This window comes from Rosa rugosa, chromosome 7 (genome assembly GCF_958449725.1).
Source record: "Rosa rugosa chromosome 7, drRosRugo1.1, whole genome shotgun sequence".
Taxonomy (NCBI): Eukaryota; Viridiplantae; Streptophyta; class Magnoliopsida; order Rosales; family Rosaceae; genus Rosa; species Rosa rugosa.
This window is the reverse complement of record NC_084826.1, coordinates 39844714-39916560: the sequence shown is the minus strand read 5'-3', so window position 1 is coordinate 39916560 and position 71847 is coordinate 39844714. Positions and strand designations below refer to the sequence as shown.

The 71847-nt window shown below is 38.3% G+C and overlaps 2 protein-coding genes and 2 long non-coding RNA genes across 7 annotated transcripts; 2 read left to right on the top strand and 2 right to left on the bottom strand.

Moving 5' to 3' along the window:
- Positions 1-31701: 31701 nt before the first annotated feature.
- On the bottom strand, positions 31702-34070 carry LOC133723294 (uncharacterized). Its single transcript, XM_062150108.1, has 5 exons — positions 33617-34070; positions 33215-33341; positions 32595-33131; positions 32037-32397; positions 31702-31716 (listed from the first exon to the last, which is right to left on the bottom strand). Exons 1-5 carry the CDS (start codon positions 34068-34070, stop codon positions 31702-31704), a joined length of 1494 nt encoding a protein of 497 aa, XP_062006092.1.
- Positions 34071-37411: 3341 nt separating this feature from the next.
- On the top strand, positions 37412-59994 carry LOC133720112 (uncharacterized). The gene is made up of 3 exons (XR_009851693.1): positions 37412-37541; positions 59480-59607; positions 59707-59994. It is a non-coding gene; the product is annotated as an uncharacterized LOC133720112 (long non-coding RNA).
- On the top strand, positions 49465-53443 carry LOC133720111 (uncharacterized). Of its 4 annotated transcripts, XR_009851692.1 has the most exons (7): positions 49904-50261; positions 50377-50478; positions 50609-50677; positions 51535-51729; positions 52626-52713; positions 52953-53051; positions 53301-53443. It is a non-coding gene; the product is annotated as an uncharacterized LOC133720111 (long non-coding RNA). The 4 variants fall into 4 exon arrangements; XR_009851691.1 differs by having other exon boundaries at positions 49465-50261; positions 52626-53051; XR_009851690.1 differs by lacking the exon at positions 53301-53443 and having other exon boundaries at positions 49966-50261; positions 52953-53284.
- A 58-nt stretch (positions 59995-60052) lies between the features above and the next one.
- On the bottom strand, positions 60053-62572 carry LOC133720109 (uncharacterized). The gene is made up of 3 exons (XM_062146291.1): positions 62223-62572; positions 61919-61987; positions 60053-60844 (listed from the first exon to the last, which is right to left on the bottom strand). The coding sequence occupies exons 1-3, from the start codon at positions 62448-62450 to the stop codon at positions 60236-60238; spliced, it is 906 nt and encodes a 301-aa protein (XP_062002275.1). The 5' UTR covers positions 62451-62572; the 3' UTR covers positions 60053-60235.
- Positions 62573-71847: the final 9275 nt, after the last annotated feature.

Genomic DNA, 71847 nt, shown 5'->3' with positions numbered 1-71847 from the left:
TCCTCGTAGTAGGGTGGTCAAGAAAAGTTTCTGCGAGGAAAATACTATTTCCTCGCCAAACCCTTTTCGCGATGAAAATATTTTTTTCTCGCCATTATTCTTTAACTACAATTTTTTTCCTCGCGTAAACTCATATTTTTTCCTCACTGAAAAATTTTAAGGACTAGAAAGTAGTCGTTAAATATATTTCTCGATAAAATACATTTCATCGCTAAACTATTATTTCCTCGCTAATGATAAGTAATAGTTTAAAAATTAAAATACATCTTTTGGGACGAAAATAATTTCGTCGTTGTAGATAACTTTGGGTGAGGAAGTTTTTCCTCACTATAAGTTATCTTCAACGAGGAAATTTTATTTTTCTTGTACTATGCATTCTTTTGGCGAGAGCACCATTCCTCCATAAACATACTCAATGACCAGGAACTTCACTTTTGTCACTGTAAGTTCTCTTGTCTATAAAAGAGAAAATTCATTTTTGTTGCAGTTGTTTGGTTTTGGCGAGGAATAATAATGTAGATATATAATAAAGATGAGTAGAGAAAAGAAATATATATATTAAAATTAAAATAATAACTCAAAGTATTCCCTTGCAATAAGAACTAATTCAAAGTACTTAGATCAATACTATATACTAATTCAAAAGAGTATAGGGATCCTCCTGTACTAAATCATTCTGTTATTGGTTAACTCCATTTTTTTTGGCATCCTCCCTGATCACTTTCCCATATCTTGGAATCTCTTTTACTCTTGCACTTGGAACTCAGACGCTAGAAATGGAAGTTCTCTTTTAGAGGTTTTGTAGAGAGCTTTAGCACCTGCAGAGCATGGCAACAGGTGCCCACTTACTGATCAGAACCTGCAATCAAGATGTGAAGATGATGAATTAAATTTCAGCTACAGATACTACTCCGTGTGAACTTTACATATGACCCAAATGCTTGACAGAAACATCACACTCTAAAGTGCTCATAGCAGATTGTTGAAATTTTACTCACTGAAACAAATACAGCTATGAAAGAGACTAAATTGTACAAAGTACAAGAAAGCAGAGAGTAAAGAAGAGCAATAATAAATAAAGACAACGTACCCCAATTAAGCTTAGCAATAGCAAAAGCATACATCATTATTGTCAATCGAGAGGCACAAAAGGTTGCTTTAGTAGATAGGCTGAAGAAAACAACCAGTACCTACCTAACAAAAACAAAAGCAGTAATGCAGAATGCAGCCCTTCTCAATCCTTCTCAAACACATGCTCTGACTGAAGCTAAAGTAAACTACAATCAATTTTGTAACAGAGACATAGAATGTAAGCTAAATAATGAAATAGTAATGCATAATGCAGTCCTTCTCAGATGTTCAATCCAAGAGAGCAGCACCAATGCAGATAACAAATCCGCTATCTGCTTTACATCAAGCAATACATGCATTTATACGTCAAGGACAACAAATTACTATGTATATATATGCATATATACAAATTACTAAGTAATATGTATACAAGGACAATATTGTGCTATTGTAATTTGGTAAGAAGTAAATCTTTGCCGCTGATAAATGCATGAACAATAAAAGGATGCACAGATCAAAAATAGACAAATAGAAGTTAAAGAGCTTAAGAATAAACAATCCCAATATGATATGTAATATGAAAGCATAATCAAAACAAAAAGGAAACGGATTATTTCTCTCTACTCCTATTCCACGAACAACTCATGAATATAATTTTAGAGACTGGGGATTTATGGAATATTACCATACTAACTGCTAATGAAAGTTCAAGTATGGTGCACTTACTAAAACCACATCAGTAGTTTCATAGAATATTACAAGAAACATACAGTGGTGCACAAATACTTCTAAAACGTTATCAGGCAGAGACTGAGAATTACCTTAATCATTAAGGCCACAGCTTAACCAATCACGGCTTGTACGGTGTCTGCAAGGCAACATTATAATCAAAGCAAAGAAACTAAAGCATCTGAAAGTCTACAATTGGTCTCATGTTTTGATTTTCCCCAAAATTGAAGCAAGCGGCAAGAAGATCAATGATGAAAGTCTTTTGGCTTTTCTGTTCTCTGTTCAAATTGTGGTACTGTACAGAGCATGAATAAAAGAAAGAAAGAAAAAGAATTGAACTTTGGTAAGTCAGTCTTGAAACATACATGGCAGCAAAATCATCTTTCAAGTAGCCACGTTAAACTTGGAGGTGGAGGAATGTTCAAGACCTGCAGATAAGGACAAAGAGCTTTAAAACATATATATTTGAACTATGATTGTCAAAATGTGATGCAAGCTTGCTTTAAATACGAGTTAGACAACAAAGACCAAGAAACAACGTCCAGGTGCTTTGAAGAATAATAAGTTTAATTAAGCTTTTATCTTCTCTCTCACTTTGATCATAAGGCGGTGGTTTGATAATGCAGATTGCTCGTGGGAGGAGTAATCTTGCCCCCCAAGTATCTTTGTTGGTTGGTGAAGCATGATCTTCAATTGCAATTTTGGAGATGACGGTGTTGATAGATTTACTTTATCGCCAACTACCATGTCATATATAAAACATGGTGTTTTCATAATTAGCCACAGATTGGCTATTGTAGACCGCAACTATGCTTCATAATTTCTTGACCACGGTGGCGTCCAGTAGCAAGACCGCATCTCTCTTGGCCAAATTCTCTTGGAGGCTTTTCTTTCTTGCAGAGAATAATTGGGTCTTGAATCATCACTCAGCCCTCGCATAGTTTTGTTGAGTCATGAGGCCGCTTTGGATGATCAGAGGTATGAACATGGGCCACGTCTTGCTCCCCATGTATCTGACCAGTATCCACGTAAATGGCTAGATCAGTGGAGAAGTTAAATATTTGTTCAGAGACAATTTTATTGTCATAAGAACATTCCTGTTGATGATCTTCTCCATAAACAGCCTATGTGTAAGGCTGTGATTCACCAGTGAGGCCCTTAGATTGATTGCCACCTATAAGGAATTCAATCTCAGAAACAACCTCTTCGCGCGCAGCTTCTTGACTTCCCAATTTGCCTTGCTGCGAAATGACTTGAGTAGCCAAGCTAGAACCGTCTTTGCGCGAGGTCGCAAACTTCAATGAGGTCTGATTTTGCTGGGTCGCAATGACATTCACAAGCTGCTGGTGGTATTCCTTTGCTTGATGCAAAATGCCCTCCATCTTCTCTAGAGACTCCCGAGGATCTTGGTCAATCCGTTGAGCCAATTCAAGAGTAACATGTTGACTCCGCGAACGAGCTGGTTAACTTCTCCTAGAATCTATCATTGTTAATCTTTATGATGGCCAACTTTTCTTCTATGCTCGCATCTTCTGGGATAGGGAGAGGATGATACTCGTCAGAAGAGGTGCAGTCGCAGGTGGCGCTATTGGCCATCTTGACTGTCTATATGTCTAGAGCAGAGTTCGTAGACACTTTTTCCTCAGAAAGACCACGACAAGCATCACTTTTATGCGGCTTGTAGCTGGAGGTCTTGTGCTTTGGGCAGTTCAGGAAAATCTTCTAGTAAGGATTACCTCCTAACTTCCCTATGGTGGCAAACGCGAAGAAACTCTACTGCAAGTCCCATAGGGCGTGCCAAAATGTTTGGCTCCAAAACCAGTCTGGCTAGCAAACAGTCTCTTTTGATGCTGTGATTGCGCGGGAGTGCCAACACCATGGGGTGTAGTCGTCGGGGCGTCCCTTGACCTGACTTCTTCTCAAATGCTGTGGATGAGGAGAGTACCAACCTTGTCACCAGGTTCTTTTCTCTGCTATTCGGAAAAGGACTTTCGCCTTACGGATAAGGACTTGTGGTGTGATCTCTTGCGTTCACCAAATTGATACTTAACGTTGTGGGTTAAGCAGAGCAATCACTGGAAAGTAGGACAAAGCACGGGTTTTGCTAAAGCGTGACTTTAGCTTCGCTAGTTTCAACTAGATTGAAGGTAGGTTTGCTTCGGAAAAACTTTGATAATCTGAGAGATTAGTTGATTGAGAGGTTGTGTGTTGTTCTTCTGTTTTAGCCTCTATATATAGGCTACTTACTACATATTCACCTTCCTAAGAGGAATGAAATACTATATTTTAGGCCACAGTTATTGGCCTTGAATCAAATCAAAACTCTTATTAGTCTTGATACTATCGTAGGCAATAAGTAATAATTATCTGCCTCTTGAAGTAGCTAGAATATAGGCAACGTTAATTGCCTCTTGGCGAACAACTTCTGAATGCGGACGGTTGGATATGCATGTCTTAATTGCATATATATCTTCGCGAGCAATCTGTAGCTTAGTGACACATTTGTTTGATATACCGTATCCCTTGATTGCAGTATATGTGGGGCCCCTTGATTACTCACTTGCATGCATCACGTCATTATCCTTTCCTTAATTGACCCACCATGCCAAATTAAGCAATTATATACATGATATATTCCTTGTTGATCCACAATCAAAGGTGGTTGATTCCATCCATATGTTGCACGTCCATGCCATACTCCTTAATTGCATGGGAATATATGAATATTCGCATGGCTCACGCCTAGAACCATAAGTGCAGCTTGTATAATCAATATCTTTCCCTCTTCCAGAACCTTGGTAATCAAGCAAACAAGTCACAATTAATTATCAAATATTTGATAATTACTAGTAAATCAAGGATCATCCATATTCGCCTCAAGATTGCTTGATCTCCAAGTAGGCTTTATTTAGCCTCTAAATAATATATTCCGAACTTGTCGAAAATATATAGGTTGAGCCATAGATATTGACCTGGATTCTCCGAGTCACATATGTCGGGAAAAAATGTTAATTTTGGGTTCAAACACATTGAACACACCAAATCCCATCCAAACTCCAACAACCAAATCTCAAAACCATATAAAACACCATCAGCAGATTGCCAGGCAAAACGGTAACCAAAGAAAACATAAAAAAGAAAGAAGAATCAAGAAAGGCAGCAGCGAAATTGCCGACGTGCTTTGTAAGACATACGATACAACACCGATTTCGGAGAACCGAATCGGCGAACTTTCGTTTAAAACACTGATGGGTTAGTGAGATGTGCACTTGTTGTATGAAGAACCTGAAATTTGAAATTGGGAGAGAGGTAGGAATAGGTAAGCTGGGATCTATAGATGAGGAAGAGTTGTGTGATAGGATAAAGGAAGAAAATTGAAGGGAAAAACAGACCTGCCACCGCCAGGGCAGAGAGATCGACCACGAAAACGTACTGGTCGGGAAGGGTGGAAAACTACGAAAGGTTCAGGTGAAGAGGAAGAGAGAAGCGAGAGCCTCTCTCTCCTAAGCGAGTCATTTTTAAAGTTTGAATCCTTTTGGGCCATGTAACATGCTGGGCACATAATATGTTAATGCATTATTACTTTTTTTTTTTTGGTCTGAAATGCATTATTACTTACTTTTTAATAATACACACATACCTTTGTCAATAAGGTTAGGGGAGTGAAATTTGCACTCCCCAATTTACATTCTGCACTCCCTCTTTGTTTTTTAATATTTTTCTCATCTTTGTGGCATGTGATTTCCCAATATTACCCTTTGAAGTTGATCACTATATTTGCAGAATCTACCCTTGAGATGATTATCTTGATTCTTCCTACTCTGATGTCGATATCAGATGACCACAAGCTGCATCTCATCCTCTCAAACCCGTTACTCCTTTCTATCTCTCTCAGTTCCCTCTCCTCTCCCCTTACTCCTCTCTATCTTCTCAAGGAAAGTTATGGCAAAACATATAAGAAAATTTCATAAAAGAATTTGATTGTTGAACTGAGGCCTGAGCTATGAATACCAATCATCACCAACTTATTCTCCAAAATCATATCAATCAATCAAAAAAAATACCCAGATTCACTGCACAATGAAGAACGATTTGAGATACCCAAAATCAAGCTTAGATTGTATGTGTGTTGGAGACATGAAGCTTCAAAAAAAAAATTTTGTTTTCTGCATTTTGTTCATTATCTGTAAGTTTCAATCAGTCAAACCAAAGAAAAAGCAAATCCAATTAGTTGAGAGGCAAATCGAAAATTCGAGACCAAGGGAGTCAGGGATAGAGGGATTGTAAAACCATAGTTACATGCTCACAACATATGCATAACAATCATAATAGGTTTAAGGCTTACCTTCAGCAATAACAGTCATGGATTCCATCTTATGCAACTGCTTAACTCGATCACTGAATATAGTCTTCTGTTACTTACCAACTTGCTTCTCAATGGACAGAACAATATGCAATAGTCGTGGTAGTAATCAGGGACCAATTCATCTGTATATATATATGAGACTTAAACCTCAAGAAGCTTCCCATTAAAGCATTCCTTGTCGGTTTAGGTTTCACTCTTAGATTCCTAATGTATCACAACTTGTAGCCTTTCTTGTCGACTAAGCAATGGATTACTATCCTTAATGAATTGATACACTACTTCATTAAGTCACTAGTATTGATTCACTGTTTGTATCCATGTTAAACTAGGATTGATATTAAGCTAATCATCAATTACTTTATGATGATATGTGTTATGTCCATATTTGATCTTACAATCTCCCCCTTGGACTCACACATATCATGCTCGATGATTTGCACCAGAGAACATCAAAACCTACTTAACTTACTGAAGTGCGCGCCAGATAACAAACTCAAATCGAAAATCCATTCCAACATGGTCAGATCACAGTTACTTATGTAGAGCAAGAAACAGTATACATTTTAACAAAAATGCAGAGTTTCAAAACCACTAACACAAGCTTCTGCAATCTACATATGTTCAACCAGAAGTGATACAATATATGTTAATGTGTATCAACAAGTAAACATATATTAGGTCCTACTTTATGTTTCTAAAACCAGAAACTCAAGCAAATTCACTGAACACTGATGGCTTAAAAAATATTGCTTGAACCTTAACATCATGCTTCACATGATTTAAGTCATCTGATAGCAAGTATGATATTCAAAACAAGATGATAATTTCCAAAATAAAACAATAAAGCTGCAGCAAAATCATAACTGGAAATACCTCAAAAGTTTATTGATAATAATAAAATCTGTCATTACAAACAAGTTGTGATAAATAAAGTCAAAAGACCACAACTAAAAAATACAAGAACTCAAAAACCTTAGAAATTTAAATTGCTCCAACTGGATTAACTCTCTACTGAACCTAAGCATCTAGATTTGCTAAAACTCCAATGCTGGCTGTATGTTTCTGGAATGCTGCTACTGACAAGGCCTTGGTGAAGGGGTCTGCTAGCTGTGAATTCGTGTCAATGCTCAAAACAGCTATCTCACCATGCTTAACCCTTTCTCTAACACTGTAATACTTTAAATCAATATGCTTAGAATTATTTGATCTTTTACTGTTCTTGCTAAAGAAAACTGCAGCTTCATTATCGCAATAAATCACAAGTGTGTCTGCCACAATGTGACTTAACACTTTGGTCTGCATCAAGAAATTCCTGATCCAAAGTCCTTCACACACAGTTTCATATACTGCAATAAATTCAGCTTGCATGGTGGAGGTTGAAACTAGAGTTTGCTTCATGGTTTTCCAAGCAACTGCACCTCCTGCTAGCATGTACACGTATCCACAAGTTGACTTCTTGGAGTCTGGATAATTCCCTGCGAAATCAGAATCTGAAAATCCAACGAGGTTCAGATCCTCCACTTGCCTATAAACTAGCATGTGACTTTTAGTTTTCTGCAGGTATCTCAACACTTTCTTCCCAGCTACCCAATGTTCATGGCTTGGATTAGACTGAAATCTTGATAAAATCCCTACTGCAAAAGACAAGTCTGGCCTAGTGCAGACTTGTGCATACATGAGACTTCCTACAAGTCTAGCATAAGGCTTTGACTCCATATTTTCTTTCACAACATCACTTTTGGAACTTTGCTTCTTGGTTAGTTTATCTCCATTGGACATGGGGACTTCTCCAGTTGCACACTTCTCCATACCAAATCTCTTCAAAACTTTAGTAATATAATTCTGTTGAGACAAACCAAGTAGTCTCTGTGCTCTATCTCTTTTAATCTCAATGCCTAGTACATAGGATGCTTCTCCTAAGTCTTTCATGTCAAAATTCTTTGACAGAAAGCTCTTGGTGTCTTTAAGCAGTTTAATGTTACTGCTAGCCAAAAGTATATCATCAACATAAAGTACTAGGAAAATAAAATTGTTCCCAACTGTCTTCAAGTAAACACACTCATCAACAAGATTCTCTGTAAATCCAAAAGTAGAAATCACAGAATCAAATTTCTTGTACCACTGTCTAGAAGCTTGTTTAAGGCCATAAATTGATTTTCTTAACCTGCATACTAAGTTTTCACTTCCAGCTTGCACAAAACCTTCTGGCTGCTTCATATAAATCACTTCATCTAGTTCACCATTCAAAAAGGCTGTCTTAACATCCATTTGGTGTAGCTCCATATCAAAGTGAGCAACTAAAGCCATGATTATTCTAAATGAGTCTTTTGTAGAAACTGGAGAAAAAGTCTCAGTAAAGTCAATGCCCTCCTTCTGTGTAAAACCCTTGGCAACTAATCTTGCTTTATGTCTCTCTATATTGCCATTTGCATCTCTTTTGGTTTTGAAAACCCATTTACAACCTATAGGTTTCTGATTTGGGTCAGGTTCAACTAATTCCCAAACTGCATTTTGACTCATGGAATTAATTTCTGCTTCCATTGCTAGCTGCCATTGATGAGATTCACTACTTTCAATGGCCTGGTTAAATGTAGTTGGATCATTGTCCTCTGCACAATCTATTTCAATTTCTGCTTCTTGCAGATAAACAATGTAGTCACTATCTTCCCCCCCATAAGTTGGTTTTCTTGCTCGCTGTGATCTTCTAGGCTGAGGGTTGTCAGTTACGTGGTCAGTTACCTGACCAGTGACAGTTACTTGGTCAGTTACATGGTCAGTGACATGATCAGTGACAGGTACTTGACCAGTTACTTGGTCAGTGACATGACTAGTTACAGGTACTCGACCAGTGATTTGGTCAGATACTTGACCAGTTACATGGTCAGTGACTTGTCCAGTGACAGTTACTCGGTCAGTGACATGGTCAGTTGCTTGACTAGTTATAGGTACGTGATCAGTTACTTGGTCAGTTACTCGACCAGTGACTTGATCAGTTACTTCTTGTTCTAAAGGCAATGCTACGCTTATATTCTCATCCGACACAATTTCCTCAAAATCTGAGGATAAATCCTCAAGGTTTGTATTGTGAACTTTTTCACTTAGAAACTTTACTTGATGTGTTTCAAAAATTCTAGGTGAATGATAAGTAGAATATAATTTATAGCCTTTAGATTTATCTGGATAACCTATAAAATAGCAACTAACTGTCTTAGGATCAAGTTTATTCAAGCTTGGATTATAAATCCTAGCTTCTGCATGACATCCCCAAACATGGCAGTGATGAAGACTAGGTTTTCTGCCACACCAAAGCTCAAAAGCAGTATTTTCTATGGCTTTGCTAGGTGTTCTGTTGCAAATATAATTTGCAGTTTTTAAAGCCTCACCCCACAGAAATTTAGGCAAACCTGTTGTACACATCATGCATCTAACCATGTTCAAAAGAGTCCTATTCTTTCTCTCTGCAACACCATTCTGTTGTGGGTTATAGGGTGTTGTATATTGAGCTTTAATTCCATTGTCTTGTAAAAACAAGGCAAATGGACCCTTTTGTTGGCCGGATTCAGTGTACTTGCCATAGAACTCACCTCCTCTATCTGATCTTACTGTTTTGATTTTCTTTTCTAGTTGATTTTCTACTTCAGACTTAAAGATTTGAAAGGCTTTCAATGCTTGTGCCTTTTCTGAAAGTAGATAAATATAACTGTATCTAGAAAAGTCATCAATGAATGTGATAAAATACACATTTCCACAGATAGTTTGATGCCTAAATGGTCCACATATATCAGTGTGTATGAGTTCTAATAAATTTTGGCTTCTATATGCAGTCTTCTTTCTAGTATTAGTTATTTTTCCCTTAAAGCATTCAACACAGTCTGTTAGATCAGAAAAATCAAGTTCATTTAGGATGTTGTTTTTCACCAAAATTTTCAGTCTCTCTTTTGAAACATGGCCGAGTCTTCTATGCCATAAAAATGCAGACTTTTCATTTAGTTTGGTTCTTTTAACACCTGTTAAAGTGCTAGTACTGTTAGTGTTATTTTCAACAAGTAAAATTTCTTGTTGAGCCATTGAACAATTTAACTGTAAATAATCATTCATAATAACACCAGAACCAATTTGAACAGAATTTTTAGAAATAAGAATTCCATTACTATCCATAACAAGTCTACAACCAGATTTTACTAAAAGAGAAACTGAAACCAAATTCCTTCTCATGGAAGGTACATAAAAAACATTGTCCAGAACTAATAATTTTCCTAATCCTAAATCGAGCTTTAAGGTTCCAATAGCCTTGACTGCTACTCTCATGCCATTTCCTACACACAGGTTCACTTCATCACTTTTTGGGATTCTCCTCCTTATGAATCCCTGCAAAGAATTAGTAATATGAATAGGTGAGCCTGAATCTATCCACCAAGACTGTGGTTCAACATTTATAAGATTAATTTCTAAGGAAAAAACTGTATTAGAAAAAATCTTACCCTTTTTGGCTAACCAGTTCTTATAGCCAGTGCAGTCCTTTTTCATGTGTCCTACTCTTTTGCAAAAGTAGCACTTGAACCTGAATGGCCTGTTTTCCTTGGCCACTACAGCTGTTGAACTCTTAGTTATGGCTTTGGTAGGCTTGAGCTTATTCTGGGGCTTTTTCCTTTTAGGCTTCTCAATGAGGTTAATGGTTGTAGCAGGTTCCTTTTCTTCCTTGATCCTAGATTCCTCATCCACACAGATGGATATAAGTTCATCTAGAGTCCAGTTTCCCTTTTGAGAGTTGTAACTGGTCCTAAGATGACTAAAACTGTTAGGCAAGGAATGTAGTGCATAATGCACTACTTGCTCATCCCTAACCCCCATTAAGAGTTCCCTGAGTCTGCCATTTATATTGATCATCTTCATAATATGTTCTCTAACTCCCCCTGAACCCATGTACTTCAAATCATGAAACTCCTTGGTTAGCCTAGCTGCTTCTGCTTTTTCACTTTCTTTAAACTTAGCACCTATGAGTTCCAGAAAATCTGATGCTAGCTCAGGCTCTTCTATACTTCCCCTGACAGTCTTAGACATAGATGTTCTGATGAGGTTCTTAGCCATTCTATTGGATCTATGCCACTTCTTGTAAAGGTCAGTATCTTTCTTGGTGCTCTTTTCATTTAACTCTTCAGGCTTATCCTCAGTAAAGCAGTAGTCTATGTTCTCATGCATTCCCATATAATTTTCCACAGAGTCTAGCCAAGCTCTATAGTTGGTTCCAGTTAACATCAAGACACTGTTCAAGTTCATGTAAGAGTTACCTAAGGAGCAAAACAAAAATTCGAGTGAGTTCTCAGTTTGTAAAGAAAATATATTTAAGTTTTCTGTGTTTTATTTAGCTTTAAGTAACCAAAACAAGAACATACAGAAAACCTAAACAACCATACTTGCATTCATGTCAGTCCATAACAAAAACAATATTAAGCATCACTTTTGAGCAGAAACTTAATATCCTGGAGTTCTTTATCAATATGCCATGTTCAATGAAAACAAGTTATCCAAAGAAATTTATCCACATCTTTAGACAGAAGAAAAATTTCTAAGTATCCGAATTTATTTTCATCAAGCATGCATACTGCTGTTTTGTATTCTAAAACCACACTTGACCACTTCTTTGGAAGATAAAATTGAAGCGTAGTTTTAAAACACAAAACACAATTTCAGTTTTGTTACTCGATCAGGTACAGTTACTTGGTCAGTTGCTTGGTCAGTTACTTGACCAGTTACACGTACCTGATCAATGTTTTCTGCCAACATCAATGAAGGATGCTTTGTGCATCATAATCACTTATGCCAACAGAAAACCACAAAACATATGAGCTCTTTTACTTTACATTCTATCCAGATTCATCCTTGTAAGAAAATTAAGCTCTTGTATCTGTCAACTTTAACGTGTAAACAAAATCTGGGAGATTTCTGTTCTTCATACAATTTTACACAATCACAGATACAATACCATATCATCAATCAATTCAACATGCATATTCAAGCATAACCAAAATTGATTCGATTCCAAGAAACCACAGAACAATCAAGAAATTGTAAATTTCATCCGGTCACCATCTACTCTAGCCTAACGCACGCCGGGAATGCAACTAGGGTTCTTGGGCACAATCAAAACTTAATTATCATGCTATGAATCGAAAACAATTTTCACAGAAAAACCTGTTTTTGCTTTTTCCCCAATTTGCTGCTAAAAAATCATAGCGGAAGCGTGAATTTTATAATTAACCAAATGCAGCAGTCGACTTAAGTAACTTACCTTGATCAGGTACCTGACCAGTTACTTGGTCAGTTACCTGGTCAGTTACTTACTTGGTCAGGTACCTGATCAGTTACATGACCAGTGACTTGGTCAATAATCTGATCAGTTACTTGACCCGTAAAGCAAAAACCCTTAAAAAAAAAATTTATGTTTGTTTTGCAAAACCCTAAAACGATTTTTCATATTTGTGAGCCTATGCTCTGATACCAATTGTAAAACCATAGTTACATGCTCACAACATATGCATAACAATCATAATAGGTTTAAGGCTTACCTTCAGCAATAACAGTCATGGATTCCATCTTATGCAACTGCTTAACTCGATCACTGAATATAGTCTTCTGTTACTTACCAACTTGCTTCTCAATGGACAGAACAATATGCAATAGTCGTGGTAGTAATCAGGGACCAATTCATCTGTATATATATATGAGACTTAAACCTCAAGAAGCTTCCCATTAAAGCATTCCTTGTCGGTTTAGGTTTCACTCTTAGATTCCTAATGTATCACAACTTGTAGCCTTTCTTGTCGACTAAGCAATGGATTACTATCCTTAATGAATTGATACACTACTTCATTAAGTCACTAGTATTGATTCACTGTTTGTATCCATGTTAAACTAGGATTGATATTAAGCTAATCATCAATTACTTTATGATGATATGTGTTATGTCCATATTTGATCTTACAGGGATTGCCAAATCAAGAGACATAGCGAGATTCAGAGGAAGCCTCGGAGAAGTTGATGATGAGAGAAAACTTTCCTCGATCATAATTCACAAATCGGGTAAAAAAAATCATTCGGTCTTTTTCATACAATAAATTTGAGAACTTTCATATCTTGGTATTCTGAAATTAAAGAAGCTAATGAGCCAACGAGGAGAAACGGTTTTGAGAGGATGAGGGAATAGAAAATATTTTCTGAAAATCGTGCAGAATAACCCACCTTGTTTTCATCCAAACCCAGCTGAATAACCCCACCGGGTTACCCAACTCGTCGTACGGATCCTCCGCCACCTTCCTCAACCACACATAATACGGCGGCTCACCGCCTTTCAAAACCGAATTGGCCCGACCCGAGACATGTACCGGACCCGGGTTCCTCGGCGAGAGATGGGACCTCGACAGCGACCGGGGCAGAACCGGAACTTCCACCAATTGCCCGGTCGGGTGGTGGTCCGAGTCCGAGTCCGGAGAAGGCGGCGGAATCGGAGGATTGGAGTTGGAACGGTGACGTTTCAGATAAAGCTGGAGGACAAGGACATCAGAAAATATTTTCAGATACGCTTTTTTGTTTGGTTGAAGAAGAAGGGTAATATAGGAAACAGATATAAAAGGACATTAGAAAATATTAAAAAATTAAGAAGGGAGTGCAGAATGTAAATTGGGGAGTGCAAATTTCACTCCCCTAAGGTTATCCTTTAATGTCAATTCGATACTCACGCAATGAACTTCAGAAAGTGGGACCGGTGATCTTTCAGATTCAACTTTTATAAGTAACTTTGAAAATTTCAGTCATGTTGATAACATTTTGATCATCCAATATGATGAAATATTTCGAACAAAAATAGAGCATCGGATATAACTGAAATAGTAAACATGGGTAATCAAATGGTCCAATTATTTTTGATTTGATAAAAATTTGCAAAAATCATATATTAGACTTTTTAGAGTGATATGTAAGATGGGTAGTCTTAATTTTTAAACTTTATTTTAAGTGAGGGTGTCTGTCAAAATTTTTAAAGTAAGGTTATTACTTAGTGAAGAAAGCCATGACACACTGTAGTATGATACCCTTTCATTATTTAGAAAAGTTGAGGTGTGTTGATCATAATTTGAGCTGTGTTAATAACACTTTTCTATATAAGAAAACACTTGATTTAGGTCCGAAAACTTGACCTAAATTGGACTCACTTGTAAGATCAAATATGGACATAACACATATCATCATAAAGTAATTGATGATTAGCTTAATATCAATCCTAGTTTAACATGGATACAAACAGTAAATCAATACTAGTAACTTAATGAATAGTGTATCAATTCATTAAGGATAGTAATCCATTGCTTAGTCTACAAGAAAGGCTACAAGTTGTGATACATTAGGAATCTAACAGTGAAACCTAAACCGACAAGGAATGCTTTAATGGGAAGCTTCTTGAGGTTTAAGTCTCATATATATATACAGATGAATTGGTCCCTGATTACTACCACGACTATTGCATAAGTTCTGTCCATTGAGAAGCAAGTTGGTAAGTAACAGAAGACTATATTCAGTGATCGAGTTAAGCAGTTGCATAAGATGGAATCCATGACTGTTATTGCTGAAGGTAAGCCTTAATCCTATTATGATTGTTGTGCATATGTTGTGAGCATGTAACTATGGTTTTACAATTGGTATCAGAGCATAGGCTCACAAATATGAAAAATCGTTTTAGGGTTTTGAAAAACAAACATAAAATTTTTTAAGAGTTTTTTGCTTTACGGGTCAAGTAATTGATCAGGTTACTGACCAAGTCACTGGTCATGTAACTGGTCAGGTATCTGACCAAGTAAGTAACTGACCAGGTAACTGACCAAGTAACTGGTCAGGTACCTGATCAAGGTAAGTTACTTAAGTCGACTGCTGCATCTGGTTAATTATAAAATTCACGCTTCCGCTATGATTTTTTAGCAGCAAATTGGGGAAAAAGCAAAAACAGGTTTTTTCTGTGAAAATTGTTTTCGATTCATAGCATGATAATTAAGTTTTGATTGTGCTCAAGAACCCTAGTTGCATTCCCGGCGTGCGTTAGGCTAGAGTAGATGGTGACCGGATGAAATTTACAATTTCTTGATTATTCTGTGGTTTCTTGGAATCGAATCAATTTTGGTTATGCTTGAATATGCATGTTGAATTGATTGATGATATGGTATTGTATCTGTGATTGTGTAAAATTGTATGAAGAACAGAAATCTCCCAGATTTTGTTTACACGTTAAAGTTGACAGATACAAGAGCTTAATTTTCTTACAAGGATGAATCTGGATAGAATGTAAAGTAAAAGAGCTCATATGTTTTGTGGTTTTCTGTTGGCATAAGTGATTATGATGCACAAAGCATCCTTCATTGATGTTGGTAGAAAACATTGATCAGGTACGTGTAACTGGTCAAGTAACTGACCAAGCAACTGACCAAGTAACTGTACCTGATCGAGTAACAAAACTGAAATTGTGTTTTGTGTTTTAAAACTATGCTTCAGTTTTATCTTCCAAAGAAGTGGTTAAGTATGGTTTTAGAATACAAAACAGCAGTATGCATGCTTGATGAAAATAAATACGGATACTTAGAAATTTTTCTTCTGTCTAAAGATGTGGATAAATTTCTTTGGATAACTTGTTTTCATTGAACATGGCATATTGATAAAGAACTCCAGGATATTAAGTTTCTGCTCAAAAGTGATGCTTAATATTGTTTTTGTTATGGACTGACATGAATGCAAGTATGGTGTTTAGGTTTTCTCTATGTTCTTGTTTTGGTTACTTAAAGCTAAATAAAACACAGAAAACTTAAACATATTTTCTTTACAAACTGAGAACTCACTCAAATTTTTGTTTTGCTCCTTAGGTAACTCTTACATGAACTTGAACAGTGTCTTGATGTTAACTGGAACCAACTATAGAGCTTGGCTAGACTCTGTGGAAAATTATATGGGAATGCATGAGAACATAGACTACTGCTTTACTGAGGATAAGCCTGAAGAGTTAAATGAAAAGAGCACCAAGAAAGATACTGACCTTTACAAGAAGTGGCATAGATCCAATAGAATGGCTAAGAACCTCATCAGAACATCTATGTCTAAGACTGTCAGGGGAAGTATAGAAGAGCCTGAGCTAGCATCAGATTTTCTGGAACTCATAGGTGCTAAGTTTAAAGAAAGTGAAAAAGCAGAAGCAGCTAGGCTAACCAAGGAGTTTCATGATTTGAAGTACATGGGTTCAGGGGGAGTTAGAGAACATATTATGAAGATGATCAATATAAATGGCAGACTCAGGGAACTCTTAATGGGGGTTAGGGATGAGCAAGTAGTGCATTATGCACTACATTCCTTGCCTAACAGTTTTAGTCATCTTAGGACCAGTTACAACTCTCAAAAGGGAAACTGGACTCTAGATGAACTTATATCCATCTGTGTGGATGAGGAATCTAGGATCAAGGAAGAAAAGGAACCTGCTACAACCATTAACCTCATTGAGAAGCCTAAAAGGAAAAAGCCCCAGAATAAGCTCAAGCCTACCAAAGCCATAACTAAGAGTTCAACAGCTGTAGTGGCCAAGGAAAACAGGCCATTCAGGTTCAAGTGCTACTTTTGCAAAAGAGTAGGACACATGAAAAAGGACTGCACTGGCTATAAGAACTGGTTAGCCAAAAAGGGTAAGATTTTTTCTAATACAGTTTTTTCCTTAGAAATTAATCTTATAAATGTTGAACCACAGTCTTGGTGGATAGATTCAGGCTCACCTATTCATATTACTAATTCTTTGCAGGGATTCATAAGGAGGAGAATCCCAAAAAGTGATGAAGTGAACCTGTGTGTAGGAAATGGCATGAGAGTAGCAGTCAAGGCTATTGGAACCTTAAAGCTCGATTTAGGATTAGGAAAATTATTAGTTCTGGACAATGTTTTTTATGTACCTTCCATGAGAAGGAATTTGGTTTCAGTTTCTCTTTTAGTAAAATCTGGTTGTAGACTTGTTATGGATAGTAATGGAATTCTTATTTCTAAAAATTCTGTTCAAATTGGTTCTGGTGTTATTATGAATGATTATTTACAGTTAAATTGTTCAATGGCTCAACAAGAAATTTTACTTGTTGAAAATAACACTAACAGTACTAGCACTTTAACAGGTGTTAAAAGAACCAAACTAAATGAAAAGTCTGCATTTTTATGGCATAGAAGACTCGGCCATGTTTCAAAAGAGAGACTGAAAATTTTGGTGAAAAACAACATCCTAAATGAACTTGATTTTTCTGATCTAACAGACTGTGTTGAATGCTTTAAGGGAAAAATAACTAATACTAGAAAGAAGACTGCATATAGAAGCCAAAATTTATTAGAACTCATACACACTGATATATGTGGACCATTTAGGCATCAAACTATCTGTGGAAATGTGTATTTTATCACATTCATTGATGACTTTTCTAGATACAGTTATATTTATCTACTTTCAGAAAAGGCACAAGCATTGAAAGCCTTTCAAATCTTTAAGTCTGAAGTAGAAAATCAACTAGAAAAGAAAATCAAAACAGTAAGATCAGATAGAGGAGGTGAGTTCTATGGCAAGTACACTGAATCCGGCCAACAAAAGGGTCCATTTGCCTTGTTTTTACAAGACAATGGAATTAAAGCTCAATATACAACACCCTATAACCCACAACAGAATGGTGTTGCAGAGAGAAAGAATAGGACTCTTTTGAACATGGTTAGATGCATGATGTGTACAACAGGTTTGCCTAAATTTCTGTGGGGTGAGGCTTTAAAAACTGCAAATTATATTTGCAACAGAACACCTAGCAAAGCCATAGAAAATACTGCTTTTGAGCTTTGGTGTGGCAGAAAACCTAGTCTTCATCACTGCCATGTTTGGGGATGTCATGCAGAAGCTAGGATTTATAATCCAAGCTTGAATAAACTTGATCCTAAGACAGTTAGTTGCTATTTTATAGGTTATCCAGATAAATCTAAAGGCTATAAATTATATTCTGCTTATCATTCACCTAGAATTTTTGAAACACATCAAGTAAAGTTTCTAAGTGAAAAAGTTCACAATACAAACCTTGAGGATTTATCCTCAGATTTTGAGGAAATTGTGTCGGATGAGAATATAAGCGTAGCATTGCCTTTAGAACAAGAAGTAACTGATCAAGTCACTGGTCGAGTAACTGACCAAGTAACTGATCACGTACCTATAACTAGTCAAGCAACTGACCATGTCACTGGACAAGTCACTGACCATGTAACTGGTCAAGTATCTGACCAAGTCACTGGTCGAGTACCTGTAACTAGTCATGTCACTGACCAAGTAACTGGTCAAGTACCTGTCACTGGTCATGTCACTGACCATGTAACTGACCAAGTAACTGTCACTGGTCAGGTAACTGACCACGTAACTGACAACCCTCAGCCTAGAAGATCACAGCGAGCAAGAAAACCAACTTATGGGGGGGAAGATAGTGACTACATTGTTTATCTGCAAGAAGCAGAAATTGAAATAGATTGTGCAGAGGACAATGATCCAACTACTTTTAACCAGGCTATTGAAAGTAATGAATCTCACCAATGGCAGCTAGCAATGGAAGCAGAAATTGATTCCATGAGCCAAAATGCAGTTTGGGAATTAGTTGAACCTGACCCTAATCAGAAACCTATAGGTTGTAAATGGGTTTTCAAAACCAAAAGAGATGCAAATGGCAATGTAGAGAGACATAAAGCAAGATTAGTTGCCAAGGGTTTTACACAGAAGGAGGGCATTGATTTTACTGAGACTTTTTCTCCAGTTTCTACAAAAGACTCGTTTAGGATAATCATGGCTTTAGTGGCTCACTTTGATATGGAGCTACACCAAATGGATGTTAAGACAGCCTTTTTGAATGGTGAACTAGATGAAGTGATTTATATGAAGCAGCCAGAAGGTTTTGTGCAAACTGGAAGTGAAAACTTAGTATGCAGGTTAAGAAAATCAATTTATGGCCTTAAACAAGCTTCTAGACAGTGGTACAAGAAATTTGATTCTGTGATTTCTACTTTTGGATTTACAGAGAATCTTGTTGATGAGTGTGTTTACTTGAAGACAGTTGGGAACAATTTTATTTTCCTAGTACTTTATGTTGATGATATACTTTTGGCTAGCAGTAACATTAAACTGCTTAAAGACACCAAGAGCTTTCTGTCAAAGAATTTTGACATGAAAGACTTAGGAGAAGCATCCTATGTACTAGGCATTGAGATTAAAAGAGATAGAGCACAGAGACTACTTGGTTTGTCTCAACAGAATTATATTACCAAAGTTTTGAAGAGATTTGGTATGGAGAAGTGTGCAACTGGAGAAGTCCCCATGTCCAAAGGAGATAAACTAACCAAGAAGCAAAGTTCCAAAAGTGATGTTGTGAAAGAAAATATGGAGTCAAAGCCTTATGCTAGACTTGTAGGAAGTCTCATGTATGCACAAGTCTGCACTAGGCCAGACTTGTCTTTTGCAGTAGGGATTTTATCAAGATTTCAGTCTAATCCAAGCCATGAACATTGGGTAGCTGGGAAGAAAGTGTTGAGATACCTGCAGAAAACTAAAAGTCACATGCTAGTTTATAGGCAAGTGGAGGATCTGAACCTCGTTGGATTTTCAGATTCTGATTTCGCAGGGAATTATCCAGACTCCAAGAAGTCAACTTGTGGATACGTGTATATGCTAGCAGGAGGTGCAGTTGCTTGGAAAACCATGAAGCAAACTCTAGTTTCAACCTCCACCATGCAAGCTGAATTTATTGCAGTATATGAAACTGTGTGTGAAGGACTTTGGATCAGGAATTTCTTGATGCAGACCAAAGTGTTAAGTCACATTGTGGCAGACACACTTGTGATTTATTGCGATAATGAAGCTGCAGTTTTCTTCAGTAAGAACAGTAAAAGGTCAAATAATTCTAAACACATTGATTTAAAGTATTACAGTGTTAGAGAAAGGGTTAAGCATGGTGAGATAGCTGTTTTGAGCATTGACACAAATTCGCAGCTAGCAGACCCCTTCACCAAGGCCTTGTCAGTAGCAGCATTCCAGAAACATACAGCCAGCATTGGAGTTTTAGCTAATCTAGATGCTTAGGTTCAGTAGAGAGTTAATCCAGTTGGAGCAATTTAAATTTCTAAGGTTTTTGAGTTCTTGTATTTTTAGTTGTGATCTTTTGACTTTATTTATCACAACTTGTTTGTAATGACAGATTTTATTATTATCAATAAACTTTTGAGGTATTTCCAGTTATGATTTTGCTGCAGCTTTATTGTTTTATTTTGGAAATTATCATCTTGTTTTGAATATCATACTTGCTATCAGATGACTTAAATCATGTGAAGCATGATGTTAAGGTTCAAGCAATATTTTTTAAGCCATCAGTGTTCAGTGAATTTGCTTGAGTTTCTGGTTTTAGAAACATAAAGTAGGACCTAATATATGTTTACTTGTTGATACACATTAACATATATTGTATCACTTCTGGTTGAACATATGTGGACTGCAGAAGCTTGTGTTAGTGGTTTTGAAACTCTGCATTTTTGTTAAAATGTATACTGTTTCTTGCTCTGCATAAGTAACTGTGATCTGACCATGTTGGAATGGATTTTTGATTTGAGTTTGTTATCTGGCGCGCACTTCAGTAAGTTAAGTAGGTTTTGATGTTCTCTGGTGCAAATCATCGAGCATGATATGTGTGAGTCCAAGGGGGAGATTGTAAGATCAAATATGGACATAACACATATCATCATAAAGTAATTGATGATTAGCTTAATATCAATCCTAGTTTAACATGGATACAAACAGTAAATCAATACTAGTAACTTAATGAATAGTGTATCAATTCATTAAGGATAGTAATCCATTGCTTAGTCTACAAGAAAGGCTACAAGTTGTGATACATTAGGAATCTAACAGTGAAACCTAAACCGACAAGGAATGCTTTAATGGGAAGCTTCTTGAGGTTTAAGTCTCATATATATATACAGATGAATTGGTCCCTGATTACTACCACGACTATTGCATAAGTTCTGTCCATTGAGAAGCAAGTTGGTAAGTAACAGAAGACTATATTCAGTGATCGAGTTAAGCAGTTGCATAAGATGGAATCCATGACTGTTATTGCTGAAGGTAAGCCTTAATCCTATTATGATTGTTGTGCATATGTTGTGAGCATGTAACTATGGTTTTACATCACTTACTTTTACTTCCCAGACCAAAGCATACCATTCTACTAGTAGCTTGAATGGTAAACGACAAAAAAAATTTCACTTTTGACTTTCATGTAACAAATTTAGGGGAATTTCAAAATTTCCTTTTTCTTCGATTTAATTTTTGGGAAAACCTCCTTCATAAAAGTTGTAAAGTTCACCTAGCAGAATCCGTAGACACGAAAAACGCAAAAATTAGAATTTGTTTGATTGAGTTATAGCTTGAGAAAGTTAGACTACTATTTGTTGCAAGTTGCTTTTTTGGAAACTTATGGTAAATAGCAAAAAACCCGTACTTCTTCAATACATCTATCTCTGTTGCCAGACCACCCTAGACCGTCACGCTGGTCCTATTATAGAACCTCCTTGTAAGTATATTGGGCTATTACCATTCAATACATGATTTCCCATTGTCAGAAGGAAAACAAAAGATGCAGTGGACTTGGAGAATAATTCTCTTGTATTCCTGATGGTTCAAGGAAACAAAGAGGAAGATCACAGAATCGGATCATGACAAGAAGATCAAGCAGAATCGATTCACTGATCTTGAGTTTAATATGGTATTCATTCCATATCATTTTGCATGATTTTAAATTGATATGCATATCGGTTAGATTGATTCAATAGTCTCATCTGCATTAAAGAGTTTTTCAACATGCATATCAATTTGAGATATTGACTGATCTTGGTTGGGAAAGATTCGATTGCATATTCAAAAACAGTTTTAAACCTTTCCATATTTATCTTAATTGATAATTAAGAAAAGATTTGATTGAGGGGGAGTGTTTCTCCCTTATAAAAGGTTTCGAAACTGAAGTTAGAAAAATGGAGTTTTGATGCATAAAATTGTTCTCGTTTGAACTATCTTTTTGTTCAAATCAGTTTTGGAAAACTCTTACTATTTGTTTCATGTATTCTCTTGCTTAATCGGTCATGCTCATAAATCATTCTCAAGATCAGTGATACGATTAAGTGCAAGCAAGGATTGAAGATAGATTGTCTAGAAAGTTGTGTTGATCTAGTTAGGAGTTAGAACAATTATAAATCAAGTTAGCATTTGTTGCTAAGTGAAAGTGTTTGTTATGAACAACACTACTTGTATATTGTAAACTCCGTTGATTAATATTGGATTGACTTTTTCGTGTTGGCTACGTTAAAAGCCACGCAGTGAAGTTTCCTCAGAGGAGAGGTTTACACTGCGTCAGCAAAAGTTTGTGTTTCATTTTAATTATCTTGAACTATTGTTCCATCTAGTGTTTTCTTCCTCCAATACTTCAACCCTTAGCCTCTATTTGCATCAACTGCAAGAGGAGAAGATCGAACAAGAAATTTCTTTCAAGTCCATTTGGATTTCTTCCTCCTCTAGCCATTTTACGAGGCCCCATCACCTAATTAATTTTGAAGCTCTCATCATCCTTGTTCCAACCGTAAGCCTTGCGTCTCGATTCAACTTGTGGAAGGTGAATTTTGGAACCTTTCAAGGGTTTTCCGGCTAATTACTTACAAATGGACTCCGATGCTGGTATAAAAGTTGTTCCTTGTGTTGAAACAAACATTTTGGGATAAGCTTTGACCCTCGATTTAGGTTTCGGGTAGCGACACTTGATGCCCACGTGCAGTATGCTTGTGGCAGCCGGTGAGGGCTATGTTGCTTCCTTTGCCATATAAATTGGCTCGTTAGAAGGAATTTAATGTTACAAACAGGTTCAATATATCCGATTTTTCAGGATTTGGTTTGTTGACCATTGATCGAATAAACGTAGTTTCAGATAGTTTGATTTTCATTGTCGTCTTTTTTCAATTGGTTATCAAATTGTCGAGTTGTCTTAACCCTTGAGGTTTAGGATTTCAGTTTCGAAAGTGAACCTTGATTTTTGGACTTTTCGACAAATTTTGGTTAGACGATTTCGACAACGAATTTTCTAACTATTTGAATCTAGTTTTATTTCTTGAATTATTTCTCCTCCTTCGATTAGTTGTTTATAATCTTTTCTTTTGTTCAAGAGGACAAGTAGAGCCCTCGATTGAGGATGATTCAACTAGATGACTTACATGGCTATTTTTTTGTGAGTGGACTTTTGTTTTTGTTTTTTTTTTTTTTTGAAATAATGATAATTCCATTGATAATAGTGCATGCCAAGAAGGCCATTACATACCCACCCGTTGACACATAACAATGGCCAGAACAAGGATTCGTGGAGGAGCCACAGTGGTACATAGGATAGACCAACTATATTTGAACTTATCGCTCACTGAAAAGCAAGCCTATAAGCTATGAAAAAACATAGTGAATAGACAAGCCAAACTACACTCGTTAGGTTCTTAATACAAGAAACTTATTGTATTTAGACAAAAAACTAAAAACATAGGTTTGGGCCAAGAGCCTAAACCCTAGCCCAAATTAGAAGCTATTGGACTAGGGTAGAACCCCAGCCTAGAAACTCAAAGCCGACCAAAGCAAAGGTCAACCAAAGGCCCATCAGTCAGGTCCGGTCCAGTCCTCCTACACCCACTTCCCCGTCGTACGTAACAGCCAAGCTGCTCCGTCAGACGCTCCACAACGACCTGCGACCTCCTCAATCAGCACCACCAAGACCTGCGTCGCCACTAGCACTCACCGCCTGCGACCCAAACCGCACGGGACACGCTGCCCCAACCCACGCCACCACGGAGAAGACTAACCTCGATCTAGGCCCTCTCACCGCCATCAAATCAGACTGGTGGCGCCGTCATTAGGATTTGATCACCGGACCTGTTAGCACGACCACCGCCTCTCACCATCCCAGCCAGAACCACTGACAAGCCCCGAGCAAACCCTATCTGACTGAACAAGAGCAATAGCCATCAATACCCATCCAGTAGCAGACCCCATGACTACGGCGAGGCCAGAGTCTAGCCCATGCGTCCGGGCGCCACCGGATGAGGATGATTTCTCAGATCGAAACGCCGGCCTTTAGGTTATAGAATCGAACTTTGTTTAAGATAATTTTGGTTAATTTGGCAACTAGACTTTTGTTCCTTTTGTTGTACTTAACAAAGAGAAACAATTTGTGTTTGATCATTTGGATGAATTATGAACATAATCTTAAATAAAGAAAAACTAAAACTAAAACAAGAAAGAGCAATTAGATTTCATAAGATTTAAAAATAAATTATTGAGATGTGTTGGTTGCATTACGAGTATGAAAATATGTGCAAAATTTGTGTGATGTTGCCTACTCCCAAGATTAGGAGGTCAAGTTTTAGTAAAGGAGAAAAGTAAGAGTATCGTACCCAAGGGATTGAGTAACTCTACCCTAAGCTAGATTACCGCGAAAATAAAGCCTAGAAAACACATGTAAGTCTACATTTTTACAAGTTCACAACCTTAGCCCTTTGAAAGCTAAAGATCATAAGGATGGTAGTAACAATTGTGGTGGTGAGTGGGTTGGTTGATTTTAATTTGGATAAAGAAAATTAAGTTGCATAAAATAAAATAAACAAATAAAAATGTAGAGACTAGATCAATGAGAAGAATAGAGACTTAGGCATCGTACCTAACCTCTTACTCAAGCACAAAATGTAAACGATATTTGATGTAATAACATGCTTTGACAAACTTCCCCTTAGTGCTTTGGTGAAGCTACCAAGAAACCAACTAATCATGTAATTCAACAAACTTTGGTGATCGAAGCTAAGTTAAATTATACAACCTTAGTCCCATTTATATTTCATTAAAACACAAGTGGGCTATGAACCGTAAGCTTAACACCCCCTTAGAGTAATTAAACTCACGACACATGCATTAAGTTTAGAGTAAGAAATTCAAGCAACTTAACAATTCCTGTAAGAATCATTAAGCCACCACCTAAAGGCTACACATGCTCACGGATTCAAGAAGTGGTCAAGTTCAAGTAATTTCCGATTCATTAGTTTCCTAAATATGCTTTCTAGGAGACGAAGCTAGCAAACACATTTAGTAAGCATTAAAGTTTAGAAGCCCATAGATTCAAAACATGCATAAACAACAAACACATGGAAATTTACATTATTTGCACATAAGTCTAGCCCTACCCTCAAATCCAACTACTCACAACACAAATTATTACAAATACAAGCCATGAACATCAAATTAAAGAGAGAAGGAAAGAAAAAGGAAAGAACTACTCAACCTCTCACCTAGCTCCCCCCCCAAAGATGTCAAATGATGAGAGAATTGCTTCAAGGTATGGGATTTTCGGTTTTTTACAACCCAAAACACCATACACATCCACAAAACTCAAGAACAAAGAAGAATAAAGGCTTGGATGTGTGAAAGCAAGTCTTGTGATTGATTTAGAGTGTGTAGTAACTTTGGTTTTGGTGAAACCCAAGTGCCTACACACCTATTTCTCACACAAACTTAAAGAAGTATTTACAAGCTATGAAAAACTAACCTAAAACTAGAGAAAAGGGAGATTTTGATGCTCCAAAATGAGAGAGCCAAGGGGGTGCACCGTTTTGGGGAGAGAGAATGGGCTATTTAAAGGCCAAGGCAATTCAAATCAAAGGTGGAGATAAAAAGAAATGAATGGCTAGATGTGATTGACAAATGTGTGATCACAAAATGTGGATCTAGTCTTTAACTTCACATAGAAATGACCTAGAAAGCCCATAGATATTTTGGTGGAGGAGAAAAAGTAAGTGTAGAAGGGTCATTGTGTAAGGGAACAAGGTAATCAATGGGAGACAAAGGTGTAAGGTGTAAGAATGAGACTACTTGTCATCTTTTAAATTTTGAATTTCAAAATAACCTAGACCTAAAGTCTTCCCACCTAAAGTCTCTAACCCTAGTCAGCTCTTCCTTGTCCTCCACACCTATTCTTTGCCGGCCAACTTGGCTCGAAATGTCCGGAATCCGGCGTTGACCTCCGTTGACTTATTTTTCGTCCGTTTGAGCACTTTGTTCTCCTTTCTTCCTTCACTTATATCTCCACCAAGACTTCCGAATTTGCCTTTGACTTCTTCATACCAAATGTTATTCCATGAGTGTAGATAATCCTGGTAAAATTTCAGAGCTTATTTCATCGTAGTTTGGCCAGAACTGCTGCCGGAATCGGTACAGGTCTGGTTTTACAGGTTTCGTCTTTTAGTCAGAAACTTGGGCCAATCTTTTGAAGGCCTTCCACTTCGAACTAGCTCTTGCACTCTTCATAAGAAATGATCATTAGGATGTCTATAATAGATATAGCATGTTTCAACTCATTTAGAGTTCATTTGATCAGTCTTCCGCTCCTCCTTCCTTGCCTAGCTCGGTTTCTCCTAGCCGGAGTAGGAAAATGTGCTAAAGTTGAGTTTTTAGTGCATTTCCATGCTTCTCCATTGTTTCCTAGCATGATAAGGAAAACATAATAAATAGATATCAATAAACACAAAGGTTATGTAAGACCTCGGAAATTTGTTATTAATTCCTAAATGTTTCCTGGGATTAATAAGGTGTTCGTTTGTACGATTTCGTGGTTCGAGGGTGGAGTGGAATTATTTTTGAACGAATAATTATTCGAAGTGCACGTTTTAGGGGGGTTACGAAGTTTGACTTTTTATACGTTTAGATTCTGTGAGAACTTCCTTCACGGATATTGTAGAACGCGTCGATACGTGTTCGTGGACATGTGGAACGCGAAAATCGGAGTTCGTATGAAGAAGTTATGGCCGTCGGAAAAAGTTTCCATTTTGGTATATATGGGATTTTTCCGAAAATTAATCAGAAAATCTGAAGTTTCCATTTTGGGAAACTTTTCTCTCTCTTCGGTCCCGAGCTCAGTTTCGCCTTCTCACCTTCGCCGGCCGATTTCTTCCTCCTCCGGCCACTTTTTGCTTCAATTCCAAAGGGAATCCTACTCTCCTCAGTCCCCTCTACACGTCTGTGGTGGTGATTCGTCGTGGGAAGCACCGTAGACGAGGCTACAAGGCCGAGAAGTTGCACGGTGGAGCTGCAGATCGCCTCAAATCGCCGGCCTTGGTTCTCCCATCTCCGGCCACTATAGCTCGAGTTCTTTGAGGGCTTTTCTAGCCCATTGGACGTTGATGCTTCCTTCCAAGCAGCTTGCAACGATTCAAAGTGTGGAGGTCGAATTTTGAAGATTGGGAATCTAGGGTTCTTCGAATTTCTGAACTTGCGAGGTAAATTCCGACCAAATGGTTTTGATTCTGACTTTTTGCTAGTTATGAATGTTTTAATTGGAGTTGAGATGAAGAACTTTGATGTTGGAAGTTTTGTCAAATTTTGACTTTGGTTTGGTGGCGGTGCCGCCACTGTGGTGGTGGTTTCCGGCGGCTTCCGGTCACCTCTGGGGCAGTTTCTGCTCCTCAGTGCGATCTACTCGTCGATACGAGCATTTCGATATGTAGTTTGTAATTTTTGGAAATCGTATGAGCATGTTATGAATTTTCTAAGTTTTAGGGTTTTCGGTTCGATCGGTTTTCTATCCGTGAGGATTCGGCTGTCCGATCGACTTGTAGTTTTGATATAGTGATCGTAGAAGTGTTCCGAAGACGTTGGATGGTCTCAGATGAGGATCCAACTGTTGGATCGTCATATAATTGTGTTTTGTGAATTGTGTGTTTTGTGTGGTATTGAGTGTGACCTTGATGTGATTAGGTGATTGATGGAATTGCGTGAGCGGAGTTTGGATGATTTTGTGCTTGTCTTGGTATTTGTGTGAAGACGCAGCTGGAGTTAGAGGTGAGTAAATCTCACGGTGTTTCGGTTGATAAAGTAGTTATGTTTTATTTTAGTATATTTTATTGTTAGCATGAAACATCGTATTTATCAAAATAAATTATTTGTTTTAAAATATATGAACTTGATCGACAACGGTTCATGGGTAGGTTAAAACAATGTTTTGATATAAAATGATTTTCGAGAGTAATAATTTATAAAACTATAGTTGGTATTAGTGGTCATTCCTGCGTGAATGACTACGTATATATATATTTACGTGGAATATATATATTGGATGGTGTGACATTGGTGAAGTTGTGTTTGAGAGTGTGATTAATCATATTGTTGTACCAAAGTGGCGATAGTTTATACAGTAGTACCAAAGTGGTGACCAAAGTGGCAACAATTCATCATGTTTGAGATTGATGTAATTGTATGAGTCTAGCGGTATACAATTCATCATATTTGAGATTGATGTAATTGTATGAGTGTAGCGGTATACAATTCATCATGTTTGAGATTGATGTAATTGTATTAAAAGAACATTTGGAGTTGATGGGTGATCATCTACTTTAGTCAAAATCGATGGGTGAACATCGACTATCGACTTTAGTTTGGAGTTGATGGGTGATCATTGACTTTAGTGTGAGTTGTTGGACTTCTTCATTGATTTCCTTTTCCTTCTAATTGTTGAATTTTAAGTAATCTCCTGAACTAAGTTATATGCAGGGATTACTGCCTTTTGTATTGTTTACTTTATTGTAATCTCCTGAACTAAGTTATATGCAGGGATTACTGTCTTTTGAATTGTTTGCTTTATTGTAATCTCCTGAACTAAGTTATATGCAGGGATTACTGCCTTTTGTATTGTTTGCTTTATTGTAATCTCCTGAACTAAGTTATATGCAGGGATTACTGCTTTATGTATTGTTTGTTTTAATGTAAATTCCTGAACTAAAATCTATGCAGGGATTTATATGATTTCTTTTGTTTGTTTTTATGTGATCTCTTGAACTAAATTTCTATGCAGGGATTACTGATTTTGCTTAATTCTTATTGTGGGTATAGTTGTGGGTTGTGATCTGTAGTGATTGGAAATGAGTATGTTTTCCTGGTTGTGCCGTTGAGGCAAAGGAATGGTGATCTGATCGATTGTGGGGACGTGAAATGTTTAAAATATTGGGAGTTATTTGTATAGTTGGAGATTGTGGGAAGTGAGATAAAATGAATTGAGAGTCAGAGCATGTGGGTTTTAGTTGGGTTGAAATTATTGAGCATGATATTGATTAGTTTGAAACTTGATGTTTTGTTGTGATAATAAAATATTGTTGCTTTATTTCATCTCACGAATTGAGAGATTATAAGCATGAGTGACGTGAGTCACTTTATTTGAGTTTACTCATACGGGCTGAAAAGCTTACCGGGTTTGTTGTTTACATTCCCGGTGCACTATTCTATGGTGTAGGGGTTATTGTGCAAGTTAGAATATCGGATGATCGTTATCGAAGCTGAGGTGGACTTTCCGTTACGTGGTGTAGAAGGGCGCATATACTTGTAGTCTTCCGCTGTGTAGTGAGTTGTGGTGGGTGTGTTTACTTATTGAATTGTCGTTCAGTTTAATTTGTAAACTATTGTAATGTAATATGTGACTCTAAAGAACGAGTCGGTATTGACATTGTGAGTTCAGTTTGTTTGTTGCTTAGTTTAAATGAAAAATTTTCTGTATGTGTTTTCTTGTGTTTGTTCTCGCGTTTCGGATTGAATTCCTTTATTCAAAATTCGGGGCGTGACAGGTTAAGCAAAAGTGCAAGATTATGGGAATAATAACTAGGTAATTATGGACCTAACAAGATGTTCAAGCATCCAATCCACCACCTTATACTCCTAACTTATTCGCTAGTTGATAGCAATTGAATTCCCTATCTTTGATGCTAAAAATTCTATACGTGAGACTTATCCATCCTATACATTTGCCAAAGTTTATCTTACCTAGAATTTTAACATATTGATTTGGTATAAAATTGAAGTAGCCAAACTATGATTTACTTCACTTAATGATCAGGTTCAAGCAAATATGTTCACCTCCATACTCACAAAAGAACTAGCAAATCATATAAACAAAAATACCGGCTATTATCAAACACTTGCATTCTTAATTCACAACTCTTTAATCACAAGATTGAATTATCTTTTGGCACCCTACAAAACATGAACACTTTGATCAAGCCTCTTGAACCAAATAACATAAAGAATTTAGCATAGAAATTCAAAAGTTCAATTTCAAACTCGAGTAAACACATATAATAAAATACTAGGGGCTTCAGCCTCAACTTAGGACTTTAGCAACAATGAAAAGCTTGGCTAGAATAAAAAACATGTAACAAAGTAACAAACTATGAAAGACGAGAGAAACTAGAGTCAAGCGATGGTTATGTCTTCTTTTCTCCTTATTCTCTGCGAAATCTGCTTTTGCGTCTACTCTAGTTCGCAACCTCTCCTTTTTATATGAATCAATTTTCTATTTAACTTGGACTTTTTAAGTCTTCTCATCCATCTTTAAGTATGGTGCCTCATTATTTGGAGAGAAAAACACAAGGTTATTTTCGTCAAAATCAACATTTTACAATGAAAAATTAAAGTTAAAAGAAAATGAAAATTAGCTTGCTCTTGTTCTTTTTTTTTGACTTTGTCAAGGGGAACCCAAAGGCTTCCTACGCCCAAGATAAACCTCTTCGGCGCATGTGAAATGCTCCAACTGTACATTGCAGCACAGTGCCTGACCACTTTGATAGCTTCGGGGTTCGAACCTAGGTTGAGGAGCACACCCAACTAGGCAAGAACAACTAGGCCACTTGCGTCCAACCGTCAACTCATGGAGGAGAATCGAAGCTCGAAAGCTTCCAACTTTTCGGCGGTGACTTCGGCGACCATTGGCGATGCATGAGGTATGAAACGTGATCCTCTAGTCATGCTCTACGTCTTGCCATAATTAGTTTTTGATTTCGGTTAAGTATCAAAGATTGGGTATTTCGGGTTGTATGGTCACCGTGAGTTACAGTGTGTGGTGGTGATTTCGGCTTTCGTTAGCTCAGTTTTGAGCTTATTTGAATAGATGTTGATCAACAATGTGTTAAATTATAGAATTTAGAGAAGTGGGTGCGAAGTATGTTGATAATGGTTCAGGTTTTGTGAAGGCAGAGATTGTCGAAGTGATGAAGGTCATGAAATTGGGTCATTTTTATTTAAAGTCTGCAGAGAAGATTAAGTTCAATTGCTTTCCAAGTCAAACTCATCAGTTTCGCTTTTTTTTTTTTTTTGAGTGCAAGTCGGTACGTGGCTGATTGTATCATTGTATTAGTCCTTTTGAACAATGTACATAGCTGATTTCTGGAACTATCAAAAATGGTCTCTAATTACATGAACAAAATATATAATTGAGAAGCAAACTATAAACAAAAGGTCCCTACATGAAATCCCAATAAAACCAAGCATCAAACTTCAAAACTCAAAAGAAAACTGGCAGAATAAGAAACTGAAAAACCAACAATTTAAATGTCTACCAGTTCCATCATCCTTCAAAATTACATCAAAAAGTCAACGTCTACAAATTATATAATCATTCAAAATTACATAAAATGCTACTCAATCGTCAATTGTGAATGATTCTGGATGTACTTTTCTTGGACAACACTCTTTGAAACGATTTAGGCGGTCCTGATATATAGAAAACAAATGTCGAACTTTGACGTCAGCATTTCTTTCCGAATTTGGTACAAGATATGGCAAGGGATGTCCAAGAGACAATTTAAGCTATATATATAAAAAAAAAAATATTAAAAAAAAACACAAGATAGTGAGCGCGTGAAAACACAAAAGAAGTTGGACAAAAAAGAAAATGTAGAGTAATGAAATATGACATACATGCACAAAATGGTTTTTGTTCACATGGCCAATTCCAATCTCTTTGAGCTCATCATTACTGAACTGCCCAATCTTGTGTTCTACTAGGGGGAGGAATGTTCTGCATTTCCCTTCTGATAGAAATATTACCACTACACCATAACATCTTGCAATTAAATGCTCCATTTCCGGAAAATACATCCAATACTTTTCCGGTGCATTTCCAGAGCCATAATGGTTAACCGTCTGCTGAACCTTCTCAACCTCAATTCCACCAAAGAGGATTACATACAGTTCTCGCATACTATGCAACTCGTTTAATAAATCCCTATGAACTTTGCGCCATGATTTTCGACCAAAACCCATTGCTGAAGCCACAACTCTATATCCACAGTTACCATTAGATTCAACATCATATGCACCTACAATATAGGGCTGCATCCCAACTCGAAATTGCAAATTATATTTATTCGTAAGGGCAAATCGAGTATCTTGTGGGCTCCGTAAAGTGAGCACAAAATTTTTGTTAGGATAAAAAGTGAAATATTAAATGTGCGGGAAAAAAAAAGGCATTTGTACCTTATTTTTAGTTGTACAATCCTTAGTTTCTTACTTGATGCAGTATCCTGAATTGATATAATAGGACCATGGGAAACATCTTGACCAACTTCATAAACAGTAGGTGCCTGTGAGTGACTGTCAGGACCTGAAAGAGTATTTTCAATCTCAAAGCCAGATGGCAAACGACGAGTACTAGTGTCAGTCTTGTGTGGACGCCCTTTCGTCTTTGCCCTCTCTACAGGTTGTTTTAGAAAAGTACTGCCTGGATTCATCAACTCATCAATTTTTATCAATAAATGTCGTCTATATTCATCATTTTGTTGTTTAATCCATGTCTCTAATCGAAGCATATGTTGTTTTACCGGAACCTTTTCTTCAGTGTCATTATGCATGGCTTGATTGATACCCAACTGTCTCCAATGATTATGAACTGCATCAATAGGAATAGGCCGGTTGGAGCGTTTGTACTCTGCAATCTCATGCATACAAGGTAAACCGTGTGTAACACGTATCACACAACCACAACAAGCGACATCTTTCTTAATTGAATCAGCCCTACAGTTGATGAAATTTAATGAATGAGTTAATATATGTAATTAAAATGAATATATATAGAAAAAAAAAAAAAGACAAATTACCTATTAGCTTCACACACTATTTTGTTCAAGGACGTGATAGACACATAACTTATTAACTCCTTCAAGTACTCATGCTTAAAATCATGTTGCAAAAAGCACCTATTTTTCTCAAAAGATGCCTTGATATCTGTATGATGCAGCTCTATCAATGAGTGTATATGGTCCTATGAAATATTAAAGTCCAACTGGCTAGAATTCAGTTGCCTCTTTAACTTTGCATGTGCACTTTCCACCCTACTCAAAACAAAAGTCATAGAGTTCACTACGTAAATACTATAGAATTTAAATGACTTAATATAAGGAAAAAATTCACATAAACATTACCGGTTAGAAGTTGTGGTACCAATATGCATGCAAGTATCTGTCCATGCAACTATAAATCGCTCTTTGTAGTTGTCTAACGAAGTTCTCTCTTTAAGTAACGAAGCTCATCAGGATATGTACTAAATTTAGATTCAAATTCCTTCAAGTTTGCCCAGTATTCACTTTCAGTTGTAGAACCAACAGCAGTGTTCCAAGCATTGAGAAACATATTCCACATTTCTGCTGTCGCGATCTTTTTCTTGCATTCTTTCATCATGTTTCGGTTGATGTGCCATTTACATAAGAGATGTTGGGAATCAGGAAATATTTTGCTTATACTATTCATTAGTGCTAATTCACGGTCCGTCACAAAAACACTGGGAGTACAATGATCTGGAAGAATTCTCAACCTACTCAAAGCCCATGTGTAATTTTCTTCTGTCTCTCTTAAGATATAGACAAATGCAACATTAAAGGTCTTCTCAGTGGATGTTACCCCCACAATCTCAAAAAGTGGAAAACGATATCTATTGGTCTTGTAGGTACAATCCATGATAAGTACATGAGGAAACGTACGTAAAATTTGAAGACTATAAGGATGACACCAAAATATGTCAGTTACAATATTACCTTCACTCCTATGGTGCTCAATATAATTGTGTTATGACAACTTGTGTAGCAAACTTTGCATTTGCGATCGTCCGGCCATTAGTTTCATTCTATGTACTTTTCTCACATTGTATATCGTCTTCATGGTTGTTACATTTTCTGGATCTCGTTTCTTCAAGGCAGTCAAAATGTCCTTCGGTTTCATCAAACTATTTGTCATGTCTACTAACATAGCATGTTCTTCCTTAGATAATCTCCCAGCATAAGAATGACCATGAAGAGATTGAGAATGAGGATGATTATGTACTCCACATGTCACCTCTAACATCCATTCGTCTCCAACAATATTTATGCCTCTCAATGCGAATGGACACCCACATTTTTATGTACCACTAGCCCTTGGACGCTCTTTCTTTTTACTAGATCCATAAGCTTTTTCCTTGCTCTCTGCATTAGACTTTTCAGTATTGGTGCTGGATTTCACAACTCGCTTATAGTCACCACCCCGTTCACAACAAAATCTCAATTTAGGTCTTTTTTTTCTTATTCCCAACAACACCTGTATCAGACCTCCTAATGATAGTCACCATATTATTCTTCCTGCCAACATAACGGACCCATTGAAGTAATGCATCTTTACTCTCGAAAATCTGCACAAACCACTTTGGACTTTAATTTGCATAAGACACTTGATCCAAGTAAGAAAAAAAAAGAAGAAAAAAAGAAGAAGGACATATTCAATAACCATTATTAAACAAATAAGAAAACAAAGAAAATCATCTTCCAAAGACATGGTAGCATCACTTTCCTTATTCAACAGCAGTTTTTTCACTTGATGCATAGTTAGGACTTAGGACTTCCTTCAGTTACAGTAACGAATAATGAAAAAACATGCATAGTGCTGGGCATTGAAACCTTTCAATCCATTCAATGTTATCCAGCTTATGATTAGTGGGATCTATAAAGTATATACTACTTCAACAGGTTTTATCATGTACAATGGTGTGTGTGTCTCCGTCTGTGTCTGTGTCTATATATATATATATATATATATATATTTATTTATTTATTTATTTATTTACAGCTTTCAATATACAACTCATAATAGTATTCATCACTCACCGGCCTTCTTGTTGTAAATTGGTTGGTATAGTTTTCTAACTCACTTTGACTAGATTCATTGTCTTCTTGTTGTTGTTCCTGAAGTTAAATAAACTTTGATCAATGCCTAGAAGGTAACAATGTATCAATGCTAAGGCATGAAGTAATCAGAAATCAGAAACAAAGCAAGTAAAGTACTTGCTTGCCAGGGCTATATATACTTTAGCTTTACTATTATAGTGTTACACTAGGAACAAACCATGTTATATAATTACTATTATAGTATTACACTAGGAATAAACTCTCTGAAGACCAAGATATATTGTCTTGGAGGCATAAACCATAGAGATTAAACCATTCCATTGTACTACAATACTATAACAACTTGATCGATCACAATTAATGAAATTGCATTCACCAACCTTAAAACCATGACAAAGCATGTGCAGGAACCTAATAATTACCTATACATATATACATATTTGAACAGCCATTCAACAAATCAACGATTACTCAAGTTAAACAAAAATTTGCGCATTGACCCGTTCCTACTGAAAACAAGAGTAGTTAAAATCTTCATCCATCGTTCCACTTATGCACCCAAAAAATCTTTATTAATCACATGTATAGGTAACGACGTTCATTGAGAATGGTTAATTGAAGTTTCTTGAGCCAAGCCTTGTAATCAAGATAGTGAAAAAAAGAACATAATTTAAACTTCTAAACTCATACCTTGTGCGAAGACTCCAAAAGGATGTTTTGCTCAATTATGGCATCATCAATTTCTTCCATAGAATTTGATGTATATTTTAGGGTTTACGTTGCTGGAGAAAGTTTTCTTTAAGTTGAAGACTCTGTACTGTTTCATGGAGGTAAGAAGATAATTTTTTTTTTCCCTATTTTGTGTTCTTATTGGTAATTTGACATGGGTTGATAAAGTCAACTATAACTTGAAAAAAAAAGAGGCAGAGCCCAAACAGAAGCTCCCTAATGAAAATCTTCCATTAAAAAGAGGCAGAGCCCAAACATAGAGGCCCAAACAACAAACAGTAAGGGAAAGAAAAAGGAAACTCAACTGCACTCAATCAAAGTGGAGCAAAGAGTCGAAACCAAGGTTTCAAATTTCGGTACTTCAAATTTAAGGAAATTTCGGAGAAAGTTTCGATTTCGGTGGAAATTTCGGTTAAAAATAAAGAAATCAAATTAATTGCATTTATAAAATGATATTTTTGAATGAAACTTTTACATAGACTAAACTAACCTATAATAAACCTATTTACAATGTAACATCTCTAAAATTATACATTTATAATAGAATTATGATATTTTATATGGACGAGATTGCTAAACTAGTGTTTTTATCTATGTGTATTGATAATGTGTTGTATATTGATAATGTAAATATGATTTACTTTTTTTAATAATTATAAAATTACAAGGGGGTGGGGTGGGGCACGTAAAACCAAAACCTCGTGAATGAAAATGAATGAGTACAACAAAAGGAATATAAAAGCTACTACGATGTGGTTCGATCTAGCTGGTTGAACTGCTTTCATTTAGTATCATACAATACTGCTCCCAAGTACATGAATTTTGGAAATGATTTTCGTACTTCATCACATGGTTATTGTATGTGTACGTGTTGTTCCCTTTCCACATGCAATCCATATATCGGATATTGTGGAATTACCTAATATGATGTTACAGTGTATGAAAGCATACAATATTTGAGACGAAGCAAAAAGGAAATCATGTTATGGTTGGAGCATTCAACTTTGTAGCAGATAAAAACAAAAAGGTTTTTTGTTGTATTCAACTTGATCGCAAAAAAAAAAAAAAAAAAAAATCAAAATTTCATATTTTCTCTATAAAAGTGTGAAGTAAAAATTCATTGTAGGTGACAAAAAAATTTAACAGAAATTTTAGAGAAATTTCGGACAAAATTTCGGTGTGAATTTTTAAATATATATTGTGTGTGTAGATATTTCGGAAATTAAGAATTTCGTGGAAATGTACGGAAAATTTCGGGAAACTTCTGACGGAAATGATATAGCATATGAATTTCGTTTCGGTACTTCAAAATTACGGAAATTTCGGCAGTTTCGGAGAAATTTAAAACCTTGGTCGAAACCACTAACAGAATGAACCAAAAATCAGAACTGCCAGAACACCTGCAATTCATATCTCCTCACTATGTGGGCAGGGGAAGCCGTCATTTCGGAGCACCAAAGCCGTCACAGGGGATAACTGCTTTTGTTGATAGACAAAGAGGCATCGATATTTCCAGATCGCCCAGCAAATAAAGCTAATCAAGGTCAGAGCTTTTTTTTCTCTCCGTAGAGCTAGTAAAACCTTTGGAGATAATTTATAGTCATTTATCCACTAATGTGAAATGTTGTTTGTCAATTCGGAGTTCAAGGGGAGAGCCTCAACATACTGCCTCAAGCCATGGACATAGAAATAGGATATGTTCAACAGATTCCTCAAACCTCTCACAAACTGGGCAAATAGGATTCTGAGCCAGCTTCCTTCTATATAGATTCAGCATTGAAGGAGCAGCTCCATTAAGAACCTTCCAAAAAAAAGCATCTAATTTTTGGGAGAGTGTCTAGGCTCTAAATTTGCTTCCAGCCATTACAATTAATCATATGTGAGGAACTAGTATTAGGAGATAGGGATCTTTGTTGGCTTTTGTGTAATCTGTGATAACCAGATTTCACAGAATAGACGCCGTTTGTGTTCCATGTGACAGGACCCGCCCCGGATTTCACCCTGAAATCCGAAGTGGACCTGCGGGGCCCACCTTAGAAGAAATTTTGCCAAAAATTTGGCAGAACTTCCCCTAAAGTATTTCATTCCAATTTGCTTTGTAGAGGTCGAATTAACGAGTTGCATTTCTAGGGTTCTTCAGGTTTCGGGGCTTTTCTTCACTGGTTGGATTCGACTACTTCAAGGTAAAATCGGAATGTGTTGCTGTTGGGAAAATTGTTGGGTCTGTTGTGTTGATGCTATTGCCGGATTTTGGTGGTCATCGGAGGTAGTGGTCCACGAGCCGCCACTGTGGGTAGCGCGTGGAGGCGCGTAGAGCAGTGTTTTAATTCCGGTTTTTAGCCCATTAAATCCTATTAATTGTGTAGAGCTTGTATGTGAAATTTGGTAATTTTTGGAGAAACTTAGAATTATTTATGGATTTTGAAATTTAAGGTTTCGATTATCGAATTACGAGAATCCGACCGTCGGATATCTCTCGGTTCTGCCTTGGAACCTTTAAATTAACGAATTGGTATTAGTGGTATAATTTGGGCTAAATCCGAGGAGAATTGGGAGGTGAAATTATGAGGAGTTGATTTTAGGAATTGTATTAAATTATTGAAGAATTATTCATGGAATATAATTGTGTACAGGACGACGTACCGAGCTATTGCTCGATGACGGAACACGAATGCGTGATCGTCGGAATAGTACTGTGAGTGGACTTTTGTTTTTAAGTAAATGATGCATGCATTTATTCTTTGATTATGCTCTAATTATTTATCATTTTACATTTCGAGCATGTGATTTGATTTCGGAGATGGATTTCGTTTTATCTCATATAATTACTTTCGATAATGATTCGTTTCCGAAGTTGCTTATGATTTATAATTTTATTTGATGAATTATTTATTTCCGAGGTGATTTCCGGAATTTTACTTTTTAGTTATATTCCTATTCATGGATTTGAGATTTTTGGAAAGGTTTCGAAATGGGATTTCGATGGAATTATTTTCTTGTTTATTTATTTGATCCTTGGTTTTGGCATTGGGAATGCCTTTGCAATAATGTCGGTTTGAGAACTTTGTTTATTTGAAGATTTTATGGCGTGCGGGGTCACGTCATTGGAAATTCTTTTACGAGAAATGGGGAAGCCTTATGTATTTTGGATTTACTGGATTTTCGGTTATGTTTCCCTGTGCCATACTGAGGGGTGATTTTATCATGCTAGCATTGATTTTCCGCCTTTGTGGCGCGGTGATGGGATCACCGTAGCCCTTCCGCCTTTGTGGCGCAGGTTACTGTCTCTGTGACAGTAATTCTGTAGCCCAGTATCCTATCGCTACACTTAGTGGCGTAAGGGTATATTACGGGAGTTATGGGAGTTCTTTAGCCTGGGAGGCTATCACCCAAGCCTGAGTGGCTTATTCGTATGGCTATCATCTTCCCCTACTCATTATATTATTGCTGGGCTAGCGGGGTCTAGTCCGATTCCCTTAACCAGCGGGGCTGGTCTCATTTTCATGAGTATCAGAGTTCTTTCCTCTTTGCTTGGTTGTGGCTAGCGGGGCTAGTCGGTTTTCTTGAGCTGAACTAAAATTGTTGTGTTTCTTTAAATTGTTGCATGCATCGGATTTTTAAAAAGATAAATGTGGGAAAGTATAAACTCTTATGTTTTTACAATTATTTATTTTTGTCCACTCACGCTAACGTTTTTATGTACTTTCCCCTGGGCCCTTCGGTTTCAAATGCCCAGTTTGCAGGCGAAATTAGTTGAGGTCGGGCGTACATTGGAGTTGAGGCATAGACAACAGCGTGGCTTCCGCGTTTTTATTTGATTTAGGTTTTCCTTGATCACCCTTGCTATTAGATTTGCTCTGACTACCTGAGGAAATTAATGTTATTTAAGTTGTGTTTTGTGTCATATGATTTTGGTTGATGTTGTTTGGGGGAGCAGGGTGGCTCCAGGAGAATAAGGATGGATGATTTAGAAGTGTAAATTTTCTTTCTACAGGTTTTGGGTTGTCCACTTTAGGGGAAGTTCTGCCAAATTTTTGGCAAAATTTCTTCTAAGGTGGGCCCCGCAGGTCCACTTCGGATTTCAGGGTGAAATCCGGGGCGGGTCCTGTCAGTTGGTATCAGAGCATTAGGCTGTCAGATTCTGTAGACTTGTTCATATCTTGTTACCGTATATGCTTGACGTTACTCAGTACCTCCCGAGTGATGGCCCGACTGCAGCGGTTCCCCATCATATGCTCTTCGGTGCTGTTGTATTCATCAAGTGTGTACGGTACATGTCTTGTTGGTTTTCCTTGGATTTTATGCCTCCTGTACGCCGACCTCATAGGAATTTCGCTACGTATCGGATTGATTCATGTCATGCACCTTTCCCTAGTAATGGTAGAGTAAGGCTACTCTACAGATTCGAATTGTGCTATGTAGTAATTCGAGGAAATGTTGTGGTTATTTCTTCCTCGATGCCGGTAAGTTTGTTGGTGCTGGGTTTAAGGTGCGAGAACGGAGTTCGATTTCGTGTTTGAGTATCGGAGACGAGCGACTATGGCTTTGGGCTGTCTCCGAATAATTAGAATTAGAATTGTGGTTTGATGTGAGACTAATAGTAAATTTTGGTTCTAACCTTGAACCGAGTTACGGGGGATGTGTCATGTAGACGTGGTTGGTGTTGTGAGAGTCATTTTGGATTGATACTTTGCAATTTACAAAGACAACCGGATTGGAAATTTCCTCTATTTAGACATCTTGGTCTGTTGACCTGACCATGACTTGTGGACATAGTCTTGTCCAAGTGAAGAATATTGTCCGAGGTTTTGTGTTTTTGGTTAATGATTTTTTTTCGGTGAAATGGTTTATCGCAACTTCAGGGATTGATGATAGTGATCCTATTGGGTATCTATAGTGGTTCAAGCGAATCACTATATGATACGGAGTTTGATTCGAATTCTGAATCGTGGAGTCATAGGAATTGAAATGTAGTAAGTTCTGGTTGGAGTGATTGATAGATTGAATGGTTGAAATTTTTAAGAGTAATAAGTAGAGTAACTCTAAGGACATGGGTTTTCTCAGTTGACTCAGGAAGTATTTCATGTCATAGTTTGACCAGAGTTCTAAGTTATAATTTGAGTCAAACCCCTTATGGGTTGAACTTGAAATTTGATTGTTATGTGGTGGGACCACTTTCGGATCTTGGTATTGCTGGACTTGATGCGAGATGTTGGACGGGTGTTCTTCATCTTAAAAATTGGTGTTGCTATCAGGGGAGGATGAAGTGTGTAGCGAAATTTGGAAGTTGGAACCGATTAAAAGCACAAAAGGGAGTATTGAGGTTTTGAAAGGTTTCAGAAATTAAGGACATTAGGATCGTCTTACGACGGTTGCGATCACTTTTATTGCGCATGAGGGTACTGGTAAGTGTCATTGGATATCCATTTGGGTGAAATTGTTGAACTTGGGATCAAGAATATTAGTAGTGACGCCACGGGGTGTCCATAGTAATTCAAGTGGAAGTGCTAGGGATGTGGTTATGACCTTAGTTTAAATTTTTGAGTTATGGCGAAGGTTTGGTAGTAGCTTTCGTTGCGGGGCGACGCTAGTCGACAAGTTTCGGGATTTTGATAGCATTCAATGATGGGTTTCTCGATGAGTCTTTAGGGGACTATTGAAGAATTTCTTTCCTGCTTGTGGATTACGTTGTTGCTTCAATATCTCTTTTTCTTAAATCACGAGTTGATTTTCTTCTCTACGGTATTTAGGGTGCTTTACGCTCATGTAACACGATGCGCTTTTGCTTACTTATTGAACCATTTACAGGTTGCTTCAAACATAAGATTTTTCAGTCACGAATGGAGGTAAACTTTTCTTTTGGGATGATTAAGTTCGGCGGGGTTGCTATGGAATCGATCAAATTATTATGACTGGCAAGGTTTCAGTTTGAGAATCGTTCATTTTATGAATTGAATCTCTTTTATAGTTGGTCAACTCTTGGATCGGATTTGGAACATTTATTAGTGTTTTTGGTTACAGTGTAGTCCAGTAAAGGGGTTGGTACATACAGAGTTAGGAAAAATTTCCACAATGTTGTATCTGTAATAAAATTGTCATGAGGTTTTGTCAGCTGGTTTGAGATGTTGCTATTTGGGCTGGTGAAGTAGTTATAAGAGAGAGTTTTCCTAACTAATTAAGAAAGCTATTCTATTTTGGATTGAGCAAGATTCGAGTCTAATATCTAGTAATTCAGATTGTGGTGCTCTCGGTAGTGAGATTTACTGAGGTATATGATTTAGTCAGGTGTCAGAGTAGCGCAGTGGAAGTGTAGTGGTCCCATAACCTACCTGATTAGGAACTTTTGGGTTCGTTCGAGGTTAACCTTTGTGTGTTGACAACTATGGGACCTTTATGTGCACGACCTTGATTAGGAATTTGAGCACAAACAAACAAGGAAGGAAGGGATGTCTTGTGGTAACCAAGGAAGTTCTTTGTTTTGGAATTGTTAACTAACAATGACCATCTTGAGGTTATCAAGATACTGATGGTGAATGGGTTGGTTTTTCACTAAGCGACTTTTTGAGGGAGTTTTGGGTACTATAATTTTAATAGGGTGGTTTGTAACACCATTACCATGTGTTATCTTAGGTATGAGTATTTAAAGGAGGAATGGTCAAGGTTGAGATTGCGGATCTCATTATTTCTTGTTTAGTTTGATTTGTTTTTCAAGGAAAGATTTGAGGTGAAATTGCACACGATCCAATATTCTTCGAATTTCATACCTGGGCATATACCTACGATTTGTTTGAAATTAATTGACATCAGAAATGTGAATCCTCAGTTGCCTATGATTTAAATTGTGAGGTAGGCAGCGTTTGAGAAATTGTGGTGCAAGATTTGTTCACGTGGTATGGTCTTTGAAATTGTTGCTGTAGCTGGAACCATATTGAATCAGTGCTGTTTAGAGAGCAGATTTTCAATAGTAGTATCCCTAGCTTGGTAAAGGACAAGGGTTGCTTGGGAATGTCAATTTTGAGTCAAGGGAGAGAAGTTGACTATATTTAAGTACTTTGTAGTTTGATATTGATTGTTGGAATATTACCATCATGGAACATGAGGAAAAAAAAAAAAAAAAAAAGTGAAGTATTATGATAGTAGTACATGTGCAAAGATTTGAACATGAACAGGTGAGTAGTACCTGAAGGGTGTTGCCTTATGGTAGTCAAAGGTTATACAAAAAAAAAAAAAAAAAAAAAAATTGATCAAATTGAGCAAACTACCCTTTGATACTTGTGGTCACAGTGAGACCTTTACATGAAATGACATTTGATCAGAAATTTAAATACAAACAGACAAAAAAAAGTGTTGTTTTTGTGGTAGTTACGGAACTACTTGTCTTGGGCTTGTAGTAACTGTGATCACCTAGTGGTTATCACCACGTTATTGGTGAACAGAGTGGATCTTCACCATGCAAGTTATATGAAAAGATTATGGATACCTCTTTCCAACCGAGTGACTTGTAATGTCAATACCTTGTGTTTTCTGGGTTATAAACAGGTTGTGTTTTGCTTGAGTAGTTGGTATGGTTAGAGACTCTTTGGATTGTTAAAGTAGTGACGTGAGATTGTGAAGGTGAACTTAACCCAAGGAAGAGACGACAAGTTTAAAGTTTTAGAAAGTATTGAATGAGGATCGTTTCTCTTTAAGTTTGATCTCCTTTCGATCGGCCAATTCTTGGAACATTTTTTTTGAAACTAAGTTCTACGTGTTTGAACAGTACTTCGGGTTGAGGTGTACTCTTCAACGGTTTGAAATTTCGAGGACGAAATTTTTATAAGGAGGGGAGAATGTAACATCCCGTATTTTCATTTACCCGTTTACTAGTCATTTGGACGGTAAATGACAACTACTCTCACTTTTTACTCTAATTCGGTATTTTAGTGGCCCTAAAAGTTGACTTTTTGATCAGGCCAAAATTTGAGAAAACTTCCTTCTTGAAAGTCGTAGAGGACGTTAAACCGAGTCCGTGGACATGTGATACACCTAAATCAGAGTTCGTATGCGAAAGTTATGATTGATTTAAGAAAGTTACTGTTCATGGTAAGAAAATTATATATATAAGGAAATTTACTGTGGTAGGTTTCCAAAACCGGAAACCCACCTTTCTCTCTCCTCTCCCCCGATTTTTCCCTCTTTCTCCTTCAGGAAATTCTTCTTCCCTTCGATTGGCCGCCGTCCGGCCATCACCCGGCAGAAAGCCGGCCACCACAGGGTCGCCTCCTCCCCCTTGTCACGCTGGTGCCCTTTGTTTTCAACGATTTGGCCGGAAAAGCTCGGATCGAAGCAAAGTTCTCTCCGGCTGCAGTTTGGGGTTTTCGCCCATTTCCGGCAATTCCGGCCACCTCCGGCCACCAAGTTAACGTCGAAGGTTCGGTTTTTGATGGAGATCATTTCCCCTAAAGTATTTCATTCCAATTTGCTTTGTAGAGGTCGAATTAACGAGTTGCATTTCTAGGGTTCTTCAGGTTTCGGGGCTTTTCTTCACTGGTTGGATTCGACTACTTCAAGGTAAAATTGGAATGTGTTGCTGTTGGGAAAATTGTTGGGTCTGTTGTGTTGATGCTATTGCCGGATTTTGGTGGTCATCGGAGGTAGTGGTCGCCGGCGCGTGGAGGCGCGTAGAGCAGTGTTTTAATTCCGGTTTTTAGCCCATTAAATCCTATTAATTGTGTAGAGCTTGTATGTGAAATTTGGTAATTTTTGGAGAAACTTAGAATTATTTATGGATTTTGAAATTTAAGGTTTCGATTATCGAATTACGAGAATCCGACCGTCGGATATCTCTCGGTTCTGCCTTGGAACCTTTAAATTAACGAATTGGTATTAGTGGTATAATTTGGGCTAAATCCGAGGAGAATTGGGAGGTGAAATTATGAGGAGTTGATTTTAGGAATTGTATTAAATTATTGAAGAATTATTCATGGAATATAATTGTGTACAGGACGACGTACCGAGCTATTGCTCGATGACGGAACACGAATGCGTGATCGTCGGAATAGTACTGTGAGTGGACTTTTGTTTTTAAGTAAATGATGCATGCATTTATTCTTTGATTATGCTCTAATTATTTATCATTTTACATTTCGAGCATGTGATTTGATTTCGGAGATGGATTTCGTTTTATCTCATATAATTACTTTCGATAATGATTCGTTTCCGAAGTTGCTTATGATTTATAATTTTATTTGATGAATTATTTATTTCCGAGGTGATTTCCGGAATTTTACTTTTTAGTTATATTCCTATTCATGGATTTGAGATTTTTGGAAAGGTTTCGAAATGGGATTTCGATGGAATTATTTTCTTGTTTATTTATTTGATCCTTGGTTTTGGCATTGGGAATGCCTTTGCAATAATGTCGGTTTGAGAACTTTGTTTATTTGAAGATTTTATGGCGTGCGGGGTCACGTCATTGGAAATTCTTTTACGAGAAATGGGGAAGCCTTATGTATTTTGGATTTACTGGATTTTCGGTTATGTTTCCCTGTGCCATACTGAGGGGTGATTTTATCATGCTAGCATTGATTTTCCGCCTTTGTGGCGCGGTGATGGGATCACCGTAGCCCTTCCGCCTTTGTGGCGCAGGTTACTGTCTCTGTGACAGTAATTCTGTAGCCCAGTATCCTATCGCTACACTTAGTGGCGTAAGGGTATATTACGGGAGTTATGGGAGTTCTTTAGCCTGGGAGGCTATCACCCAAGCCTGAGTGGCTTATTCGTATGGCTATCATCTTCCCCTACTCATTATATTATTGCTGGGCTAGCGGGGTCTAGTCCGATTCCCTTAACCAGCGGGGCTGGTCTCATTTTCATGAGTATCAGAGTTCTTTCCTCTTTGCTTGGTTGTGGCTAGCGGGGCTAGTCGGTTTTCTTGAGCTGAACTAAAATTGTTGTGTTTCTTTAAATTGTTGCATGCATCGGATTTTTAAAAAGATAAATGTGGGAAAGTATAAACTCTTATGTTTTTACAATTATTTATTTTTGTCCACTCACGCTAACGTTTTTATGTACTTTCCCCTGGGCCCTTCGGTTTCAAATGCCCAGTTTGCAGGCGAAATTAGTTGAGGTCGGGCGTACATTGGAGTTGAGGCATAGACAACAGCGTGGCTTCCGCGTTTTTATTTGATTTAGGTTTTCCTTGATCACCCTTGCTATTAGATTTGCTCTGACTACCTGAGGAAATTAATGTTATTTAAGTTGTGTTTTGTGTCATATGATTTTGGTTGATGTTGTTTGGGGGAGCAGGGTGGCTCCAGGAGAATAAGGATGGATGATTTAGAAGTGTAAATTTTCTTTCTACAGGTTTTGGGTTGTCCACTTTAGGGGAAGTTCTGCCAAATTTTTGGCAAAATTTCTTCTAAGGTGGGCCCCGCAGGTCCACTTCGGATTTCAGGGTGAAATCCGGGGCGGGTCCTGTCACCATGGCCAAACAATCCGGTCATCACCCACACCCTCATCCTCACCAATAGGAACTGCTAGGATTTTTTGGACCTCTTGGGGATAGATGAGATGTGATATCTGATCTAAATTCCAAGAGTGACTATCCCAATCAATCAAGCAGCTGACCTTTTTAGGAGCATTCAGAGGGATAGAATCAATGACACAGATTTTGTCATGATAAGGAGGAGGGAACCATCTATCCTCCCATATGTTTATTGAGTAGCCATTGATGACTTGCCAGCTTGAGCCATTCACAATTAGATCTCTAGCTTCTAGCAAGCTAGATCACCCCTAAGAGGCTCGATATCCTTTGACAGCATGAAGGAAGTTTCCATTCGGGAAGTACCTAGCTTTCATTACTTAGGCCCAAAGAGAGGAGGGATCCTATATTAAACGCCAAGAGGGCAATATTGAACTGCTGCATATCCCTAAAGCCCATCCCACCATCATTTTTAGGCAATCCCAGATAGTCCCAGCTCTTCCAGTGCATCTTGGAACCCATATCAGTTGATCCCCACCAAAAATTCCCCAAAGCAGAATTTGTAACATCACAAATTCCTTTTGGGAATTTGAAACAAGATATAGGGAAGGCGGGTATAGCCATGGCCACCGATTTGATTAGTATTTCTCTTCCCGCCATTGACAATGGCCTCTGTTTCCAACCATTAATTTTGTTAGTAATTCTCTCCTTGATATACACCAGCGCCTCTTTTTTTTAACGGTCCTAAATAGTAGGTAATCCAAGGTAAGTCCCTGGGTTATCAACTACAACCATACCTAGCAATTCGCACATCAGTCGCTGCATTTGATAGGGAGTGTTAGGAGAGAAGAATATACTTAATTTTTCATTGTTGATCAGTTTACCAGAGGCTAAGCAATACTCCTTAAAAATTAGATTAAGCTGTCAGCAATTGTGGAGAGTAGACTTCAAGAAAAATAAAGCATCATCTACAAAAAAATAGGTGAGAAATAATCCGACAACTCCTGCTAAGATGAGTGCTAAGAAGAGAACCATCCCTTACTGACCTTGTTAGTCGAAGAGATAACACCTTACTGACAATTAGGGATAAAGGGTCCCTCTGCCTTAAACTTCTACCAGGAAGAAAGAAATTCCCTGGGTTCCCATTAAGAGCAATAGAGAACGAAACAGTGGTAACACAAGACATAATGACATTCACCCATACTCTGTTGAAACCAAACATCAGTAGAGCAACTTTTAGGAAATTCCACTCCACCCTGTCGTATGCCTTATTCATGTCCAATTTGAGGCCAAACTCATGATTGCCACCTTCTTTTTTCAATTTGAGGTAATGGTAAGATTCAAGGGCCAATAGAATATTGTCTTGAATCTATCGATCAGGGACAAAAGCATTCTGGTTGAGAGAGATTAGCTAAGGTAACAAAAGCTTTAATTTGTTGGCCAATAGCTTCGACAGAATCTTATAAGAATTATTGCACAAACTTATAGGCCGGGAGTGAGTAGTGCATTCCGGTTTAGGAATCTTTGGAATCAGTACTACTATATGAGTTTGATTAAGGCTATTCAATCTCATGCGGCTGGCTCCAAAATCATTTGAAGTATCATAAACCACTTCATTGTCAATATTCCAATACTTTTGGTAGAAAAGACTCGGAAACCCATTCGGCTCCGGCGCTTTTAGAGCACCCAACTGGAAAGCTGCCTCCCTAACTTCCTAAAGGGAGAAAGGGGCCAGAAGAGAGGCATTCATATCCTCTGTCACTATTGGGGTAACTCCCTTAAAAAATTCTCCCCAATATCTTGGCCCCGAAGCAGTGAAGAGGCGCTTGAATTGTGATTCAAATTCCCTTCGTATTTAACTTTCACCAGTAATCCAAACCTCGATGTCATTTTGTATCCTTAGGATGCAGTTCCTCTGTCTTTTTTGCAGAGTTGACAAGTGGAAAAACCTAGAGTTAGAGTCACTGGTCTTCAGCCATTTAACTCTCGATCTTTGATGCCAGTACTTCTCCTCTCTCAAACCTAGTTTCCCCAATTTACTAGATAAATCTTGTTGTGCCTCCGAACTAGTAAAGGGGTGGCTGGTTTGTAGCTCCTCAAGTTGTAGTGAACAATTCTGTATTTCAGTCTTGTTACATTTCGGGAACTTCCCCCTGCTCCAAACGTTAAGGCGGTTTCGACATCTCTTGAAGTTTGTCGACAACTGGGAAACATTAGGAAGGCTATCACACCTTTGCTAGCAATCTTTTATAATCTAATGGGAGTCAGCCTCATCTGCCCCATTAAAAGGATACTAGGATTTGTTTTTAAAAGGATTGGGTTGTGGTCCGATCCAATCCTAGGTAGGTGGGTAAGGCATTTTTCAGGCCAAGAAAACAATCAATGCTCACTCACTAGGGCTAGGGCTCTATCCAATCTCTCCTGCAATACAACAATTTCCTCCTCCTTTCTAGCCCAAGTAAACCTCTGCCCTTAAAGCCAATATCCAACAGATGATTTGTGTTTACAAAGGACTGTAGAAAAAGCCTACGATTAGTATGCCATGGAACCCCACCTTCCATCTTAGTTTGACAGACCAATTTATTTAGGGGAGTGAAATTTGCACTCCCCTTTTTGAAAACCACACACCCTCTTAATATTTTAATAATTTCTTTTGTTCTCCTTATATTTCTTTCCGACATTGCCCTTACAACCATAACTTTTTGACTCCTTCCATCTCTTTCCTCTCTCTCTCTCTCTCGGTGGAACCTCTCTCTTCCTTCTCATCATCTTCCCATTTCTCTGATCACACAATTATATCCTTCATTTGGTTTTGTTACCTGATCTGGAAATTACATTAATTAGATTATTTTCCTCTGATTGTCAATCTCTCTTAATCTTGATTTGTCTCGTGATTAAACAACCAAACATCTCCTCTCCTTTGCTTTCAAAATCTTGATTTGCCAATTTTACTTGATCTCTGGGCTCGTCTATGCCATGAGATCGAAATCTCAGCCACTGCCCAGATTCCGGTTGCAGCGGTGATGCTAGAACCCGTCAATGTCAAATCACAGCCCGACGCGTCTTCTCGCTTGCTCTCACCCCCGATCTGAGAAGAATATATCGAAATTGATCTACCCATTCTGAGATCAAAGAACCATTCGCCATCCCTGGACCACACCTCTGCCAATCTATTCCGGATCACCATCCTCTCCTGGACCGGAACGCAATGGCGAGAGCGCCGACAGTGTTTGGCCGGGAGAGATCGAACTCGCTTTCCTCTATTCTTCTTTTCTCTGTGCATGAGGCGCGTTCTAAAACCTTCGAATTGGTGCAAAACTACTTTATGAAACTAAATGAACAAGCACTGAGCCGCTTCGAATTGGGCTTTTCCAGTTCTTCTGCCATGATGGCTCTATTGGAGGATTATTATACATACATCTAAAGACGGATCCACTGTTATACTGTTCATTCTATAGTGACATCCGGGATTGTCGATTTTGCCCTTTCTATTTCCCATAATTACAAGCTGCCATTCTCTCCTTTTTTCTGGAAGCGTCCATCTACACCGACAGAGGCTTTTGTCTACATCAGCATCCATCAAATCCAATTCCAAAGCCACCATCTTTGCTGCATAATCAAGTTCAGAAGCACAACCATTCATCCAGAGAGATCAATTATCAAGAACGATTGAGAGAGAGAGAGGTACCGTCTGTTTCTCCAATTCAGACCAGAAACGACTCCAGCTCTGTTTTCGCAATCCAAGAGAAAGAAAGAAAATCTATTTCTAAACGACTCCAATCGTCTTCTTCAGCTTACAAGGTATGCCGATCTGTTTCTCTTTCACCAGAACTAGCTGTTAGAAATTTCTGATTTTCTAGGCATATGTTCAATATGATGCTCTAAAAATTTAATTGGATTACATCTATTGTTGCAGTGATGGAATCTACGAGCACTACGAAACGGGTCAAAAGATTGTTGGAAGGAGGATGTAAATCTAATCAATTTGATCAAGTTAATTCGAAGAGATGGAAAAGAAGTGGGTATTCCATTTCGTTTCTCCTCCTTTGTTTTCGCTGTTTATGGAAGTTGTTTTTTCATCACTGATCTATGAATAATCTGTACTTAAGTGTATAAACTAATTTGTATTGTTTGGTTTTTGGTTATAGTGTTTGAGGAACAAGTAGTCGAAGGATCGAGTACAGTTGGAAATGAAGATGCGTTTGCGATGCTGGCAGGTAATTATTTTCTCTTGGTTTCATGGAGAAATGCAATATTAGTGATAGTTAATTTTGCTTGGTTTCACTTGAATGTTGCTAAATGAATGCGATTATTATTTCATTATCTATTTTTGTCGAATAATATTTTACAGTGTATATTATTGACTGCTTAGCTATGCTTGGAGTTATGTCATTGTAGATTGTATCTTTGTTATGTTTTCGGTGTAGTTAGATGTTTTGATGAGAATATCCATTGTTGTTAAAGTTTATTCATAAATAATCTTATATATTTGACATACTTCTATAATGGTATAGTGCCTGCCAGTTTGAATCGGTAGAGCTGTTGGGAACTTTTAATGTATCATTGGCTGTTACGAACTTTTAATATATCATTGGCCATTAGAAACTTTTAATGTATCATTGGCACCAATGTTATTTATCTGAGCTTAGCTTACCTTGAGATAAAATTTGCTAAACATGGGTTGGCCATTTGTCTCCTTTGTTTAAAGAAATACTTTAAACTTGATAGCAGCTCTAATGAAGGAAATGAATTTGGTAAAACAAAAGGCAACTAGGCCGAATTGGATGTTCAAAGTTATGAGATGATGATAAAATGAAAGGAAAAAAAAAACATTATTCTGGAATAAAAGAGTATACAGAACCCATCGTAAGGATACTGTATATGTTTCTATATATTACCAGCTTTGACATTTTTCAATAGCTTCTGCAATGACCATGAAATGATGCTCCTACGAGATCTACAGAGATTGGAAGCAGTTCTATAGGTTTCAAGAGTACATCTACAGTGACATGTCGGTTCTGCCCTTAGATTTTTCCCACAATTTCACGCTGCCATTGGTGTATAAATCTGTCAGGTCTCGAAGCTTCTATCAACTCCCAGACGATGAACTGAGCCACCAAGATCAATGGCGATTCCGCCATTCCTTCCCCCTCTATATATAACCAAAATCTCTGAGTCTTGGTTTCTTCAGGAAGCCTCTGTCAACGCCCGTCTTCATTGTTTCACAACATCAAACGCAGCCATCAAAATCAACAGCAGTGAAAGCCTGGTAAGATTGGAGCTTAATAAAATCAATATCCCCGTCATATCTATTCATCTGATTTCCTTTGATTGGTTATTTCTTTTCACTTTCCTAATTATGCTAATCGATTTCTCACCTTTTACAATCTGTGAAGATGAAAGTTTTTGTTATCTCTTTCTTTCCTTAATTGAAGCTTATCTGATTAAATTGTTTTATTTTGTACGCTCTGTTTTCCATTTACAGTAGTTCCAAAAACCAAATTATTTTAATACTCTCAGATAGAAAGGTTGGGCTGAAAACAAATGGAAGAAGTTTGGTTTTCAAATCTTATCTCCCAGATTTGATTAAAATTTGAGATTTTGATTCTTTGATTTGACGTCAGATTTGCAATTTTGATCATAAAGTTTACATTATGATTGATGGTTTGTAGATTAATCTGATGGATACTTTTCAGAGTGTTTGGATTTTGTCTTCATTGAACTTTTTGAGAGCCTTAATTCCAGAAAAGAAACATTTTTGTGCAATTGCATACATAGAAATATAGAAGTGTAATCCTATGAGATTGTTCGCTGTGTTTCGGGAAGCATTGGAACATTTGGCATCTATTGATCTGATTGAGCTATGTAAAGAGGCTAAAGGCTATGCCAACTTCAGCGTATACAGTCTACGCTCAAGTCATATGTGTGTTGGAAAACATTCTTTGTAAAAATGTAAATTCTATAGGAAGCTTCCTGATTGTAATTCTTCTTTTTGCTTAGTTATTGCAATTACTGATTCTGCTTTCTATAATTGTAAATACTTGCTTCCAACTGTTTTTAGTAATTTTCAAATGCTTACCTCTTTACCTTTCTGTTGAAGTATGGTTTGTTCGTTATCTATCTACTTTTGTTTGTTCATTAGCATAATGAATGTGTTTGGTTCAGGGTCACCCAGCTGAGTTGGCTCATAATAAGAAAGTCCAGAATCTGCATTTGGGGAATGATGTGGATCACTAGATGGTCAGATCTGAAGGTTATATGCAGGAAACTAAAGCTTTTGTTTGTATAATTTTGTTTCTTCATTTTGTCTTACTATGGTTGTTTCTTCTATTCTGAGGTAGGTACTTGATTCATTGGTTACTCTGAAAAATCCCTATCTGAAGTAGGAAATGGTTTAAGGACAGTCTCTGTGTAGCTTATGATATATATTGTATGGTGTAATATGAGCTTTGGGTATATAAAATGGTGCTAATTTTATTCTTTAAATGGCAGTACATTCTTTAGGAACTGAAGGAATGAAAAAAGATGGACAACAAATCCTGCTAGCAGATAAAGATTGAGTATATACTCTTCTGTGCGAGTGACATCAAGGTAAATCCCGCTGAAAATAATATGGTGACTGAATCCCCTCCTGTATTTGATTTTACTTTTTAGTTGTTTTCTTTTCATTGGTTTATGTTATTTGTGGCTGGGATGTCATTATTTCCAGTTTTTGTCGATCAACATTAGGATTTGTTTGTTGTCTTGCAAGTTTTCGTGCTTTTGAGGTGAAATTGTTACCTTTTTTTTATGTTTTGGAGATGATCGAAACAATGCTCATTATAGATTTTCTGTTTGCAGCATGTTTTGGAGACCCTTCAAATCACTTTTAGATTAATGCTTTTTTATTTTTTGATGAGTTTTTCTTTTTTAAACTCTATTTTCCTCTCGCAATTTGTAAAATAACAAGAAATCAACAATTTTAGTTAACGCTTATTAGATTATGAGTTACTCTATTACGTATAAATTCAGGAAAAAAAAACTCTGTATAGGAAAACAACCCGCAGCATCGCGCGGGGCTCAATTGCTAGTGAACTACTGTATTCATAATTTCGGTTTGTGTTTATTTTCCCCAAATTTCATTTCTGGTATAAATTAGCCATCTTTGTTTTCATTTGTTTTAATTTTTAAGTGGGTTTTTCAATGAATTGAGTTTTGAATAATTAGTGATTGAGTAATGGGTTTGCAATAGTTTTCCCCAAATTGAAGTACTGTTGTTCTATATTGAATTGGATTTTCAGTGAATCAAGTTTTACCTAATTAGTAATTGAGTAATGGGTTTGTGTAATGTGACACGTACTAGGTAGGAGGTTGCAGATGGGTTTCCTTTTGAAATGGTAGACAATGCCGGAGAGTAGACCGTAATGCTCAGAAGAGAATTTGATGGAGAAACCATCAAAGTGGTTGTCTATATTCCAAATGTTTCTTCCGCTGAGGACAATGATAATGAGGAGGAGAATGAAGACACTGGGATTCCAATGGTTGTGAGTGTTTCAATAGATAAGAGACTCTCGTTGTCTAGAAAAGAAAGAGAGAAGAGGAAGAGTGTTGTCGTGATTTTGGAGAAGAGAACGAGAGAGAGAGAGAGAGAGAGAGAGAGAGAGAGAGGGGAAAAAAATCTGACTTTTGAGGGTATTTTAGGAAGTGTAAAAAGATTTGGGATGAAATATTATTAAAAAAAATGAAATGGGGTGTGGTTTGCAATTTTGGGTGTGCAAATTTCACCCCCCTTTATTTAAATCCCCAATAACGAGCCAAGGAGAATTATCTCCTCGGCCTTGATTATACCAAGACTCCCAGAAAGCAGCCTTCTCTAAATAGTAAGGAGGTCCATACATCCATGTGATTCGAACCTTTACAGCTATATTAAGCACCGACCTCTGTATCAATCAAGTATTTTGAATGATTAACAATATCGACGATAAAGTCCTCATTCCACCAACGACTGAGCCTACCAGCCTTGTTTATAGGGTCAACGTTGAAACCGTTGTAGCCCCCCCATACTGTTTCTAACTTTATCAACAAAAACACTTCCCTGATGAGTTTCTAAAAGAAAAATAAAATTTGGACATTGGGAGTGGGTAATCTCCCGTAGTGTCTGCTCTGTCAAGGACTTCCCCAAGCCCTGACAGTTCCAAGATAGGCATATCATTAAGGCCTTGCAACTGAGTTCAGCCAGCCGCCACAGCCCCGGAGGTGGGTGAGGTCCTCCGCATATCATTAAGGCATTACAGTTTCAGAAATTTGTTGTTTCTCAATATCTCTCACTACTTGATCACCATCAGAAAGAGGACCTGAATTGTGAGGGTCCTCAGTCATATTCGACTCAGCAATCTGTCCAAACATGTCATTTTCAGGAAGAGAGCGGACCTTTCCTCTCCCTCCTCTTACCCTCCCTCTACCTCTACCCCTTTCTCTACTTGTAGATAACCTTAGAGATGGGCTGTGGCTGACTTTGGCCTTTTTTGTGGAGCATTTCTTGACTGTAGCTTCAATGTTTGCTTTTGGTTGCCGCTTTCTCTTAATGGGGGTGTCCTAAGATAACTTCATCTTTCCCTCCACAGTTGATTGCAATTCTACCAACTTTATTGAGTCAAGTCTCTTAGTACTTAGTCTTGGGCCCTTCAGAGAGTTAGTTGTAAGGGGAATGGGGAACCAAGGGTTGGCAAATAGATAATCCTCTTTTTTATTGAAAGCCCAGAGGGGTACACATTTTGGATCAGCCCTTATACTCAACCCACTGAAGGCCCGAGATATACTCCCATTTCTGGAAAAAAAAAAAAAACCCATGTGCATCTGGATCCTACATGCTGGGTCTATCCAAAGGCAACTTTCGTTTTTATATCACAACTGTTGATAATGACTTCTCTTTGCTTGTAAGTGGAGGCATGGCAGTTACGTCGCTGTCAAGGATTGGCAGTGAGCCCTTTGTGAGACATCACCCTCAGAAGATGCCTTCTCCTTTAACTTGGAGACCCCATTCAAATTTTCTGACCTGTTGCTCTGGCGAAAAATCCGGTTATTGAAATATAGGGATACTCTAGAGAGAGGGTGGCCTGAGTGAAGACAGGTTTCTGTGGAGGAGCTGCTACTAAGGAGTGGTCATAAACAACCCCCAACTTGATAAGAAGAGGATGTTTTCTATGCCTACACGAGGATATCATATGGCCAAGCCGGCCACAATTGAAGCAGAAATTCTTCAAGTTTTCATATTACAGCCTCACCTTTGCAACAGAAGAGTCAGGTTTTGGTAGCTGCACAAATGTTGCTAAGGGCTTCCTAGTATCAAAGTCAATCTGTAATCTCATAAAGCCCTTATTACCAGCCACTAGGCGGTCTTCAACTTCAATCACAGAGCCAAGCAAATTCCCCAACTTACGGCCATTGTTGACAGAGATAAGGTCCAGAGGCACACCATGTGCCTGAATCCAATATACAGCTCTATTGACCTTAATATCATCAATTGAATGATAATGAGGCCAGTGTCGGACCTTGAAACAATACCCTTTGATGTTCCAAGGCCTGTCCTCGATCAATTTCCGAGCAAGCTTCTCATATCCGACTGTCAGACAGTAAGTGTTCTTCTTGACCCAGATAATCCGGATCTGACCAAGGGATTTCCAGATGCCCATAAGCGTAGCCTTAACCCCACCTTGTCCAGGTTCTTCATCAGCAATTAGTACTCCACATAAGTTGATGCCAGACTCAATATCCATGAAATCTACACTCTGTTCAAAGTTCAGAGTCATAGCTTCAATGATGCCTTCATCCTCGAAAGGGATTTCCTCTTGGGGAGAAGAAGACGATTCCATATTTGATGTATAAGAGAGACAAGCTCTTAAGAATATCCACAGAATGGGGATAAAGTCTTAACTCAGGAATGAGCAGGCTAATAAAGACACAATAAGTGTACTAGGAATCTCAAGACAAATAAAATCAAACAGAAGTAATAATTCTGGACAGTAGAGAGTAGGTGAGTCATTACATAGGGTTCAGATTCTATCTCTTTTGTAGGAGCTTGACTCCAAAGGGAGAAGTACCAAAGCGCATAGAAGAATGCTCCCTTCTTGATAGACAAGGAGGGCTTCATCAGTTTCGCTAATGATTGAGAGAGCTAAAAGACAATGTTGAGAAAAGCGGCAGTTCTCATCAATAGGATTTTCACAAATGGAGGAACATAGGAAGATTTCGCCGTAGTTACTCTTAAGTCCATTACGATTGTATTTGATATTTTGAAAATTTTATATAAGGGTAGAAATCAAAAATAGTGATGTAGGACGAGAATGGACCCGATTCAATCAGAAAACCATAAAAGTAAAGAAGCGGCATAGAATCAAGAAAAGTGATTGGAAAATAGGTAACTCACGTGTAAAGAGGTTATTAGCTGCTGGAATATTCAAGAAAAATTGGTTTTGGACTTTTTGGGTTTCTCGTGCGAAAAGTCAGGTTTTGATTTTGAATCAGATTTGACTAACTTTTGGCCAGAATGTCCGTTTGAGACGCATGATACCTTTCCAGAATGGGAACGACGAGATCTTCAAGACTCACTTTAGTGAGCCCTAACGGATTTAGGCCAAAATATGTCGTTTTAATTATCCGATTCGGGATTTAATATTTTAGGCTAGTTTTGCATTCTTTTTATTTTAGGTTTTCTAGTTTGTTTTGTTTTTACCCATGGGCTTTAGGGTTCAATGTTAGTTGCCCTAGGATTTTATTTCTCTTATTTAAGCAGCCGTATGTGGCTACAGAACGCATCTTTTATCTTATTATCAATAAAATTGAGATTATTCTCTTTTTATCTCTGGTGGACTCCAGAACCCTTTTGCTTAGCAGGTTTATTGCTGGTAAACCTAGTTATCAATCCGTCTGCGTCAAATAGTACATGAACTATACCTCTCTATCTTATTGATAGTACCTGAATTTTACTTTTTGTCGCAACTAGTACCTGAACTCTTCGAGTTCTTTTGAAATGGTACCTAAGGCCACATTCAGTCACCGATCTAGTCAAAAATGACAAGTGAGGAGCACGTGTCTTATTCATCAAGGTTAAAATATGACAATTTGTACTAGTCGTTAACTGTATCATGGCTCGAGCCATTATCTTCTTCTTCTCAATCTTTGATCTATGAAGCAAAAACCCAAAATTCTTATCTCAAAACAAACAATTAATGAACCCAAATACCAAACATGTGCCTAATAATTAATGTCAATTTTTGGTGGGTTCCCAAAGTGTGGCAAACCCCTCTCCTTCCGGATAGAGGGTGGGACTTGTTCCCTACATTGTTTGCCTCCGAGGAGCTAATATCGCCTAATCCCTTATTCATTAAAAAAAAATGTGCCTAATAAATGAGACACGTGTGCCTCACGTATCATTTTTTGCCGGAGTAGTGAGTGAAGGTGGCTTTAGGTACCACTTCAAAAGAACTCGAAGAGTTTAGGTATTGGTTGTGACAAAAATAAAGTTCATGTATCATCGATAAGATAGAGGTATAGTTCAGGTACTATTTGTGATTTTTTCCCTTTATCTAACTCTAGCACTGCAGTGTTTCTGAAGCTGCTTCTAAAAGTACCTTCCAGTCAGCTTTTGCTTTTGGCTCTGAAAAGCCTTGGGTTAGTAAAAAAGTAGGTATTTTATGCTTGACCAAACATCTGCCGGAGACTGAACAAGAGACTCTGGCCAACCATCTTTTGCTTTTGGCTCTAAAAAGCCTTGGCATAGTAAAAAAGTAGGTATTTTCTACTTGACCAAACCGGTGATGCTACAAGAGACTGAACACCCTTTGGGTGCCTGTCTCTTCGATCCCTTGATGGATCTCACTTATCTCTCTTTTCAACTAGGTTTTCTAGTTGATTTCTTGGGAGATGAAGGTCTTCTTGTTGGAGATGGTTTGAGTTCTATGGTTATAACTTTTGTTTATGGAAATTTGTCGGATGGGTACTTCGGAATCGCCATCAAACCCCTCAACGATCTCTTGATCTGGTTGGAGTTTGCTTCTGGTGGCTCTGTTCTCCAGGGCGGCAGCGCTGCTAGTTCTTCATCGTTGACGGCAACTGTATTGGCTAACCAAGATCGTGGGCTTGCCTGGTTTAGGCCCACTATGTTTGTTTCCTTCTTGTTTCGTTTGGGCCTTTGTTGTCTACTTATGTTTCTATCTGGAAGGCCTAGTTGTCTTTCTTGTGTAATAGTTTCTCTTCTTTAATATATCAATTCTTGTTGATTGCCAAAAAAAAAAAAAAAAAAAAAACATATGCTCTGCGTTTAGGGAGACTTTTAAACTCCTTAAATTATAAGCAGAGCACCTGCAGATGTGTTTTTATTTTTATTTTTTTATTTTACTTTAGCTTTTTTATGTCTTCTCATCCAACTTGAAATATGTTGCCTCATTGTTCGGAGAGAAAAACACAATGTCACAATGTTATTTGGGTAACACAGCAGATATGCCAGCCATGTTTTGTCTTATTTCCTTATGCTACAAGGATTGACAGACTTGGGCCTTGCAAAATGAAATTCCGAAAAGATGCAAAACTCATCGAAATTTGCCTTTTATAGCCTAAATCTAAAGTTAAAAAGAAAATGAAAATTAGCTTGTTGCAACTTGGAGACTCAAACCCAGATGTTTTCAAACAAAGCTGTGTCTGCCAACTATGTTATGGCAAGCTTATGCTGAGTTATCACGTTAGATTACATTTGATTATAGTTTAGATCATAACATGAGAAAGTGGAACTCATCTATGATCTATGTATATCCAGGATGGAAAACGACTAGTCTAATAGCCGCTGACCAGTAATACGAATAGTTGTAGGTGAAACCAGCCAGCCACCCACTACTGACATCTTGATCAGTCATTCGTTTCTGTTTTGTTTGGGGAACTTGAATCCACCCCCTCCGGAAACCAGAATACAAAAGCTGGCAATTCTTCTGGTTGGTCTTCCAAACATATAACGTGTCCTCTGAGATTCATCTTGGTCTTCTTTTCAGCCATTCTCGCAGGATATTTTGCATGGAGAACAGTTTCTTCTTATCCAGAAACTGATAACATCTTACAGCAGGCTTCTACCGATGAGAGTGTATCATCAAGAACAGATGAAGGATATAATTTCAGAATGGTATGCTTAATTTCTTCTATTGATTTTTCTGCAACCTTCTTTTTTCTTTTTCTTTTTTGCAGTAAACCTAATGGTAAATTATTTACGTTTTGAATTCAGATGATGCAGACTGGCTTCTGGGTATTCACTGACATGGGCGAGTGGGAGATACTAGTGGAGGAATATCCACAAGATGAAAGAAGAGAAAGTAACAAGCTGCTAATTCTCACTTCTTGTTTTCTTTCTTTTAATCAACGGATGCAAATCTTCTGGAATTCTTCGTTTCCTGATTCTACTTGTTTAGAAAGGAAGCCAATGGACTTCTACTTCCATGAAAACAGGCCTTATGTATTGGAAGACTGAACTTTTGCACATAACAATACTTACAGCAGCCAGTTGATGCAGATTTCTTTTTCTTCTTTCAACTCTACTTTGACACCAAAAAATAAATAAAAACTAGGCTATCTCAAAGAGCATGAATTACCATTTTCGTCATAAACAAATAACCAGGTTAATTCATACAAACTTATGTACAGCAATTTTTTCTTTTTTTTTGTTCCCTTTTGAAAAGAAAAAAAAAATGAATGATTGGGAGAAGTAAGAATATCTATATAATAATTACATTGAAGATGAAGCAGCAGATATGGTTTTAATTCAAATCACCTTGTAGCTTGATAGACATGTAGAGGAGTGTAAGAAGAGCACCTTGCGGAAGTGGTGCAAATCTTGCAAGATTGGAGCCAACCCACATGGCTACCACCACCAGAGCAACCATACTGCTGCTGGTTTTTCCACAAACCCAACTTGCAAAAGATAAACACAGAGTGAGCAAGATACCACCCCTCCCACCCAAGATCCATGCAATGACATAACCAATCTTATATCCAGCATCCAACTTCCTATCAAACAAGGCCATCAAACTACTAAAAGTGAGAGACAAACGGGATCCAAACGTCTGCAATAAAAACAGAGATACAAAGGCAGATCTAAGCACTTCGCTGAAGGAACCTCTCTCCTGGGATGGTTCTCCTTCAGATGCTTCATCTGGTTTACCATATGATGTCTCTCCATTTACATTATAATGTTCCCATTGTCTCTCACGTTTAATCTTCTGCCTCACCTCAGCCCACTTATAGATCCTTACACCATCTTCGAATTCAGGACTGTCGTTCCGTTTTCCTCTATATTGTCTACCAGTCTCTTTCTGAAATTTAAGTTCTTGGTCATACTCAATCCTGGTTGCTTCATTAGATAGTATCTGTTTATAGGTAGAAAACATGATGAGGTTCTCAGTCATTTCATCTACTAAAATATGAACAAAATGGGGAAATGAGGTTTACGAGTCATGAACAGCATTTCTATCATGAGTCCTGACCGAGTTCGTATTAACATCCTCAGTCATAAAAACAAGAAATATCATAAGTAATGCTTTGACTCACTTTTTCCAGACTTCCAGGGAATTCAGAAAAATGCAGTTATGTGTTTGAAATTTACAGTTCTCAGCTAAGTAATTTGGAGATTTGATAACTTAGAGATGGATGAATAGAAGAGGTAATTTCGATTCGGAGAAGGAGAACTAGAATAAATATAGGGGTGAGAAGAGAGACTAGCAAGACAACAATAAATATATAGAAGCAAGATAACAAAGATTCAAGACAATTTTTATTCAATCATTCAAGCATTCCACAATATAGCAATGCCTCTATTTATAGAGACTAAAATAACTCTGGAACAACTAGCATAAGATCATTCCTAATAAACCTACTTTTGACAAATACCAATAAGACCCTAACTTACCAATTTCTAAGACAGCTTCCCTAAGATAATAAACGTTGGTAAGTTAGTAACTTACCAATTTTTATTGACCCCCAACAAAAGGACCGATATTTTATAGTATTCTGTACCATTAAAACTGTAGGCGACTAGAAAAGAAAAGTGAGGTGCTATTCAAACATTTCCAGCCTTTCAACCCTTACAAAGACACTGATGAAAAAGCAAAATAAATCAGTAAGCTCAAAGTTTATAAACTAAAATATATTACATTCATTGCATTCATATTTAATAACAAACAGAAAGCCTGGGCACATTCGATGTTTGTGCAACATGATAGGATTTGGGATTGAGACGTATGGGGTAGATTGGTTGAGACTTTTGAGAGAGTAAAAGAAAGAGACTGATCCAAAATTGACCAAACCATACTTGGTTCTTCTATTTATTGTTATGGACCTTCAACTTACTGGATATTGGAACACTCCGCATTGGTATGGTAACAAAAGTTTCTTTATATCATACATCAGAGAAGAGAAAAGGTAAAGCATTAATTATAACTCACCTCATATGCTTGACGGATGCTCTTGAATACTTGTCCAGCTTGAGAATCCTTGCTAACATCAGGATGATACTGCAATAAATCTTATCGATTGTTAGCGCCTGTCTAAGAAACTTGGTATTTTCCATGAATGCAGTAGAGAAGAAAATATTTAAAAAAAAAAGTGTATCCACAAATCCAAGTATGCCTAGCACAAAGGCATGACAAGTGATAAGCATGTGCTGCAATAGTTAGAAATTCACAAGCAATAAATCCTTGAAATTGGGAGCCTCCGCCTTGTGTAGTCTGAGGGGGAGGGAGAGAGTACCTTGCGAGCGAGAAGGCGATAAGCCCTCTTGATATCGGCGGAGGTGGCATAGCGTGTAAGGCCCAGAACACCGTAGTGATTCTGGTGGCCGCCGTTTACTGATGATGATACCGTAATCCGCCGAGCTCTGCCTCCTCCTCCTCTTCCTCTGGGACATGGTCGTATCGAATTACTGAAACTCAAGGCGCCACTGATGGGTATGCATCCCACCAGGACCTGCCCTACCATCTGCAAATGCTACTGCCCTGCCCTCCTCTTCTATTTTGCCCCTAAATTAACGGCCCCGTTCTCTTGTGGTTCCTTTTTTCGATTCAATATTGACATCTCCGCTATTTCTCTTTTGTTTTTATATCTCACTTCCAACCTTGGTCCGGACTTATTTTTCCGTTAAATTTCTTCTTATTCAAAGACCTACAGAGAGCAAGTTCAGCGGTCTCAATTTTTAACTGGTCTCCATGTCATCAAAGTGACTTAGGTCACCAAGTGGACGAAATTCACTAAGAGCAAGTTCAATTTTAATTTATTTATTGTAATTTTTGATGTAAATAGATAGTAGTGATACATTATAGATAACCTACCAACAATATCATTAATTATTTTAGATGAATAAAAGAAATCATTTTGAATTTATTCTTTTTTATAGGAAAATTTTTAGAACTTTTTTACTACCGTTTATTACCGTTATATATAAATACATAGATATTAATTAAATACTCATGAATATTTATCCAAACTTTTCACAAGGTGAAATCTGTAATTTGTGGACTTGATAATAAAATACGCGATGCGACGAGTCCGTGAGAATTTTCGGGGAATTTTTCGAATACCCGAACTAATTTCTACGCATTTCAGAAGTTTTGAAATTTTAAAAAATATTTAAACGAAAAAGAAAATAGGTGAGGTGCGATCAGGGCTGTAAGTTTTCCACTGATTCATTTGAGGAAAGGCTATAAATATGGTCAGATTGAGTCAAAACTCGTTAGAAGCTTCTAGACCCAGCGACCCGAGCGAAGACGGAGACCAAGACCCCCGACCGGGAATTTCTTTCCCGGAGACTAAATGACGGCGGACCACCGGCGTTGGGTTCGTCTTGTCATCGCCAACTTCTTCCCGGTCACTGCTCAGCCATATATAAGTGGATCAAGGAGGGAGAATCGAGCGCCGAAAGTCACGATACTTCCGACTATGTTTATGCTTTTCTGGTGATTCTGGTCACCTTTGTCGATGCATGAGGTAAAGAAATTGATCTTCTCTTCACGCTCTACACGTTTATATATGTGGTTTCGATTATAATCGAGTTTTGATGGAATTGATATTTTGGGTGGTATCGGCTTGTCGAAGGTTTTGTTTCCGCCGTCTTCTCCGCTACGCGACAAAGGAATGGCATCCACGCGTAGAGATCTCTCGGCAGACTTGCTGACGTCAGCCACGATCTGGAGCTGCGGCCGAGCTGGCAACTGGCCTGCTTGGGTCAAGAAAAATGTCAGCTTGCTCTCTTTTTTCTTCGCCTGGGTCACCGAAGTTTATGAGGAAGCCGGTCACTTCTCCACCAGTGAAAGCCTTTTTTTCTCCCATGTCGGTCACCACCTCACCTTGCCCAGTTGGAGGCCAGTCAAAAGGGCACCCGGTGAACTTGCTCTAAGAAGACAAAAATTCTTCTATCCACTCAAGTGGGTGTGGTCACCCTGATGACGTGTCAAGAGATCTGAGTCTCTAAGGTGACTAAGTTATTTGAGCCTTTCGATTAGTCTGACGTTAATAATGTCTGTTACCGTCAATGTTGGGGAAATAGTTGTTCATTCAAAACGTGTTAAAAACAGAGGGATGAGTAAATGAAACAAAAGAAGTAATAACCCATGGTGAAATTGGGTTTGGGAAATAGCTTATAGAGGCCATGAGGGGAAAATAGATGGGATGGAGAGGTCTTGAACTCTCATGACTAAGTGTTGAGCTGAAGGGTTTGCAGGAAGACAAGCCGGAGTTACCAAGAATCATTTGATTCCATTGATGCAGAGGTGTTGAACTGTTGTGAAGAAGATTTAGATTCGGAGGAGCCACCAAGGTTGATTTGGATGAGTATAGGCTGCGGTTTATTATAAAGGAGATTTGGGAAACTGTTTTTCATACATTCCCATTGATATGTATCAACTTATATATATGACTGATGATGACTAATTTAGATCTTAAAGATAAGCAATTACAATAAATGTAATCAAATACAAATCAATACAGTTGACAACTGAGAAATATTGATAATAATTGATAATAAGAGAAGGGAGAATTTTTCAAACAGTACCTGAACTAAAAGGTCACTGTGAATTAAGGTGCCTAAATTTACACTAACTACACTTTGGTACCTGAATTAATAAAACCCGACACACTTTTGGTACACGCCGTCAATAACTCCGTTAGTTGGCATGCCACCTGGCATATTTTCAAGGGTAAAGTTGTCTCTTCAGATTTTTACTCAAGGCACCCATCTCTCTCTTTCTCTCCTACTCTGGGCACACAGCTCTCTCTCTCTCTCTCTCCGACTGTTTGCTGTCTTCTTCATCTATTCTCTTTTTTTTTTTCAGCTCTCTCTCTCCCCAACTGTTCTCTGTCTCTTCAGATTTTCAAGGTTGAGATTCAACATACAACATCCACTAGATAAAACACAGACAGTAATCACTAACCCACATCGAAAATCGCAAAATGGCAAATTCGCAATCCCCAAATTGAAACAATCTGCAGCTCTAGTTTCTTCCCAAGTCAAGGCTCGAACAACAGCGATCAAGTAGTCACTGGACGCGTGAGGCTTCAAGTCGGTATGCCAAAGCAACCCATCACCACCGCTGGACCCAATTCTCACCCCAAAACACTTCTCTAACAGCCTCAAAATCGTGCGCAACATCATGTATCAAACTGGGTTTCTTTGTCTGAATCGAAAGGTTCGTTATGGGTTTGATGTAGTCGTCGTCGTTGGTTGGAATTTTTGGGTTTGGGAGAAATTTAAAGGACAGAAATAACTGCGCAAAGTCGTAGAAGAAGAATGGGTGAAGAAGAAAGGGGTTTAGGGGCGTCGATCTTCACCTTCATGGTTCTTAAACGACATCGTCGTCTCGGTTTGGATGGACGGCGACCGTCACGAGACCCGGTCGGAGTGTTCTTCGTCTTCTTCTTCGTCGTCTTGTTGCGAGTCACGAGTACGACTCACTCAAGCGCTGATTCTATTGCAGGTTTGCTTCCACAAGGCCATTCGAGCCGAGCTCGCCGATCTCTGCTACGTCACTGCTGCCGCCTTGGAAGGTGGATTCAGAGGACGCAGCTTTGTTCTCGAGGTCTTGCGACGGTTTGAGTTTGGAGCCAGGCTTGGCGTGATTGTGATGGCGACTGAGGAGGGAGGTACAGACTGAATATATGCTGGGAAATTTTTTTAGCAGAGGACTGAGTCGAATCGGCTGCAGCAGGTTTGGCCTCGGCTTTTCCCATCTTGGATGTGGAGATGGAGTTGAGGGAGAGAGAGTAAAAATACCAGACTACCCTTTAAAAAATGAATAATAACATAAGGTTAACAGTGTTATTGACGGCGTGTACCAAAAGTGTGTCGGGTTTTATTAATTCAGGTACCAAAGTGTAGTTAGTGTAAAGTTAGGCACCTTAATTCACAGTGACCTTTAGTTCAGGTACTGTTTGAAAAATTCTCCCATAAGAGAAATAATGAGGTAATCAAGGTGAGGTAAATGCAATTCATTGCTGTGCATTAATGGATTGCTTATCATAAAACACCCCGCCCCCCGCCCCCCGGGGAAAGTTGACTGGCCAAGCACGGACAGGAAGCTTGGCAAGGGGATATCGAAAGCAATGTGTAGACAAACCCTTGGGAAGAGAAATTAAATTTTGAAAAAACCTTCCATTCTAGTGTTTGGTAATATAAGGAAGACTATCAGGAAATTTGTTAAAAAGTTTGTAATTAATGTAATAAAATAATGTGTTATGAGTAGTAAATGCAACGAAAGAATGGAGAAAAGTGATTCCTTTGGAGTATGGAATGAACCATTTTCCTCCTTATTTTCCTTCGCTTTAGGAAAGTATTTCATTTCCTTGTGTGGAAAACGGGATTCAAAGCAAGGGATATGGCACTAATGTTGCCACACCATAGTTGAGGAGGCTGGAGAGGAAGGCCTAAGTCATGAAATAAAATTTGAAACCAGGGTAGATGTGCAGCAGTATAAGCCAACTGACTATACTCAGTTTCGAGCTAGAACGAGACACCCCATTTTTCTTTTCAGAGCTCTATGAAATCAGGTTTGAACCCAAGTAGGTAGAAGTGCGACCGGTGGAGATTCTTACATCTGGATCTCCAGCATAATCAGAGTGACATAACTTGTTAAGTGTAAGGTACCCAGAGTATAGAACAAGCCGTAGGTTGGGGTACTTTTCAAATAAGGAAGAATCCGTTTAACAGCCACCCAATGCACATCAGTTGGAAAATGCAAAAATTGACAGACTTGATTAACAGCATAGGAGGTATCAGGTTGGGTGAACGTTAAGTACTATAGGGCTCCCACAACACTGCGCTATTCAGTGACATCAAGAAGAGGAATGCCATCTGTGATACTCAAACGTTTGCCACTAGCCGCAGGAGTGGACACAGGCTTAGCATTTGTCATGTTGGTGCGATGAAGGAAATCTAAGATATACTTGGTCTAAGTTAATGCAAGCCCATTAGGAGACCTTACAGCTTCAATGCCTAAGAAATAATGCAAATGACCCTAATTCTTCATGGAGAAGAGCTTGCTTAGATTAGAGATTAGGGTATTTATGTGCTCAACATTAGTGCTAGTGATTAGGATATCATCCATATATATAAGCAAATAAAGCTTTATGGTGCCTGAGTGATAAACAAATAGAGAAGAATCTGCCTGAGATGCATTGAAACCCATGTAAAAATGCATTCTGAAATCCAATTGTCTAATAGTCCAGCCAAAAGAAACTGCTAGTGCTGAGATCAATAGAATATAGGAGTGTTTGATTATCAAACTGAAGGTTTCACCTTAATCAACACCTTCTTACTGCCAGAACCCTTTGACAACCAATCGAGCTCTGTAGCGCTCCACAGAACCATCAGGCTTCTGCTTAATTTGATAGACCCACTTGTTGGGAAGAAAATTCATTGAAGCTGAATGGGGAATGAGCTGCCAAGTACTAGCTTGAATGAGAGCATTGAATTCACTACTCATTGCCAAACGCCATTCCTCTTGCTTCACTGCCTGACTAAAACAACTTGGTTCAATTTGGTGAGTCACATAGCTAACAACCATAGCATATTTGGGATTGGGTTTCACAATTCCACGTTAACTACGAGTAACCCAGAGTTGTCTGGAATATGATTCACACCTTGGCTCAATGGAGGGTCAGTGGGAGTTGTCACCGGTAGAGAGGAGGAAGAAGGGTCCGGTTGGGCTGCAATTGGTCTGGTGGAGATGCGGGCCCAGTGTTTTAAGGTATTGGTGAAGAAGTTGTGTTAGCTAAGTAGGCTGGTAGTGGGGGTGGATGTTGTGCTCCATAACCAAACTTACCTGTTTATTAGTCATTTGGAAGGTAAATGACAGTCATCTTTACTTTTTACCTTCGTTTCAGACTTTTAGGGGTTTCAAGAGTTGACTTTTTGTTCAGGTCAATTTTTTAGGAAACTAGCTTCCTTCTAGAAAGTTTTAGAGCACGATAAACCGAGTTCGTGGACAGGCGGCACATTAAAATTGGTTTTGTAACAAAGAAGTTATAAGGATTTAAATCCAATGGCAGTCTTGTAATTTTTGAAAATTCTTTAAAGCATATTGGATGCTTCTGGAAATAGAAATTGCTATTTTGGGAGATTTTTATTTTGGAAATTGAAGAAAGAGAAACCACAGAGAGAGAGAGAGAGTACTTGAAACCGACACCAAACTTCTCGGATTCGTCGGCGCCGATTCTGGCCACCTCCAGCAGTGAAACCGGTCCCATCTGGATCGTCTGACCTTCCTCTTCCTGTCTATAGCAGTGGCGCACGCCAATTCTGGCTGTAGGAAGTGTAGCGAGCAAAAACTCTAGTAACGTCATTTTCAGTTACCCGGCCAAATCTTTGTTTTCCAGCCACGTCAGGTCGCGGCATCATCCACATCTTGAAGCTCTCTTCTTCGTGGTTTGAACCCAACCAGTGGGTAGCTTCAATTTTGCTGGAGAAAAGTGAATCAACGGCGAGAAGAAATTTAGGGTTTTCGAGGTAATTTCCGATAAATAGACTTGATATTGAGCATTGTCATAGTTAAGAAAGTTGTTGGGAATGATGAGATGATCATGTTGATGAAATCTGATGACGCAATTCGGGGTTGGAACCGACAGCCCGTGGGGGCGCGTCCAGCCGTTCCCGACGTTCTATTTGGTTTGTTGGGCATATCGTTACGAGCATGTAGATATGGATTTTGTATCAATTGGTGCATGTTTTGAAAATGATCGGAATTTTTGAAGTTTTGAGAATTCGGGTTTCGATTCGGGAAGATCAGACTGTTGGATCGATCCTATTTTTCGATATGTTGTTATAATTATTGAGCTGATATAACGTATGAAGTTTGGGCTCGTTCCGTTATGATTTCAAGCTTCCGATGAATTATCGGTTTTAGGGTTTTGAATTTATTATCATAATTTCGATTCTTGAGAAACAATTATTTATTATATTGATTTGTTCAGGACGACTTGTAATTCGAGTTCGAGGAAGAAATAGTTGGATGGCCGTCATAGCCGCAAATCTGTGAGTAGACATTTGATTTTAAAATAAATTATGCATGCAGTATTACTTTTGAGCGTTTATTTATTATGAGATTTACTTATGATTTGAGGCTTTGAGTTTTTTTTTTTTTTAGGGAAGCGGAGTCGAGCTCCATTGAATATATCAACGACTACACTGCGTCAAGCTAGAAGGATCTGAAAATCCCTCATAATACAAATCGATGAACAGATGAAATCTGCACAAAGCAGAGGTGCCTAACATAGGCACATTACAAACTGCCCTAAGCAACCAACTTATTACTAGCCAACAAATCTAAAAACCTAAAGGAACTGCAAAAGAGAAAAAGCAAAAAAAAAAAAAAAAACTTCCCTAACCCTACCCTATCCAAAAATGGAACCACTGTCTTGAACATCTTGACGCCTAAGACCCATTGGTGTACGTCGCAACAGAACAACACAGCTACCACAGTAACATTCAAAGAACAAGTATAGGACTAAAGAACAAATCAGACCACCTCCCAAAGGCCCAAGCCATCCCAAACGAACTGAAAAGGAAGGAAGGGAACTGGACCAAAAGGGCCCAGTTCATTGGGCTGCAACAATGCAACCCAATAAGCAGCGAACCAAGGCCCATTGCCTACCCAACTCCCTTAAGACCAGAAGACCGCCCGAACACCAAAGAGGCAGCCCGACCCTCGACTATCCACCATTGTCTGAACTGACTTTGCCGACCCTACCAGCTACCACAAAGCAGGACCCCCCACTACCTCCCTGAGAACTGGATCACAACTAACAGCCTCTCCACCATTCAAGCACGTCCACGCCCCAAATCACAAAGTGTCGGGTCAGTGCACGATCAGAGTGCCCTCAAACACCACCGCACCCCCGACCACAGCCTCCACCTCCAAGACCAAAACTGAGCTTGGAACAACCAAAGTCATCTGCCTCTGACATTCACCACCTCAATTCGACCCGAATTAGAGTTAGAACAAAAGAACGCAACACAGTTAAGGCAGTCGTCCTCCGATCCTCCACCTCGCACAGATCCTTCGAACTAACCTCTCACCGCACCCACGATCGCCGCTGGAACCCACTGTCCGCGCCTCCGCTGTACTTCTCACCACAGAGACCCCATGATCAACGCCCTACCAGGAAGGAAAGCACCGCCGCCACTCGAAACCCTAGGTTTCAAAACCCTCAAAGCCGCTCCGAGATGCCCGAAGTGGTTTTTTTTTAGTCATTGAGATTTTTTTGATTTTATGGCTTATTGAGATATTCAGTTTTATGAGCTGTGATTTATCGAGTATTTGATTTATACTTTCGATGATTTATTGAGGATTATATTTTAGTATGAATATTTTATCAAGATTTCAGGATTTATGTTGTCGACGAGTTATTTATGATTTATCTGCAATGAGTTTATTTTTGAGTTATGGATGATTTAGAGAGTTTTTCTGATATTTGAATTATTGAGGTTTTATTATGATTTCTATCGAGATTTTGAGTACCGAGTTATTGGGAAGAAAATGGAGATTTAAATAGTATGAGTATGATTTTCCAGTATTTGAGTATAAACAATTTATCATGATTTCATGAGCTTATTATATGATTTAATGATTTCAGTTTATCGAATGATGTAAATATGTTAGCGGATGCATGCATTACCTGGTCAGCAGTACCCTCCAGGTAATAGTCTGGTCGGCAGTAACCTCCAGACAATATTCTGGTCGGCAGTACCTTCCAGAATATTCCGGTTGGCAATATCCATCTAATGCGTCATCTAGTCGGCAGTACCCTCTAGATGGCATGAGATAGTTAATCGGCAGTATCTTCTAACTATCTATGGTTAGTGTTAATGTCTAAAAGTCCGGCGGTAGCTGAACCTTTGGGTGCTTGTGGTGCGATCCGGTGGGCGGATCGATACTTGTGGTGCTCTCAAAGCTTCCGCTACCTGTCAAGTAAAATACAAAGGGCGTCAGAGGGAGACCGCGCTGGGTGGTCTTCAACTCTCCGATGCCTAAGTTAGTCAATGTATTTATGTTGACAAAGTAACAGTAGGTAAATATTGAATGCGTAATTAATGAGGAGAGAGGAGAGAACCTTTTATAGGTGAGGAAGAGGAGGTTCTTCTCTTTGTTTTCGATGTGGGACTGAAGTGCTTCAGTTCCCAGCTCTGGGAGCTACTGATGCCATTTTGGCACGGCGCGTCGGCGGTGATCTGGGGGTGATCCGACGCTGAGGTTGTAGCCCGCCTGGCGGTGTACCTGTATGTCATTCCTTTGGTTGGAATTAGTACCTTTAGCGGTACAATGAGCGTGGCCCATTATAGCTAATTATGCTTGCAAATGTACATGTATGTACAAGTCCCCCAAGTCCCCAGTCAAGGAGGGCAATCTTGGTTGGGGAGTTGTTCGGCGGTTTGAAGCGTTTTCTTCCGCTAGACTTGCAAGAGCATAATTAGCGTCAGTGCGTTGTCAACCATGGATTTTAGTGAGCAAACGCTTTATACCCTTTCGGGTGGGCCCCTGCTAGGCCCCCCAGGGAGTCCCCCACTCCCCGGCCAAGGTAGACCTCCGGATGGTCGGCCGATAGTTTGTTGAAGGGGAGCTGCACGGAGCAGAGGGTGTTGGGTAGCGAGCCCAATCTTTAGTACCCAAGTGACGAGGGTCAACGTGCCTGATCAGGGCCGTCGTAGACTGTTGACAAGTCCCCGTGTCCCGTAGGGACGGTCTGACGGTAACGCCGCATAGCGGTCGTTGTCAGTGAGGCGTGGCCTCGGGATCCGCCGCTGGCGGATATCCCCCCGCTGACTGCAGCAGGAGCCAGCGTCCAGTAGACGTGCCTGGCGGTATTTTATTGAGCGATATTGCGCTGAACA

Coding starts and splice junctions, on each gene's coding strand:
- LOC133723294 (XM_062150108.1), bottom strand. CDS start 34,070: ATGGATTGTACCTACAAGACCAATAGATATCGTTTTCCACTTTTTGAG. Junction 33,342..33,616: donor TTACTTAAAGAGAGAACTTC/GTTAGACAACTA, acceptor TGCATCATACAG/ATATCAAGGCATCTTTTGAG. Junction 33,132..33,214: donor ATAGTGTGTGAAGCTAATAG/GTAATTTGTCTT, acceptor CATCAACTGTAG/GGCTGATTCAATTAAGAAAG.
- LOC133720109 (XM_062146291.1), bottom strand. CDS start 62,450: ATGGTAGGGCAGGTCCTGGTGGGATGCATACCCATCAGTGGCGCCTTG. Junction 61,988..62,222: donor ATCGCCTTCTCGCTCGCAAG/GTACTCTCTCCC, acceptor GATTTATTGCAG/TATCATCCTGATGTTAGCAA. Junction 60,845..61,918: donor GCATCCGTCAAGCATATGAG/GTGAGTTATAAT, acceptor ACCTATAAACAG/ATACTATCTAATGAAGCAAC.